We start from the raw sequence: 72,089 nt of genomic DNA, 5'->3' as shown, positions 1-72,089 counted from the left end.
TAAAACCTTTCCATGTAGGCAATTGTGTCTTCTGTTGTGTTAGTCATTTCTGGGCAGAAGAATTAAAAGAAGTCCAAGCCTCCACAAGATAAGGTGGTGCTGAGTAAAGAAAGTATCAAAATATTGCTGTCTTCATACAGGTCCATGGGGGAATTACAAGGCAACATATTGACGTACCAGGAAGCAAAATCCAAATGCAATACCTAGGTGTGAGGTGGAAGGGCAGCCTGGGTTATTGAAGCCCTAGGTCCTCCCTCCAGCTCTGTCACTTCCTCATGGACCAAGGACAAGTCACCTAGCTTATCATACCCACCCTGAGTCTCAGTTTCCTCCTCTGCACCATGGGATGATGACACAAGTAGCCTCATAAGGGTACTGTGAGGGTCAAATGTGAAAATCTATCTGAAAATGCCTTGTAAATGAAAGAACACTCTAGACACAATAGGTGGTGTTATGATCAAATTCATGAGGGATTAAACACTAAATGCTCTCCAAATTTTCAGCTGTGGGCAGGAATCTGTCAAAAACATAGAGTGGTGGGGAGGTGGGACGGAGGGAGAGTATGGGGGAATGGTAGGAGCAAACGAGGCAGGACTCCCAAATATATTTGGATGTGTCTCAGCCATAGTATAGATTACATTGCATCTTATTTTGAGAGAAAAAGAAGACTTACACTTTAGTTAAATCACTTTTCTTTTGCTCTCAAATCAATTCTTCAGCGCTCGTTGAGCACACGTGCTGACTGTGCCCTTATTTCATCAGAAGTGAACAGACATGGCTCTCCATGCATAGCAAGAGCTGTTGTCAAGTACCAACAGCTGGCCCTGCAGATGTCAACAACAGCTGCATTTTGTCATCCTGAGATGTGTGAGTCCCAATTAATCTCCCTCTCTCCTGGCTTCTAGAAATTTTGACGTCTGCATATAAAATTATTTTATCTTCTTGGTTAAATTCATTTTGCAATTACACCCTGATGTACCTAGTCACCTTTACAAAATTAGGTTCAGTTTGTCCAGGAATCTGAAATAAAAATGAACTCTTATTTCAAAGTATTCGTGAGAGAGAAGTCTCAGGTGAAGGCGTGATCCAGTTTGCTAATCACTCCAGCAAAAGATCTGAATGCTGCGTCAGCTGGCTAACTCACCTGGCCCCCACAGAGAGATTCAGCAGGAAATCTGTAAATAAAATGGAGATTTAATATTTCATAGTGCATTTTCTTACAACAGGTTTGTATAGCAGGGCCATCACTCTGTGGATGTAGGAAGGCAGCTTGGTTGGAAAGGAAAACAAAGGAAGACGTCTGTGAGAGCTAAACTTTGGTTGTAAGTATGGGGACTGTTACTGAGTCCTGGCCAATTGACACTGTCCCTCTTTGGATGGTTGTTTCATTCATCGCAAAGTACCTAATGCAGCGGTACTCACAGATATCATTCAAAATGAAATGCAGGGGCCGGCCCGGTGGTGCAGAAGTTAAGTTCGCACGTTCTGCTTCAGCAGCCCAGGATTCGCCAGTTCAGGTCCCGGGTGAGGACATGGCACCGCTTGTCAAGCCATGCTGTGGCAGGCATCCCACATATAAAATAGAGGAAGATGGGCATGGATGTTAGCTCAGGGCCAGTCTTTCTCAGCAAAAAAAGAGGAGGATTGGCGGCGGATGTTAGCTCAGGGCTAATCTTCCTCAAAAAACAGAAATCCAAATACTGAACAGACTGGAGCAGAGGCTGATTTAGACAGATATGTTCCTGGTCAGAATTTGTTCGAGTCCATTGCTGCAGGGCAAAGTCTTGGCTGTACATGTGCTAGGACCTTTCTATGTGCATTTGTTAAATGAGTGACTGTCCATAGCGATAGGCTTTTTGCTTGAGCACTCATGGCCAGTGGAACCTATCTAATGAAGCGGATAATGGGGACAAGAATGAAATAGGGATATTCCGATATCCTCACATCCAGGGAGTTTATCACGAAGGTAGGGCCTGCGTATTCTGTGAAGAACTCCTTCACAGGCTTCGTCTCTGCCAGTCCCTTCTGCTTAGTCAACCCAATAGAGAGAGATAAGGAAAGAGGCACATGGGAAAAAGTACCACTAGAAATAATCATATTGGGGCCTCGCCACTTACAAAATGGGGGGGGGGGTTTTAATTTATATAGGGTCACCTGTTAATTTATGTAGTCAACTCTTAAATTGTTCCCAGTGGGTGATATCCACAGGGACTTTTCCTTATCCAGGACCAAGCTGTTTATCTGGGTTGTCGTTAACCAGATCTCCATCTCTGCTTGATGACACGGCATGTCCCCTTGCAGAAGATGGAAAGGAAGTATTTAAACCAAAAGACATTCAATTTTCTTGCTACTGCAGTGGTTTTTAAACTATGTGTGTTTGTTTTAGCAGTGGCTGCTGAATCAAAAAATTAAGCAGAAGCCCGTGGTAGTAGAAAATATTGGTCTCACCAGAATGCCTCAGATTCCAACAGCCAGCACCTTCAGCTGTTCTGGGGAGACTCTCCTCAGCCTGCTTTGCTCCACACCCAAGAGCTGGCATTATTTAGGTCCTGCCGAGCAGTTCTTAGTCAATGACTGACAGACAGAGAGGTATGAAAGCTTTAGCTCCCCTCCTCAGATTGGGACAGTTCTGAGGTGTCACTCAAGCCGCAGAGTATCAGGCAGAAGCCGCCCTCTGTGGGACTCTGCCTGAGATTGCACCCTTGTTTGGCTTCCTCTGCTTGCTTAAAAGAGAAGGGAGTTTCCATAATTGGGAGAAGTGGCGTCGTCTGTCCCCGGCATGGAGTGGGGACAAGGAGGAGCTAAATAGGGGCAGAGGGACTCAGGAGTCCCAACGGTCCCTGAGTCAGAACTTCAAACTATGTCATCCTCATCCTGTTGTGGTCCTTGTGTTTCCAGTAGACCCACTCTACATTCAAATGTAAATCAACAGATATTTTTATTTATTTATTTATTTTGATGAGGAGGATTAGCCCTGAGCTAACATCTGTGCCTATCTTCCTCTATCTTATATGTGGGATGCCTGCCACAGCATGGCTTGATAAGCAGTGTGTAGGTCCACGCCTGGGACTGAACCTGTGAACCCCGGGCTGCCAAAGCAGACCGTGCGAACTTAACCACAATGCCACTGGGCCAGCCCCAAAAAGATATTTTTAAATCATATCTGTGGCATTCTCCTATTGAAGAAATAGTAATAAGTGAGGTCATAAGATGAAATATGCGTCATGCATGGAAAGCACTCCTAAAAAGGGTCTGAATCAAGGATCTAGAAGCATGAATTCTTAGCCCACCAGCACTGTCCCATAGCTTGCACCATGGAGCTCAGTGATCCCATGCTCATCCTTCCTGAACCTGGTTCTGATCCACACTCATAGACCAATTCCCTACACCGCACTCAGTCCTGCCTCCCAGCCTCCGAGAGCCCACCTTGGCTCTTCCTTCCTTGGTCTTATTCTTTCTTTACTCTTTGGACCTGACACACAGCACGATAACTCCTTTCACAGATGATTCCAGGCCTCTTTCTCAACTCTATAAGTCAAGGTTCCTTGGAGAAGCACCCTTTCTGCTTTGGATATTGGGGCTCTCCTACCCTAGAATTGACCCCTTATTTACCCTTCAAGTGGGATCTTCCCCGATTAGTGAAAGGATATCCTCTTTCTCTGCTTTTCACAGTACTTACCTTCATTTGACATATTATATATTTTACTTATTTGTCTTTTCCGTCTCCTCCTACTGAAATGTAAGTCCCATGATGCTAGGACTTTTTAAATCTGCTGATTCTCTGATATATCCTCAGTTGCCAACAGATAGTAGATGCTTAATAAATATCTTTTTAAAAAATTATTTTTAAGAGACCAGTAAGTGAAGAACGTTTCCTCATCTTCTTAAAGTGCTCTTTCTGTAGTGCAGTCTGTTTTGGACTAAATTTTTAACTTAAATATAATAAATTACCCAGGTCTTGTTTTCCAATATTTCAGGAGAGAGAAGAGGAAGGTAAAAGGAGGGAAAACAAGACATGCTTAAACAAAGCAGAGCTGCGTGTTCGATGTAGTCTTTAAGATCAATGAGAAGAAAATAAACTTTGGGTGAAAAAACTTGGATCTGTAACAGTCTTCTTTAGAAGATGGCGCAGTCCAGGTGAAGAAACATGGGTAAACAAATTACTTTTAGCACTTTGATATATAGTGTTTTTTCTTATTCAAGTCGTGAGATATAAAAACACAATGCTCTATAGAAAATGTAGAGAAGGAAGTGTTTATACAGACAGCAAAGATTGTCTACATGCGTGCCATTGTAGCCCCTGTTTCCACACATTTATGGGTTAACAGAATATTGAGTGGGCTGACCTTTATAAATATTCCTTTGTGGGTACACATGATGAATTCTTTTTTTTTTTTTAAAGATTGGCACCTGAGCTAACAACTGTTGCCAATCTTTTTTTTCCTGCTTTATCTCCCCCAACCCCCCAGTACATAGTTGTATATCTTAGTTGCAGGTCCTTCTAGTTGTGAGATGTGGGACGCTGCCTCAGTGTGGCCTGACGAGCAGTGCCATGTCCGCGCCCAGTATTCGAACCCTGGGCCGCCGCAGCGGAGCGCGCGAACTTAACCACTCGGCCATGGAGCCGGCTCCCACATGATGAATTCTTGTTTTCCATTTCTAGCTCATCTCTAAGCTCCACTGTTGACAATTCTAGACAGAATGGCTAATCCAAGCTGCGGACTGAAGATTCCCAAGCAAACTGAATTATATAACAGGAATAGCTAACATGAAGTGTTCAGAGGTCCTACTCTCACGACTATGACAGAGCAGGGTGTACCAGACCAACTTTATGCCTTATAAAAGCTGCATAAAATTAGAAACAAACAACCAACACCAGTTATTTAAGGTATCAGGAGCAACCAAGGCAGCCAGCACTAGAGGGGACATAGACACACCATTAAGGAATTTGAAAGTGATCCAGGGAAGGTAATAAAGCCAGTAAGGGTGCCTTATCATGATTGTTTCCACAGCAGGCAGCTGGAGCTCAGTCCTGCTGGGGAACTGAGAGACTGTGTAGATCAAGCCTAGAGTCATCCCAAACAAGGAACAAGGAATCCACCGTCTGTCAATTGAGAACTGCTTCGAGGAGTGTCTCGGTCAGTTCGGGCTGCTATAACAAGATACCACAGATTGGGGGACTTAAACAACACACATTTATTTCTCACCGTTTTGGAGACTGGAAGTCTGAGATCAGGATACCACCATGGTCGGGTTGTGGTGAGGACCCTCTTCCTGGTTGTAGCAGCCACCTTCTCATTACACCCTCACCTGGCCAGGAGAGAGATCATCTCTCTTGCTTATCTTGTTATAAGAGCATTAATCCCATTCATGAGGGCTCTACCTTCATGACCTAATTACCTCCCAAAGGCCCCACCTCCTGTTACCATCACATTGGGGGTTTAGGGTTTCAACATATGAATTTTGGGGGAAACAGGCATTGAGTCTGCAGCAGGAGGCATTAATTTTCTGACCCTTGTGGCTCATGTGGGCCAAATATGCAAGCACAGTTAAACAAAAGTCCCCCAGTGGAGAGATGCATGTGTCCTTGGTAAGCAACGTGAGAGTGTGTTGAGGTAAAGGCTAAGGGTATATAGTTAACATGACAGTTAGTGTCTGCTACACTCTTCCACTCAGGAATTCCACTCCTAAGTACATACGCAACAGAAACACATGTATCTGTGCCCAAATAACAAGTACAAGAATGTGCATAGGAGCATTACTTGCCATGGCTTCCAACTGGAAACAACCCAAATGGCCATCAGCAGTTCAATGGATAAATAAATCGTGGTGAATGTGTACAATTTTCACTGCTCCAGTGCTAGTCCGGGCTACCATCTCTCACTTGTAGCCCTGCTGCAGCCTCCTAACTTGTCTTCCTGCCTCATTTTTGCTCTGTATAGTTCTTCCCCCACCTTAAAACCCTCTAATGGGGTTCCACTTCACTTAGAATAAAGTATAAGCTCTCTGACATGGACCCTACCCACCTCTCTGTCCTCTGTCTGTCCTTCCCCTTGCTCACTACACTCAGCCATAGTGGCCTTTTCCTGGCAGTCAACATAGCCACATGGGTTCCCACTCAGAATCTTGAAGCTTGCAGCTCCTGCCACTGGGATGTTCCCCAGACCTTCTCAGCTTGGCTACCTCCTTCCCTTCAATTTTTATTAAGGCACAACATACGTACAGGAAAGCGAAGAAATTTTAAGCAACGGAAAGGCATAGAAGAATTTTAGGTAAAGGCGACAGGGCGTGCTTTGAGTTTTAGAAAGATAGTCCTTGCAGCAAGGAGGAAAGGGAAGTGGTAAGAGGAAGCCAAGATGAAGGGAGACTACAGTTGAGGTGTTCGCCAGAAGTGAGATGAGAAATCACGAAGACTTGAACCAAGGCATTAACAATAGGAGAGAAAAGGAGGGGACAGAGAGATTCAAGAGAATCCATCTGGCATCTCAGGCCATCTGTAGTGGCTTGTAGAGACGTTAACCATCTTATTGTAATCAGTTTATAGATTTACCTTGATCTAGAAATAGGAAGCTCTCTAACTATAACTTGGATCGTAACTTAGTGTTTTTCACTAACCAGATTTGTAACTGCTTTTTCTTAGGAAGCCTAAGATTTTGGTCATGCCTTTTTAAAATTCCTTTGCTCATCTAAAAATCTGATTATTTTGATGCACTATGTTAATAATAATTCCTTCCTTATCTTGTATCCCAGTCTTCCCCCTACTTTTTCCCAGCCAGTATATGAATAAAATATTGAGCTGCTGATTAATGACCCTATACGCACCACTTTGAGATGTCTGAAGGAATTATCCAAATGCCGAGACAGCTCTATAATGTCACATTTAAATAGAGGCTGAATCTTTAAAAAGTTGTCCTCTGTTGTGAAGTCTGTGTTGTAAGGATGGTAATCAGACCTAACTTCCTTTTAAGAGCAAGAACAGAAATATTATCTTTTAATGCCGAGAAAAGAGCATGAGGCACACTACTTATAATAGGCAAATATGTAAGTTAATACTTTGACTTCAGCTACGCCTAGTCCTAGACTGAAAGTGCGCCTTCTCAGGAGTTCCTAAGAATGGATGGGATTCTTGTTTTCGTTTTTAATTGCTTTTGTCTTAGAACAGAAACAATGTCACTTTGCCCTCCTTTGGCTCTTTTATGGGCATTGCACTTCTTCCCCTAGAGGGCACTGGTAGTTGGCATCGACTCCTTGTTACAGAAAAACACATCACCTATGAGGGCTATAAAGCAGTCAGCACAATCTTCGAGCTGACTATAACTGAGATTCCATATGGAAACACAACAACAAATCCACGAGGAGCTCTCAGTCCTCTTGATCATGAACGATAAGCAAAAAAATAGGCAATCGCAGCTGAACTAACTGTATTGGTGATAGCGATAATACAGCTGATGTGACTAAGCATATACTATGTTCCAGGTATTGCTGAGTAGTTTACATACTGCATCTCATTTAAGCTTCTCAATTCTATGAGGCAGATATTCTGCTGTTATCCAAGGTCACGCTGCTGGGAAGAGGCAGGGTAAAGATCCAAACCAACATCTGTCTGATGCTAAAGAACATGCTTTTCACCACTGGATTATACTGTAAGATCTGTGCTACTACAAAACTTGATATTCATAGACTTAGCCCATGATGGCTGTCTCCGTGAAGCTATATCTTGGACAGTTTAACCTATGTTATTAAAAGGAAAGCAAACACTACATGGATCGGAATGCATAACCCCAAACGGAATGTCTGAATCTAGTGGCTGCATGACCAATAGTACTACAGACCTCAAAGGTTCCAGGGCAGCTCAAATTCATAACATTAGTTCCCTTATCAGGCCACATATTTGAATTTCTGGATTAAAAACTATGGTCGCGATAACCACGCTGATATTTTTAAGCCATGAAAAGGGGACATTTGTCTTTACATTGAGAGTCTTATAAGACCTAATGTTACTAAGCCCAACCAACATTGACCATGCTGCCTCCCAGAGGCCCATCACAGCTGCAAATGCTTTCATGTTACTATGTATATTACCTCACCCCAAAGCAACGTTTAGTGTTCTTGCGAAACCCCAAAGTCCTATCTAGAAAATGAGAAATAGTTTCAATGAACTTCAATGAACATGTGCAATGAACTTTTCTGAAAATGACAAAATTATTCTAAAGTTCATCTTGAAACAAAATATAAAAGAAGAATTGAGAGAAAAACAAAGCCTTGTATTTTAAAATGTACTTAAAAGCTTCAATAGTTAAAACAGTATGGTACTGGTACAAATATTGACAGATAAATATGAACTGATATATATTAACATATCTATATATATATTGAACTACATATATGACGAAGAAACAGTCACACACCAGTGAGAAAGTGATGTATTATCACTCCTGTGGTATGAGAAAAACCAGCTCTGGGGAAAAAAGATTGTTAGCTCCTCACCTCAAACTATAGCTCTAAATACATTCCTCCTGCTGTGAAAAGTAAGCGTAAACATTAAAAACTTAGTTTTACTTTATTTATTTATTTATTTATTTTTGGTGAGGAAGATTGGACCTGAGCTAACATCTGTGCCAATCTTCCTCCATTTTATATGTGGGACGCTGCCACAGCATGGCTTGATAAGCAGTGCTAGGTCCACACCCAGGATCCAAACCCACAAACCCTGGGCCACCAAAGCAGAATGTGTGAGCTTAACCACTCTGCCACTGGGCCAGCCCCTATTTTAATATTTTTCAATGGGAAGAAAATATATAGAAGTATTTAACTTTTCTTAAATCTGGCAAGGAATGCCTAAGCACTAGAGAAATGGATGAAATCACAAGGAAAAGGTAAACAGATTTGACCACTTAAAAATTAAAACTGCCTGATAGTCAAAAAAACACAATAGAAAAATTATTTCCAACGAGCAGAGCAGATAGAGGATTAAAGTCTTTGATGTATTTTTTTCAGTTTTCAGATAATTACCAAAATAGAAAAAGAGCAAAATACATGAGAACTAATAAACTTATAAACATCCATAAAACTGAGCTAGTCCATTTTACTTGTAATAAAGAGATTTACTTATCATATTAAAAAGTTAATGTCAATGGGAATGCAGTGAGATAGAAACTCAAACATTAGTGGGAATGTGTATTATTACTACCTTTCTGTACAGCAATTTGACAAGTATATTAAAGTCATGACAAAGTTCACAGTCCTTATCAAAATAATTTTAAATCTGGAGATTTTGGTAAAAATCTTATCTACAAAAGTATTCATCAAAAGAATACTTATATTGTTCACAACTGAAAGGAACCAAGGCTCCTTGGAGAAACTGCTGACTCCAGAGCTGAGGCAGGAAATGTAAAAGTAATTCGGAATACACGGAACCCCAAAAGCAAGGAAACCCAAAGACGACCAGCGGGATCCCAAAAGACACGGAAGCCAGCCTGGAGGGGTGCCCAGTAGACGACCTGCGCATCAGAAAGTTATTATAGTTGATTGTAAAACACTCAAGAAAAATCCATGAGTCCATGATGACACTGAAAAAATAGTCAAATAAAGGAAAGAGAGAAAAACAAAACTCATTTATCTCACTTTTTAAAGTAGTTCTTAGAATATAAGAAGTAAATATTTACTCTGCATTTGGAGACAGAAAACTCCTTTCTAGAAGAATAGTAGCTATTAAGTGTAGGTGAAATAACAGAATTAGAAAACCACCATTTGACTCTCCCAATAAAACAATTAATTTAGGCAAGGTTGCTAAAAACCTTTAGGTGAAAAATTGTAAAAATTGTTGGGGACTAGGACAGTCATACGACATCAAAGCAGCACCCTATGACTGCGTACGAATTGCGAGGGGAAAAACAAAGCTCTAAGTAAAGAAATCTAGTGGTCACCACCTTGCCCAAGTCATTAACCTTCCCATCACTGATCATGGGCCAACCTGATGTTACAGCCTCCTGATGACGCACTCATCTAGGAATTGTCCTTCCAAAATTTTTTATCTAAATCAAATCCAAGACTTTAAACTTCCAGTTTACAGGAAATCCAGAGACTGGAGGAACAAGGTAAATGATATGACAAGGGAACAATCAGACAAGCCCAGCAGATGGAACATTCTATAAAACAACTGGCCTGGTATCTTCAAAAAGTCATTAATAAAACCGCAAAAGGCAACTGTCCTATGCTGGAGTGAAAGAGAAAAGAGTCACAACAACCAAATGCAGCGTGTAAACCTCCATGGGGTTCCGGGGGGAGAAAGGTAGCTATGAAGACTCTTCAGGGACACTCAGGAAATTTGAATACGGACTAGATATTACATGGTATTAGGGAATTACTGCTAATTTGCTTAGGTGTGATAAATGTATTGTGGTTACGGAGGAGAGTGTCTTTATTCTTAGAGGCATGCTGAAGTCTATGAGACTGAAATGTCATGACGTTTGCAATTTTCTTTAAGTGGTCCCACAAAACAGTAAAAAACCCTCAATATACGTATCTATATCCAAGAGATATGTGCACACGAACACACACAAAAAAAGAGAAGATATGGCACAATGTTTAAAAAACACTTAAAATATGGGAGTGCGTTGTACTCTTCTTTCAACTTCTGTATATGTTTAAAGTTTTTCATAATAAAAAGTTAGAAAATATTATCTACAGAAAAACTAACATGTACATGCCCCAAATTATATGATGGTTATTTAAATTAGAGAAGACTCATAGACACCTTTTCAAAGAATTTCCAAACACATAGTCACGATGCAGCGGTAAGGGAGAAAAGCAGGATGCAAAACTTCATACATGCCTGGAACTCTTTTAGGTGCATAAGAAGAAAATACACCTTAGTGTTAATAGGGTTGTCCCTGGCTGTTAGGGTTGTAGGAGACCCTTATTAGCTTCTGTATAGTATATACTTCTGTATAGTATAGTATAGTATAGTATATAGTATATACATGTATATATGTATAGTATAATATTAGGTGAACAAACAGTACACAAAATCATGTACTTTTCTAAATTTTTCAAATTATATGCAATTATTTTTATAGTAAAAATAATAAGCATTTTGCTTAAAAGCAGTCGTTAGGAATTCGATATTAATAATAGCTAATATTACCCAAGCACCTGGCGTGTGGCAGCCCCTCCTCTCCATGCTCTACAGGAACAAGCCTGCTTAGCCTGCCCAATAGCTCCTTCAGGTGAGTCTTATTTTTATCTGCATTTTACACACACACAGACACTGAGCACTGAGAGGTCTGGTAATTGGCCTAAGGCGATGATGCTTAAGATGGGGAGGCATTGCCCCCAAGGAACACTTAGCAATGATGGGAGACATTTTTTTGTCACACAAGGAGGAGGAGGAGCAGAGGCCAGGGATGTTGTTAAACATCCCATGATGCACAGGCCAGCTCCCCACAGCAAAAAGGTATCAGTCCCAAATGTCAATAATGTTGAGGTTGAGAAATGCTGGCCTAAGGTCACTCAGTTGGCAAGTGTCAGAGCCGAGCTTGGAGCCCAGGCAGCCTGCCTCCCAAGTCCACGCTCTTCATCACTCTACGCTGCCCTTAACCACTGCCAAACTAACATTTTGTCATTAAATATTAGAATATTTAGGGGCCGGCTCCGTGGCCGAGTGGTTAAGTTTGCGTGCTCCGCTGTGGTGGTCCAGGGTTTGGATCCTGGGCGCGGATATGGCACCGCTCATCAGGCAATGTTGAGGCGGTGTCCCACATGTCACCACTAGAAGGACCTGCAACTAAGATATACAACTGTATACATGGGGGGTTTGGGAAGATAAAGCAGGAAAAAAAAAAAAGATTGGCAACAGTTGTTAGCCCAGGTGCCAATCTTTAAAAAAAAATAAAAATAATAATATTTATTTATCGGGGGTAATTATTAGTAGCAATAATAATTGCTACCATATATGATGCTTTGTGATTTATCAAGAAATTTAAACAAAATATGAAAACGATAAAAAAAGTTCAGAAGGTACACACGAACTAAAATGGCATGTGACGTGGGGAAAGGGCATTCTTCTACAGCTGAAGTGAAAACTGGTCTAGTCAATTCTTTTAGAAAGCAATTTTGTAGTTTGCATCAAAATCTTAATATTTATAACCTTTGATCCAGAAATTCCACTTTGGGGAATTTGTTCTGAGAATATAAATCAAAATATAGCAAAATCCTGGTGTGCAGAAAGGAATTTACTCAGAAGTCTAATAACAGAGGAGCTTAATAAACTGGGCACATGTGCTTGAGAGAATTTCTGTAAGGCTGTGGAAAATCACATACAGTATAATAGTAGGCGAACAAAAGAAATGGTATACAAAATCAGGTACGTTAAGTTTGCAAGCGTGTTAAATGGCAGCATCTTTTAAAAGATAAAAAGGAAACATCGCGAGAGTTGCTGACTTAGGATAGTAAAGAGTGATTTCTTTGCCTTTTCTTTTTTCTGTCTTTTATCTTCAAAATTGCCTGAAATGTAGCTATGCATTTTTATGGAGTCAAAACAATCAAAATATTTTTAGATGTCCTAAATCCTGGGAAAACGATATCTTTTTAAAAGAGAGGCCCTTTATAAATCCTGAAAGATGTGTAAACAAGCTTATGACCTAGATCTGTGCACTTTAAATGTAAAAACAAATCTGAGAACAGAGCCAGTGATCCTCCCAACACATCCTCTGTGTCGATATGAGATGAGAAAAATCTCCCTGGCAATCTTAATGTCTACTTCTCCCTCTATAATGACTTGATGCATAAAAATTAATCTTTTTCCTCCACTTTGATCTCTGAGCTCCTTAGCGAAGATTCCATCTTGTTCTATAACACATGATGAAGCATTTTCCCTGTTATAATGTGACAATGACCCTACTGAGCACAACAATTTGAGTCTGAATGTGCCACAGCCAAAGAGGAAATCTTAAGAGGCAATTCCACCTAGAACTATATCGCAAATGCATAAAAAAGACACATTAACACTGTCTGAAAATAGTGCCCTTAACAAAAGAACACAAAACAGAGCTGGGAAAGGGGGAGAAGGAGACGGATGGAGAAAAGAAAAAGCAAAGACGAAAGATGTTCCTGGGGTTTTCCCCCAAAAGTGCTGTTCCTGTGGATCAGTCAGTTTCAGCCCCCCCAAAAAATACATTTGAAAACTTTCAATACAAAAGATTGTTTGTCAAGGCTAGGAAAAAAATTCTTTAATTAGTTTACTCAAATATTAAATCTGACATCTAGAATCTCAATATTAGCAAAAATGTGATAATTATAGCTAGAGGGGTTTTTTTATTGAATGTAAATTCATGTATAACACTTTCCGTGTATCTCACTCCCTATTGTTATTTCTCATACAATGTTCACACTTAACTGGAAGCCTTTGGGCTCCACTCTGAAATCTGATCTCAAATTCACAGTCTCCATCCTACCTTTTAAAATAGCTGCAGTTCAGCGACAACTACTATGACAAAGAACATGCAGAGTCCATCCCAAGGGACGATGCAACCTTGAGACATTATACCTGCCGACTTGGGGGTACTAGAACCTTTGGAATGCCCAGGCTGCTCCAGAAAGGGCTTTCTGTATTAAATGAAGTCCCACATCACACCACTTCTCCACATGGAGTGTTCTCTGCGTTTTCTGGCAACCGTTTTGACCCATTTGGCTCTCAGTTCGGTAAGAGAGTTGGCCAACTCAATCCAGTTACCGGCTTGAAGGGGGAACAGAAGAAGCAGGGAACATGTGTTTGGTGTGAAAGTGGGTCAGGTCTGTGCAAACAGGCATTGCTCATTCTACCCTCACAGCATCCTCATTTTATAGAGGAGGATACTGGGGACTGGATTAAATGTCTTGCCCAGCATCACATGATTAGTGAATGGCACAACCAGAACGGGAAGCTAGGTCTGCCTCACATCAAAGCTGGTGCTCTGCCCTCTGTATGACTTGCTGGGGTTGGGGGCGGGGAGAGAGTGCATGGCCACAAAGTGCACTGTGGACGCCTCACCACAGAAACAAATTAATATACACATGCCCAAGTGTGGGCTGACCATGTATACCTTCTCTCAAATAACAATGTATCATTGTGAGTTCTTGTAATAAACATCGAGAAGTGGTGGCATTTGGGCAGCGTGCGGAGGGGAGAGGTGGCAGCCATCGACAAAACTTCTAGGACTGTAATCTCAAATGCCCACAGTGGCCAAGCTGTTTTCAAGACACCAGGAAGAGGTGGGGACCATGGCACCCTGGAGGGAATATGCCCCTCCTAAAAGGACAGCTATATGACCAGTACCTCCTGTCACTATGAGCAATCGTGGGCCCTGTGTGCAGAGCCCTGGATTTTTCAAAAGATGGTGGAAATAAGGATTTTTACACAAACGCTCCCGATTTGTTTTAAAGTTGCCAATTATTAAAAAAAATATATTTTTTTCAATTGTGTGAGCCAAATAAAACATGTCCATGAGGCTTATTTGGCCTCAGCCCTTTGCTTCGCAGCTTCTGGTCTAGATGATATACCTGGAGACGATAAGGTAGGAAGGACCGCAGGTTAGCCCTCGTAGGAATAACAGACTCAGCTGAATCACTCCCACCACGCAGTCGGCGAAGAAACACCTTGTCCATTTCAGGCAGTGTTTGTCGTTCTAACATTATTATTTGAATAAAGGAAACAATTATCACAAATTCTATGTTAAAATATGCATAAATATCAAAACCAATGATCCAGAAAGTGGGCAAGAGAGGGATTTTACAGTTTAGCAAAATAGAAAAAGTACCCCCCCCCCAAAAGGATCAGTATTAAACAAATGCTTAACAGGAGTCGCATTCCAATCACCAGTGAGATACCCATCGCAGGATTTCCCTGTCAACTATTTTTTCAGAGGGAGAATGTTTCCCACCATCCATCCCTTCTCCCACCTCTTTTCTTTCCACCTCATTACCATCCTGTTTCTCAGGATGCTGATTCAGTCACAGACCAATTTCAGCTGCATTTTATTACTGAAATCCTCCTCTTGCAAAGGAGGAAATTGAAAGTGAAACATAACCTGGTGTTCCCAGCCATGTTGGCTCAGGCGCCCGAAAGAGCATCTTCAGACCACCTCACTATCTAGCAAGGTGAGCGCTCTCGTATGAAAATATGCTTAGAAGGAAGTATTTGAAGGCACATCTTTGCTCACAGAAACATGCGGATGCAGGCATAGCTCACGGTGCTGGGTTGAGAAGTGGAGGGGTCGAATTATAATGAGCTCACAGATGTGAGAGAACATTTGGGAAAATCCTATATTATTAGTTTGTTGCTAATATTTTAAATATCTCTCCAAATGGGACCTACCTTGTAACAAATTAATTCTAGCAGAAAAATACTTCTAGTAAAATAGCTCAAGTGTATAAATTTCTAAGTCTAAATAAAACCACTTTGCTGCTATTTGTGGGAGGGAAGCTGTGTCCTCTCTCTAGTTCACCAGGAAGAGGCGAAGAATTGTATGGGCCTGGAAATTTGTTATCAAGCCCAAGCCTTAAGCTCAGACCCTTGATTTTGTGGTCTGTGATTTCATTGGCAGTGACATAGTTTGATAGAAAAGCTTAAATAACATGGCCTTGCCCAAGGTCACAGAGCCAGCAAGTAGCAGACTGGGCACTCTATGAGGACATGACCTGGAGCAAGGCCATGATATTCAGCTGTTGTGGAGGGTGTGTCCCAGAGAAAACTGACATGAAATTTCAATCCCCACCCTACTCTGACTAGCTGTATAAACCTTGGGCAAGTTCCTTAATATCTCTGAGCCTCCTTGTCTCTAAAGGTAAGGGTGAAGACTTTAAAAATCACAATAGCTGACTTATTGCATGTCTTTTCTAAGCAGAAAACTCAGTGCTAAGTGCATTACACACCTTATCTCACTTATTATCGTTAATTATTAATGATAACATCAATAATTTATAAAGTTAATAACAATTGACAATACCATCTTCATTGGATCGTCATGATGATTAAGTGATAGAAAATAGGTTAAAGGTATTTGCCAATCAAAAAGATATATATAGATGTTAATACAACATATTGTCAAAAACAACAGGCCCAAAATGAAGTCGCCTACACTAAGTGCCTTGTCGCCAAACCAAGGCTTAATTACAGTTTTTTCTCTCCCAGAAATGGAATCTTAAACCAGTCCATCAGGAATCATCGGATCAGCACTAGTTAGGTCATCTACCTGACAGACCCCTGCCATCACCTAGAGGAAAGTGACATTGCAATAACCAACTGGCTTTTTTGTTCAGCGTAACTTCCTTGTTCCTGTTCCCTTCTGCTATATAAAAGTCTTCCATTTTGTACGGCCCCTTAGAGCTTCTTTCTATCTGCTAGACTGGACGCTGCCCAATTCAGATCAATTTTTGCTCAAATAAACTCTTAAAATTTTTAGTATGCCTCCGTTTATCTTTTAATAGGTCTGGTATCAAAAGAGGGAACCAAAAGAGACCCCTGACAGCCCCCAGGAGCAACGAGCAGCCAGGTGCACGTACCTGCTGAGTCCCTTGATCTGGCTGCTTTCTTGCTGCTTCTGGAGGTCATGGTTAAGTCCCTGTCGGTTCTTAGCTCTATAATCTTTCAATACGAGCTTTAAGACTTTATTTGAGGATTCTTTTGCCAGACTGGGTCCAGAAACTTGCCAGAGTAGGACTGGGTCCAGGGTCAGACTGGTTCCAACTTAAAAACTGGACGGCGTCCAGGGTCAGACTGGTTTTGATTTAGAAACTAGGCTGAGTCTGGGGTCAGACTAGTTCTGACTTAGAAACCAGACCAGGTCTGGGATTGGAATGGGTCTGACTTAAGCAAAACTAGGCTAGCGTGAGGCCTCAGGTGAATAAAACTTTGTTTTAAGGTTGAACAAGCAGGTTAACCTTACCAAAGATATTCTCAAATGACAGCGGCCACAGTGAAGCTATAACCCAGATAAGTGTATCCATTTATGAGGTGTCCTAGAGATAAAGGGGTCTCAGCTGGGCACTCACCATAATGGGTAGAAGGAAAATTATTTTTCCTTCTGCAGAGTTTCTGGTGACCAGGATGACACCTGCTGGGACACCTTACTCACTCCAGCATCTGCAGACGGGATCCTGGGAGAACCAGCAGAAGTCGCCAAAGAGTGAGAATTCTCACCAATGTGAGCTCTTTCAGATCTCTAACTATGTTGCCTGGTTGAGTGAGGAAGGTAAAATTTCATGTTGTCCCTTCCTTTCCAAATACAGATTGGCAGGAAAAAACAATTCTAAGAGTTAGATCTTGAATTGCGGCTCGTAAATTTGCTTTCGGGTACCCACTGGTTATCGATCTTTTCTCTCCCAGGGACGGCTATTGCCTTTGTTTGTCTCTTTTTGTGTCCTAAGAACTTGGCTGGGCAACCATCAGGTTGGGGGCCCAAAAAATATGGCTACACAGAAATATGGGCTGCACTCCATTTGTGGCGAGGGTCCTATCGACCTCTGCCAGTTCTCAGGGGAACTATCTAAGTCTGTCTTTCTTTTGGTTATGTGTGGGAGTAGCTCTGGATCTTGGAAGGGTAGCATCTTTTGCATCCTCTTTGCGGATGCCTCTTGCATCCGTGGGGTCATTCAATACTGCCAGGAATATTTACTGTTTATTCTAGCTGAAAACTGACAAGATATTTGAAAGGATTTTTTTTTTCTAAGTAGCTCTATGGTCAGAAGTTGGCCAGATTGCAAGCTGATATTCAGAGCTTGATAGGAATTTTTTGTTTTTGGCCTGTCCCTTAAGCTAAAATATACCTATGTAGCTAGAGGGAAAGAAAAACGTTCTGAAGCCTTTATAGAAGGATTTACTAAAACATTACAAAGACACACAGCTCTAAATCTAGAACATAGGAATCTTGATTTCCATCTTAGTTGAAGATCTTCTCCCTGATATAAAGAGGCAAATTGAAGACAATGTAGTTGGATGGGTGGGTCGGCCTCTGATATCATTCAGATTGCAACCCAATTCTTTGAGTAATTAAAAACAACTGTGTTTGTCTTACAAATCTGGTCTTTAAAAGAACAGAAATGTAGTTCTAGAAACAATTCAAAGCCCACCCATCCTTTCACTAATCCCCAAACCTCCTTATTCATCTCGAAAGGCTTGCAGATGTTGTAAAAGATCTGGATTTAGGAAACAAAAGTCCTTCTTGGTGGAACTTGCATTCTTTCTCTGTGCCTTTCGAGGTGTAAGTATTCCACCTGGTCTTCTCCAGGAACCAAGGTAGTTCCTATCAAAAGGAGGAAAAAAGAGGCTATTTTGAAAACTTGGCCTGTGAAAAACCTTAAAAGTCTCTTCCGCAAATAGTAAAAAGTTTAAGCCATTTCTGAGAAGGTAACCTTAACTTACGCCATCTGCCAGAAACCAATTTGGATCCAACTGTTCTTTAGAAACTAGTGAGTTTTGCATTATCATACCTGTTTCATGGCTAAAATTTTTAAATGAGAGCTGTAAGATCTCTGTTTGCATCTGTCCGTATGTTTATGTATAACTATGTATGTATGCTTTAAAAGTGTGATTTTTTTCTTGCCTCCAGATGACAATGCCAAAATTAGTTTGTAAAGAGCTCTACGTAATTGGTTTAAAGACAAACACGTGTTTATATAAACCAAGTACACTCTCAGAAATAAAGAAGCTAATCCGAATTTTTTCAAGTTCACGTGATTTAGGATAATCTTTGGTAAATAAAAGCTAGTTTAAGTTTGTTGGTTTATTTAAAAAGACAGGTCTTTAGAGTTATTAGCATTAAACATAGTGCTTTTATCCTATCTAGGTTTACTAAAATTCAAATAAGCTCCTGTCATCTCTGTTACAGAAATTGTCAGCAAGAAAGATACCTTAAGATGATGGCGAGCGGTTTAATGCCTTGTAAAACTTTCATGAGTAAGCTAAACATAACTGTTAACAACAAGTAAATTTAATAGATGTAAGTAGGACAAAAGTTTATAAGTGAACATTTCAATAATAATTATGCTTTATGGCATATCTACTTAAAAATAGTTTTGAAAATCTTTTTGGCAATTTGAAATCTTAAAGTTATATGGAGGTAAGTTAAACAATGGCTATTCATTGACTATCCAGATCATTTCCAAATAAGATAAAATACTGAAATGTTAATTACTGAACACAGGATTACCCACTTTTGGCTTCCCTTTACAAAGGAATTAAAGATATTAGGGTCTATTAGTAATCAAGTATTGTGTCACACTGGAAAATTTACTGTGAGAAAGAATATACTTCTAGAAATTATACAATGTATTTATAAATTTGCCAATCCACAGAATGCTAGTGTAACAAACAGTTCACAATTACTTACTTCTTAGTTTTCACTAGGAATTAAGGATTCTAAGGGCTAAAAATTCTTATCAATATGTGTAATTAAAATTACTTAGAAATAGTAATAGTGAAAAGAAATGACTGTGAATGAAAAGTACGTAAGGCAAGTAAAATGATTGCTTGTTCCAGAATGAGAAAGAAGAAAAAATTTAGGAGAAAATCTGAATGGATGTAAGAGAGTTACAGAAAGTTTCTGTGAAAGAAATGCTGGGAAAGAAATTTGATGTGTGGTCAAGCTGACTAAGATTGGGATGAATTTAAGTTTTTAAAGGATGAATTTTAATATCACAAGCACACTGGTGCAAATCAGAATTTGGTTTCCTGTCTGTTAAAAGGACAAAGTTTTCTTAGATTATTGGTCTGTTCTTAAGATGAAATTGTAACTAAAGATTTTTGTTTACCTTTTAGTAATCTGCCTGGACAGCAAAGATTTTGTGTCTTACCAAAATAAGTTACTGTGTTTCATGTTGTCCTTATCAGGTCTTTGATTACTTAAGAAAAGCCAGTCTTCTCACTACTAAAGGAACTAAGTTTTGCTCACAACTATGTAACCTTTCGTGTTTGCCTTTAACATCTTCTACTGTCACTTTAGTTAAATAGATAACTAAGTATTATTTCACAATGATCTGTGATCCTGATTAAGCAAATGTTGAAACCTTTTGACATTTTCTCAAAATCAAATTCTAAATGGAGTCTTTTTGACCTTAAACCAACTTTGAGATTTCCCAGAGGGCCTGTGGAAAATATCAAAGATTTTGTCTCTCATCTTGTAAAAGATTGATGTTAAACTAATTAGATTTATTTGGTTTGTTAAATTACATGGAAAGCATGGTCAAATAAGTGATGATAAATGTTCTTAGGTTATGTTTGCATGGATGCATGTTAGGAATATAAGTATTCTTGAAATTGTATGAAATTCCTAAAAATCTAATATGTCCTGATATAATGTTATCAGTCATAATTCCAGTTATTATCTTAAAATGTGGCATGTCACAGAAATAACAAAACTTCCCTGTCAATTCCACTATAATGAACTCTCATCAGATCTTTAACCATGAGTTAAACATTTACAAACAGTTGTTGTTTTACTCTGATGCTTTTGCAAAAGTGAGATTCCTGGAAACAACCCACCCAATCACTCTTGATCATGGACACTGCTGCCAAACCACAAGGTGTCAAAACTTGAGTGCATATTTCACAACTGAAGAAGGTTCCACCTGACATCTGACTTTGTGCAAATGCTGGAGACCTCAAAATCAAATAAACTAGGAAGACAAGTAGCTGACATCGAAGTAGAGTCTTCCTCCCAAGACGCTGGATCAAGAATATTTCTTTCCATTCCTCCTTCCCTCTCTGACCATCCATTTCCTAATTCTTACACCATTAAGGTCTTTCTGGTTCTTTTGTTCACCTTTTATCTTGCTCTTGCCTAGACAGATAATTTCATTGTTCATATATCTCAGGCCATTGCAAGGGGGAGTAATCTAACCTCCAAACAACTGTTGGATTTGCCATGATGCTCATATGATGCTCATGATCCTATAGTTCTGCTTTCCACAAACTTCTCCCTGATTTCCAGTGCCTCAGTTTCTCTGGAACAAACTCAGCCCTCTCTCTATTGTGTCAGGCTCCCTAACCCTGGAAGTCCATTTCCTTGTCTCTGATTAACAACCCCAAACCTGGAGAACCTTGCATCCAGATTCTATACAAAGAAAGGGACACAAGGCAAGGATAACCAGAATAAAACCACCTGTGCAGTCTACAGACCCTTGAATTTTAGTGGCTTCCATGGCTGTCACCTTTGCAGTCCTGCACCATAGACTCAAACAGGAATTACCTGGAAGCATTCATACTTCAATATTAGCTTCCTTTGGCAGACCCCTACTATTCCCACTAGGAGTAAGTGCAAATGAGGCTATGATCAGGAACTTCTCCTTACCTCTTTAAAATATTGTAGAATCTACTGCTAAAGCAATAGCTGCCCAAGAAAATCACTAGACTCTCTGGCCAAAGTTGTTCTTGATAGTAGGACAGCCCTTGATTATCTTTTAGCTGAGAAAGGTGTTCTATGGCCAACACCACTTGCTGCACTTGGATTGACATTTCTGGGGAAGTTGAGACTCAGCTACACAAGATCACTGAGCAAGCCTGTTGGCTTAAGAAAGTGACTCCTTCACTGGGGTCTTTCTTTGACTTATTTGATTCTGATCGGTTTGGGTCTTGGGGACCATGGCTCCGAAGTGCATTCCAGACATTTGGGAATTATGCTGCTTATAATAATCATGGTAGTCTCCCTGGTGTGCTGTGTTCTTTCAAAAGCTATAAATGCATGTTCGCAGCCACTAACCACCAAGCAAATGATCTCCCTAAGATTAGAACATCAGAAAAGGAACAAAGAAAATGAAGGACTTAAAGAATATGAACCCAATGCTGTGACCTGTGAATACCACACAGAGATTCAGCAAAAAACTGCAAGAACTCCAGAGTGGTAGCTGGGAATAGTGCTCATGCCTTAAATTTTGATCATATCTCTCAGTTAGGCTGAGAGTCTGATCCAAAGAGAGGAATTGTTTAAAACAAGACAACAGGCCCAAAATGGAGTCACTTACACTAAGCCCTGTGTCACCAAACCAAGACTTAATTATAGTTTCAGCTCTTCCAGAAATGGAATTGTAAACGAGCCAGTCAGGAAATGCCTGATCAGCACTAGTTAGGTTGTCTGCCTGAGAGATCCCAGCCACCCCTAAGGGAAAGTAGCATGCAATAACCAACCCGCTTTTCTCGCCTAGTAGAACTTCTTTGTTCCCAATCCCTTCTACCCATAAAAGTCTTTCATTTTGTACAGCTCCTCAGAGCTTCTTTCCATCTGCTAGCTTGAAAGCTGCCTGATTTGAATCAATTTTTGCTCAAATAAACTCCTAAAACTTTTAATATGCCTCAGTTTACCTTTTAACAATACACAATAAAATGTTAAAAGCACCCAGAAAATCCACAGATTACAAAATTCTTATCTGTGCACTGAAATATCTTTATCAGAGATCAAATGGTCTTTTACTCCAAAATTGCCACAGAGTTCAAAACCCATGAACCTGGAACCTCTGTTTGGGGATTTAGTGATCTAAATATCATACCAAGGCAGATAACATGGGTCATAAATCTTTTCTTAGGCCTGAGTTTTGCTCAGGCAGAGGGTACAGAAAGAACACATGGTCCTTGAAATCTCGGGAGGAGCAGGTAACAGTCTGGATCACAGAGAGGGGTAGGATGCAGAAAGGAAGGCTGGGACAGTTGGAGGCTGGCTGGCTTTGAGAACGGACTTCTCATAACGGACAGAGAGGAAGCTGTAAATTCTTAATCATAATAACAACAACATAATAGATATTTCCTCCGTTATAATACAGGGCATTTCATTCTATCAGCTAGCCTAATGCAGCTGTAACACCAGCATACCGGGACAATTACATCAGGAGAACCAACTTCAAATTTGAAAAGCTAAGAAAATAAATCCACCAAAGGTTTCATTAATTTGGACATCAATATGTCGGAATGCGTGATGACTTGAGTCAGGGCGAGGCTGATGCTCCCCTTTGCTTGGCAAAATGCCTCTTCACTGATCATGCAAATTGTGACTGCAAACAGTATCTCTGGGGGGCTTCTAAAGTACTTAAGGGAACACACTGCGTACTTCAGAAGCATTCCTTTTATATGCAATTAGTCTGTTCATGACACATCATTCTTATCTATTCATTAAAATAAGTCCCTGGCTTAGTCAGAGGTGTTTTATGGATTTATAAAAATCCCAGAAGCCCAGAATTGGCTGGAGCCTAAAGGTCATCCAGTTCACCACCTTGATAATGGTCACTCCTGCCTCCAACCTCTGTGCCTGGGCCACTGTCATTTCGGATCTTGTTCAGTGAGAGGCCACTCTTGACCTCCTCTAGCAGCCCTTGGAAAGATCATGAACTCTGTAGTCAGGAGGACCTGCCTCAAATCTCAACTTTATCCTTCACGACTTACTTGAGCCTCAGTTTCCTCAAGAGAATGGTGTGCACTGTGGCTGACATAGAGCCTGGTCTCAAAAATATAGACAGAAAGTAGATTAGCATTTGCCTGTGGGTAGGAATAAGGAGTAAGTACAAAGGGACGTGAAGTTTCTTCTGAGGGGGTGGAAATATTCTACAACTAGATTCTGACGATGGTCGCACAACTCTGTAAATTTACTAAAAGTCATTGAACTATAGACTCAAAACAAGTGAATTTTATGATACATAAATTATGCCTCAATAAAGTTGTTAAAAAAACAAGATAGAAAAATACATGGGGACTTTTGCCTTTAATTACAGAAAAAAAATCCAAGGTGCTAAGCATAGTATTCAAGAAATAAAAGCTAATTTGGGGTATTGTGGGAGAAAACATACATGATTAAAAAGCAAAAAGAATTTTAGAAAGGCATCTACTTGGTATTCGCAAGAAAATTAAAGAAAATCTATCTCTATAAAAGATAAAGATGAGATCATAAGACAGACTGAAAAAAAAAATAGTTCCACAACCCCTTAAAAGAAATCCATGAGACCAGTGTGTTTAAGAATTCAGAATTTTTTGAATTTTAGAAAGGTAATATGGGGCACTTTCCATAAATTACATAACACCCCCAACAGGGTATGTGGCAGCATCTCATAATTAAACACATTAATATTTCTTTAATGAAGTGTATGAATATTCATATTAAGTAGGATAAATACAAGACTATAAATAGATTCATGTCAGTTCAGGGCCTGGTTTTGCCACCCAGGGAGTTTGCTACAAACTTCAGGAAAATCTTGGTGTGTCAGACTCTTGGATTTCCGGGATAGGGATCTGGGGCTGTTATCATGGTTATCACGACCTTGCCCTTCACATTGGTGCTTTAGTGACTGTTACTTCCCTCTCCTCTCCCCATATCTTCTTATTTTATTTTATTTATTTATTTTTTTGAGGAAGATTATCCCTGTGCTAACATCTGCTGCCAATCCTCCTCTTTCTGCTGAGGAAGGCTGGCCCTGAGCTAACATCCACGCCCATCTTCCTCTACTTTATATGTGGGACGCCTACCACAGCATGGCTTGCCAAGCAGTGCCATGTCCGTACCCGGGATCGGAACCAGTGAACCCCGGGGCCGCTGAAGCAGAACGTGCGAACTTAACCGCTGTGCCACCGGGCCGGCCCCTCCCCTCCCCATAGCTTATCCCCAGAGACTGTGACAGTCTTTCCCAAGGGAGACCTTGAAGTTGGGGACCAAGCTTGGAGATAGATTAGAATTTTTTTGCCCTGCCACTACTGACCTTAGATGAGAGGGACATACTGAAAGAAAATAGGATAAAATGGGAATTTTAAATGAGATATACTGTTGAGGATGTGGTGGGAAGAGAAGGAAAGACCAAGTTGTTTTAGCTCAGGATAATGGATAGAGAGTACATGCCCTTAAAAACTAGCACAAAAGCACAGGAAACAGAAAAATGAACATTTCTGGTCTGATTCATTAGTAAGTTCTGTATCACTTACTTGGCTCATTTATTTATTTCAGACTTACCCTTAGAAGCTTATGAAGCCTTGCAAATGATTCACCACCTGCTCTTCTCTATCTTCGAGGCAGTACGTGAGTGACCCCATCCTTCTGCCTCCACAATAGGATCCTGGCTCAGCAAGGGTCCAGGGTGCTGTGGCACCATGCCCAAGAGAGCCAGACTTCTCCCTCAGTCTGGTGACAGTGATGTGACAGCCCCCATGGCAAGTCAGACCACAACCTATGTCCCTGAGTTTCAGAGCAACACTTTCCCACTAGACTCAAAACTTCCTAAGGGCAGGGACCTTGTGAATCAGCGTTATATTTCCAGGGCCCAGCGAGGTGCTCAATAAATACATGTTAATTAATTAAACGGATGAAAGAACAAATAAATCGAATGTCAAGTAAAAGTAGTTTGATAGTTTACTGTTCTGCAAAGAGTACCAATCCTGCTCTAGGATCAAAAAACATTTCACAGGAAGGATGATTTTTCTTGGGTTCTCCTAATGCTACCCCAATGACACGTGTTCTAAGTACTTGCTTCTCCTTGTGGATAACCAGCATTAGGAGCCATGGGAGGTGAGCCGACTCTGGGGATGAATGAAGTGGTATACTGGCATCCTAAAAACTAAACGTAGCTTCTTAACACCTGACTCTCATCCATGGAATCATTAACCACTGGCAAGACTACAACAGAACATGCATTTTTATCTTCAGAGTGTTCTCATCACATTGATCAAGTTCACTAAGTTATAGGACAAGAGAGCCCCCAGTTTTCTACATGAGAGGGGCTTAAGAACCGGGGTGAGGGGCAGGTAGGGGACTTACGTTGATGGTGAATTTCCACAGCAAGCAAACAATTTGGGCTTAGACTGTGTATTTATCTGGGTTGTCTTAGAGACACTGAGGAGGCCCTGGAGGGGCTGAAGGCCTCCCCAGCCAACCTGTGGCCACTTTAGAGAAACAGAGCCTACTTCATTCACAGCCAGAGACTTCAGATAAGTCTATTCAAATTATCAGCTTTTTCCTTGGAGCTTTGTTTACCTCGTCACTACGTCTCCCCCCCCCCCCCCCGACACACAGACAATTTCATCAAGTCACAAAATAACAAGACTCTCAGATTGTGATGAGGCCTTTAAAATTAACAGACCACCTATGCAGTTTTAATACCCTCTCTGATGTAACTCCAGGTGCAAGGAACACGGAAGCCAACATTTATGGGCTTCCTGACATATGCCTGGCATTTTACGCATATCCACACACTTTACATTATTTCATATCCTTATAAGTACTTACCTCAATTTCCCCCCTCCTTTCTATGGATGAGGAAACTGGGACTCAGACACATTGCATGACTTTCACGTGGCCTACAGCTAATAAGAGTCAGAACGAGATACACACCCAGAGAAACTCCAAAGTCAGTGCCCTGTCCATGAAGTCTGTGGCCCCACTGGCTGCCAAGGAGCTGATTCTACTGGCGGTAAGAAAATCCCTTCTGAGAACCAGTAGAAATCACTTTCTTGAGCCTTTCACCCGTTGGCCCTGTGTCTGATCCTAGGAGGCCTCAGAGCTCAGGTCTAACTGCTCTTGCTCAGGCCAGCCCCTTGGATGCATGAAGACACATCTCAGGTCCAGCCCCGTCCTCGGGCCCAACTCCTTCAGCTGTTATCCCAGTGCCAGGTGTCTCCTCAGAGTGACCAGTGCTCCTCCACCCTGCAGAGTAGGACAGAAGAGGGAGCTGCGGAGAGCGAGCCACGAATACGTGCTGTTGATTATTCGGTGACTGCAAAAACACAGAGAGAAATGGCTTTGTTTTTTGAGACCCCTAGTCTGCAGCCTGAGAAACCAGCTGGTCTTGTTCCTCTGTTATCTAGGTGGGAGGTAAGCAGACAGGTGCATACAGGATGGACTGGGGGCGCCCTTTGCCCTCCCTGCCCGCCCACAGAGCACCAGGGCCACAGATGCCATTTCAGCCTTTTTGTTTTTCTCTTTCTTCTTTTCTCCCCAAAGCCCCCCAGTACATAGTTGTATATTCTAGCTGTGAGTGCCTCTGGTTGTGGTATGTGGGATGCTGCCTCAGTGTGGCCTGACGAGCGGTGCCATGTTGGCGCCCAGGATCCGAACTGGCAAAACCCTGGGCCACCGAAGTGGAGCACGCGAACTTAACCACTGGGCACGGGGCCGGCCCCAAGCCTGTTTGTCTTTTACAGCTTTTCTCCTTCCTTCCTTCCTCCCTCCCTCGCTCCTTTCCTTCCTCTTCCCACAGCATCACATTACAATAGAAATTCCAGTGAACTTAGAATCTGAAAGTCTGGGTTCAGAATCCGGCTTTGAGACTCACAGTTGGGGCGATCTTTGATAAGTCACTGCAGCTTCTTGAGCCTCAGTCCCCTCCCTTCTGTAAGGATTAGACTGACCCAGCACCCAGCGGTGACAATTAGACTAGAGGACGAAGCGCTCTGGAAGCGTAAGTGCCGCACACCGCAAGGGCCGTTTACTGCATGAGGGAGGGGAGTGGGAATGACCAGTAATAAGCGCTGACCGGCCCAGGGCTTATCTCAGAGCGTCTGCACATGTGTGTTACCTCGTATGGCGTTAGGACCTGAAGGGATGTGGCCTGTAGCTTTCATTCACCATTTAGTAATAGCAGGAAGGAGGACACTGTTTTGGGTGGTAGTATTTCAAGACGTACATTCATCTGGCTGTGGTTCTGAGGCCTTCAACAGAAACACATTAGGTAAGTTATTAACTAAATAAACATAGGCAATGACACATCCATTCAATAAGTTATCCCACAGCCAAAGAAAATGACATTGTAGAATATTTAATGACGTGGAAAAATGGCCCCAATATTTTTAAGTGAAATAAGCTGGTTACAAAACAGAATATACATTATGAGCCTTTCATAAATAATACAGGTTTACATAGAGGAGGCTATATCCCAACTTGTTTGGTTTTGTTATTTCTAATTGGTAGAACCGTGTGTGAGTTTTATTATTTCTTTTTCCTTATTGGTACTTCCTCAATTTTATGCAATAAAGATGTATTGCCTTTGTAATAAAGATTTTTAAAATAAACTCAAGCAAGTCCAATTCACCCAGTTCATTAACTTCTCATGTCCAGAGGATAGTGCTTGGCCCAATTACTTCTCCAGCAGCAGCAGGGTTGTATTTCTTGTAAATAAACTGCATCCTTACCCATGAATTCTAAGAGACTCAACCTCGATCTCAGGGTTGGCTGAGAAGTCAGTCACTCCCCTGGCTGCCCTGGAAACCACTGCCTGACCACAGTCTGTACATGGATGAATCCAAGACACGACACCATGCTGGTTTGGAAGCCTGGTACAAATGCTCAGCCATATTTTATAACGCACATATGAATGTATTTCCACAAGTGCAAAAGCAATTAGTAATCACTCTTTATAATGCATGTATTGTGCATGTATATGTGTTTATACCTGGCAAATTATGAATTCCCAGTGGCTATTAATACATATATAATTTATATAGAGAGATCAAAGTCTGGTTTAGCAGAAGGCCAGTGGACTGAGAATGAAATATTTGTTCTGGTTATTTTCTGCAATTTGTTCAAGACCATTTAGCTGCACGTGCCTCAGTTTACTCTTCTGTGTGGGAGCCATACCTTGGTTTAGTGGTGCCAGCAAGAACCTTTAAATAGACAAGCTGAGTTTGAATCCCAGTGATGTGCTTTGGTGGTCGTGTTACCTCAGGCGTGTTACTTAACTTTGTGAGCCTCGATTTTTCTCTCTGCCCAATGGGCAGTAATACCTACCCGTGGGGTATGATATCTGGTACACAGGAACTCTTCTGCCAATGATAGGGAGAATGGCCTGGCAATTGCATCTTTCACTTGAGTGGAAGACAAGAGAACTCGGTTCCTTTTTATTTCCCCATTGAAGTTCTGCAGAGTGCCACGTAGACACAATGCTGAGCATCATCAACAAGGTACATTGCTCACCTGATACGCACCTGCCGTAAAACAGTCTCCTATCTTCAACAGCATCAAGAAACAACCACTCCAAAGATACACTTTATATTGACAATGAGGTTTCCTCTTTCCAGCAAGAAAATTTTGTGTTGACGGTTTTAGAGAAAAATCTTTCTAAAGTGTATTTTATAATAATTACCCATTAACCTGGCTTCTTAAACTAAACATATGTGTGTAACCTTTCATTGATGTCTCAGGTCCCCATTATTATGCTGTGCGGTGACAGCTCTCTCCCTGTTGCAATGTTTGCATCCTCTCCCTTCCTTGGCTCTCGTTCATGTTTCTTTTGCTGCTCCTGTCCCTCCCCTGAAAAGCAATCCTTATCACCTTCTGGGTGCAATAAAATCAGTGCTGTAGGATTACCTAGTGCAAACTCCCTCTTTGAGAAATAAGAAGCAAATTTGGAGAGGTGAAGAAAAACAATGGCGATAAAGTCTCCTCGAGGTGTTTAATCGACTGTGCATTGGGGAGCTGAGTAAAAGAGCTTAATAGGAATTGCATGGTAAATAAAAATCAATAAGGATCAGAGAAAAGTCTGTTGCAAGAAGGAAAGCACATGGCTTGAGTCCAGCCACTGTGCGGCACTTCATTTCCAGTCACCCTCAGAAATATTTTCTATACACCTCCGGGGATCAAGAGGGCTGCAGGAGCTGGGAAGCTGACCTCCAGATAAGGGAGGCTGCCCATATGTGTACGCGTGCACACACACACGCAAGCTCCACAGGTGCATACACAGATACACATCCACGCACAGAGGAAGAGATTGGGTACCTATATGCATTAGCTCAACGAAATAAGCCCCTTTTAACCCCTCTTGGCTTAAACAGGTCTTCTTTTAAACAAGGCACTTTGAGATAACCTGCAGGAGATCTGGGCACTGCATGGGTTAAAGGGCTCGAGAAATCTACACCAGAGGGGAGTCAAATCCTTATTCTTATTTCCTGCCTGTTTCCTGCAGCACCAGCCTCGAATACCTATTGAAGAAACATGCCTTTTCTCTCCAATACCACAGATCGCCTGCCAGCGAAGGAACAAATACGAAAACTTTAACAGCATCTCAAGAGTGTTCCCCCTTTGCTCCTCACCAACTACTGACAATCAATGTAAAAGTAATCCTAGTTTTTATTTGAAGCTATCTTGGCTTTAAAAGAACTTTCCAAAAAATGATTGATGCGATGAATTAAACCCATAGGTAACCCCTGAAATCTGCTTTGAATAGCAACAAATTCCTAACAATATCTTCAACGCCTGCAGCAACGAAATCTAATCTCTGAACTCCTAAAGGTCAAGATTTGCTGTCTGGTAGCACGGCTCAAGAGTAAATGCTCCCTAATGCTGCGCTAGGCGATTGCTTTGCACTCAGACAATGTCAATTTTGTCCAAGTAGCTGCAGATGTGTCTAGCATTAAGTCAGAATGGTGTCAAGGGCCCTTCTTGAACACCGGCTGCTTCTCAGAGAAACTGGTCCTAAAGCCCTAGTCTATTACAGTCCATGCCCAAAAGGCAGACATTTAAGGCTTAAAGGAGGATGGAGAATAAAGCTGCATTAGATTTTTTAATGTTTCTGAGTCAGAAGACCTAGGGGAAGAAATTCTCTGCTGATCCAAATGTCCTTTCCTCTCCCCTCCCACCACCAAAAGCCTCTTGGATTTCCTGATTAAGCTGCTGCCACGATGTCTATGAAGTCCTATCCTCGAGCTGCTTTCCTGATAAACCATTCATCACCACTCTGGCCCATTCTAGGTATGGAAAAGCTATAATAGACTAATGAACCCATTAAATTAAGAAATGTATGTGTTGCAGGAAGTAATGTGCCAAGGGAAGGCATGGGGTAGGGGTAGGAGAGCAGAGACTGAGCAGAGTACTCGGTATAATGAAGTCTGCAAATGCACCCGCCCCTCCAGCCCCAGCTCTGCAAAGAAGACACGCCCTCCCAACACAATCCGCTTCTCTAATTTAAACCTTTTTTTATTTTTGAAAAGCAAGAAAACATTACAATTGATTTAAAGCATACTTAAAACTAGAAGATCTGAATGGAGGTATTTTGCTTTTTAAAATTGGTAGGGCCGAGTATAAGCCAAGTAATAGTTCTCATATTTTACAGAGAAAACCCATTTATCTGCCACCATTGGCATCTCTGCTGCTTTGGAGTAATCAATTTTTTATTCCTTTCCTTCTATATTTTCTTCATCCTCAGTTAGCCTTCAAATAAACAAATGTCTACCCGGGGCAGGTTGCCTTGAGTTTTCAGAGGCGTGCCTTGCCGGTCTGTAAAGGAAATTGTTCCTAAGACAGGGAAATCAAATGCTGTTCCTTGTGTCAAACAAAGGAATCTTCTCTTTGGCAACACATCTCACATTTCCACTTGGCCACATCCGTGACCCAGGAGGAGGGAACATGACACATAGTTTTCCAACGTTTTCTGAGTCTCCTCCTTAGCAACAGATGAGTAACAAGTGGCAGAGGTTACCATCCAGTCACTCTGGACCATCTCTGTCCAAAACCACAATGCATTCCACAGATGAAATGTCATTCCTCCTGTGAAATCGACAAAGGAGGCAAGCCTAACTTGTCTGCATCAGGAAACATGATGTTATCGAAAACCCTGGGTTTGATTTTCTTCTTCACCTCAGTCCTGATTGCATCATGCTTTTGGCCCTTCTTCTCTGCCAACAACTTTCACTGGATGCCAAGTACCACCTGGGAGGAATGCTAACTTAGACCACGGGTATAAACTACAGAATCCAGGCAGTTAACATAAATAAGTGAAGGAAGCAAGTGTAAAACAATAGTGAGTAGTGGGACCTGTGGTGACTTATTCAGCTTGAGCCAAGTGTTGCCATGTAAAAATGCCTACTTGCATCGCTGGATTCTCTGATTTTTTTTAAGAGAAGAGAAATCCAGATTTTATTGTGGGAGAAATCTCCAGACTGTTGAATATTGGCTCAAATTTTTAAAAACATGATATAGGTCAAACAAAATTCAGCTGCCCACCAGATCTCATCCTTGGGATGCCATTTGGGATTTCTGCTTTAAACCCATTTACAGCTCAGCTCAAATGGGAAGTCATCTGACTCATTAGAAGTGGTGGTGGGAGATGAATGGGGGAGAAGCAGCATGAGATCTGTCTATAAACAGACCAGCTGGGGGAAAATCCACGCTGCATGTCCACATAGGCCTGCAGATTGAGCAATCCCAAGATTCTGCATATGAGAGAGGGTTCAAAGGTCTCTTACTCTAAAAATGGGAATATAGGCATAGTTTCAAAAGAGGTCTAAAACTAGGAGATGTAGCTAAAGAGGCTAAGAAAGGTGGATTGTGAATGCTGATAGCCCAAGGTCTAAACCAGAGATGCTGCTATGGACTGAATGTCTGTGTCCCCCCCAAATCCATATGTCGAAGCCCTAATTCCCAATGTGATGGTATTTGAAGGTAGGGTCTTTGGGAGGCAATTGGGTTTGGATGAGGTCATGGGGTGGACCCCCCTGGGATTGGTTCTCTCCCCCACTTTCTCTGTCTGTCATTCTCTCTCTGCCATGTGAGGACACAACAAGAAAGCAACCATCTGTAGACCAGGAAGAGGGCCCTCACCAAGAACCCCACCATGCTGTCACCCTGATCTCAGCCTCCAGAACTGTGAGGAGTAAATGTTTACTGTTTGAGACCCCAGGGAATCATATTCTGTTACAGCAGCCCAAACTGATTAAGAGAGATGCAAAGCAGGATTAGTCACACCTGCCAGCTCCAACTTACTAGGTCGATAGGCTGCTGGGAGGGTGGGCAGCTGAGAGGAATGAGTGCTAAGGAGGGTGGTGACCTGAGTGTGGTGCTTTCGTCTCCCTGGCCTGACAGAGCCTAAGATTTGAAGGATTAGCAGACAGACAGCTCTGCATCAGCAGGCAGGGCTCCAGGTCCACAGCATAATCGTGGGCCCTCAGAACTACCCTGCATTCTACCTTTAAGTCACGTTTATAGTGATTCTACAGAATACATCAGAATTTGGATCTATATCGTGCGTTTTGAAACAAGAACATTCATCACATTGGAAATAACAGTTTAAAATATAGATTCTAAAGTGAACGACTCAGTATCTGTGACTATAAAGAAAAATAATGAGTGATAAGATGTATAAGGGCACATCCGCCCCATACTTGGCCCTTAATATTTAAATATCAGAATTATGGGAGTCCTTTCCCCGCTCTTTGGCCATCCACTGAAGCACTACTCACCAGCCCCTTCAGGACTACCAATTCACTGTCCCAGCTGCTGGGAGTGTGGGCTACTGAGGGCTCACAGCTGAGTCCTCCCCAGGCACTCCCTTCAGCCACAGAGCTGCTCCTGGGGGCAGCCTCCGTTCAATGGCTGCTCAAAGGAGGATATAAAGTCCTGACCTCCCTTGCCTCAATTGGGACAACTCTGAAGGGCCATCCCAGTTCCAAAGCACCCATAAGATCACCTGAAGCCTCTGTTGCAACCACATTGCAGTTCAATTCCTCCTCTGCCCAATCCTACTTCCTTCACTCTCCATTCTGCACATACATCTCCGAGTCTCAGAACCTATTTCTGGGAAACCGACATACAACAAGGACCTAATTGAAATATAGGAAAATAATAGAATATCAAAGATGTTGTATGCCAGGCTAATTTTAAATGACTTCCAGATTGATGGAATAAAATTGCAAAATTTAGAGAAATAAGGAAGATATTACATAAATTTTAATAAAAAACATTTCCATTTGTAAATAATATTGAGCTTTACTTATGTGTAGGGGATATATGTTGTTTCAATTTATCTAGGATGCCTCTCTGTTCATTTGGGGCACTTCTCTCCACTCTAATCATAAGATGTGAGGAGCAGGTGCCAACTGTTACTGCCCAAGTCCCTTGAGGCAGGAGTAGGCAAATGACCCTGGTCTGGCGAGTCCTGTTTCCCCATGTCCTGTCTATAATGACTAAGCCAAGAGAAGGCATGTGACCAAGGCATAGCCAACCAGAGTCACTCCATGAGATTTAATAGTACACACCAAGAAGGATAGGCTCTTTCTGCTTATGCCCTAAGCCTGAAACTGCTAGCAGCCATGTACCTCACTGTCCATTTACAATAGAAGACAATAAGGCCAACACATAGATAGAAGCAGAGCCAAGAGATGAAGAGATAAAGAGAAAGAAGACAACACTGTCTATGCCCTTGGATCTAACTGTACTTAAGTCAGAACTAACCTTGTACCTCCCAGTTACATGAGCCAAAAACATTCCCTTTCATTTTGCTCAAGCTCCCTTGAGTTGGGATGTCCATCACCTGCAACTGAAAGAGTCCTGACTAATTCACTGCATCGATCACTCATTCAGAGACAGATGAAAACAAAACCACCCCTCTAAGGGATAACAGCCAAGTAGAGGTCCCTAGCATCAGAGGCCAAGACTCTACCCAATCTCAGCAGAGTAATGCAGCCTTGAAACAGAGAGGATGCATTCTGGGGAAGCTCTTGGTCAAAAGCTCAAACCTAGAAGCAAAATTAATACAGAAAGAATACAGAATAGAATATAGACAGAAATAAAATGGCATTTACAGTGTAAAAAAGTCACTGATGATTTGTGAAAATAAAAACAAATGGGGCAATAAAAATTCATCTGATATTCTTGGAGTAGAGGAAACAATGTCAAGTTGAGGTCAGGAGAGGTGGAAGGGGGAGGCCTGACCTGGGCTCAGGAGGAGAAGGCTGATGGCAGTGGAGTGAGTACTGGTCCAGAGGCAGTCTGGAGGGAGGGGCTGTCAGATTCACGTCAGTGCAGGGGGCTTCCAGGTCAAGGAAGAAGCAGGTGAAGAGGGAGAGGCTCATTGGTTTGGCCACATCCAGCAGTTCATAAGCAGAGGCAGGTTAGATTGTGAAGCTAACAAAAATCAGGCTTCAGTGCCCCTCACTTGGAAAAACCTTTCCCAGATCTCATGAGGGGCTCTTGCAATTTGTTCACGTGGTTGTGTGTGTTTGTAAAATTTGCAAAAGTAAGATATTTTAGCCATAACATGTTAACAAGTGGTTTAAGACCCCATCTCTTTTTAACCCGATTTCCCCCCGTCTTTCATTCTGACCCTAACATTGTGTGGTGTTAAAGTGGTCATGAGCAGCTTGCGGATTCACCTGAGGGGAAGTTGAGTTGGAGATGCATTTCAATTGGGTTCAGTGGATTGTATTTTCTGTAGTTCAGGGTCTCTTCCATGAGGAGTTATGCCACTATCGCTTACCATCCTGGTCTAGGGACATCTTCCAGGAATACTCCTATTGCCCACTTTGCTGGCCCATACAGGTGCAGGGCAAGAGATGCTAGTGCCATGTGTCTGTGTCCTTTGCAACCTACACAAGACATATGTGGGAAGGGAAGAGAAATACCTTCTAAAATGCATTCAGAAATACATGGAAAATTCTTCCAATCATCAGATGTGAAAAATAAGAAGAGGAGGATCCAGTTCTCATCACCACCTAGTCAGAATAGAAGTTGCATCTGCTGTCAACAATAAACTCAATAATTCAGGGTTATAATTATTATATATTTTCTAAAATTTGTTAAGAATTGCATGACTCAGAATATGTAAGAATCCTTGGGTTTACAGGCACAAACTTTTAGCAGTATTACAAACAGCTGATACTTCTCTGTGACAAGTTGTATGCTTTATGCATTTCCACAAAAATATTGAACCAAGTCACACATTTTACGCTTCTCTACAAAATACGACATGAATGAAGATAAGACAAAATTCATATACTGTGTGCTCATCATTAGGACTTTGAAAACAAAATGGCTAATGCATGATATTATTTCAAAAAATATTTAAGATTAGTCCTTGCACAAGAAAACTTGAAATGTTCTGAAGTCTTACAGATCTTAAATGAAACAAACTATAGAAAATATTGCAGAATTGTCATTTGAGAAGGCAATCAAACTGTAGCTATAAAATATTGGGGGGAAAGTATTACAGAAGTATGCCAAGCAGATAATTAATGATGGGTCTAATTAATGTTATTTTCCTGGATTTTGTGATGCTTATGGTACTTTAAAATTTATCATTTATTTTGATTTCTATTAATATTCTAAATAAATATTCTCATTCATACCTAATTTTGTATCTGTCATTTTGTAATTTTTGGTAAGGCCCCCACACCATCCCCCAGATTGCATAAGCGTCAAGCCTCACAAAACCTGTTCTTGGGGCAGGCGTTCCTCCACTGGACAAGGGACAAAAGTCAGAGAGGAAGAGGCCTTGAACCAGTGTTAGTGGCAAAGATCTAAATTTTTGTTATCTGCAATCATAGCCAGTTGGGTAGACTTTAGCCTTATTCTAGGGACTCATTCCTTCCCACCTCTTTTGACCTGCTTGCTGAAATCTACCTTGGTGCCTGGGGATTCCTTTACCAGGGGTCAGAGAAGCCTATTTTTTTTTTAAGATTCAGCTTAATATTTAGTGTGAATTAGGTTCATTTTTCACTCTAAGGTTTGTCGGGGAGGCTGCGGGGGGGAACAAAAGGATCTGAGGGAGGAGGGGGGAAGAGGAAGAGAGAGAAGAGGGAGCAGGAAGGAGGAATGAGACTAAGCACCATCCCCATTCAGGGAGGCGGAAGGATATGGACTAGAAAAGCCTGGGAGCAGGGAACAACTCTTGTCCTCTTACCTTCAGCATGGTGGTAGTAAACATGAGCCATGCACCGAGTGTGGCCAGCATGCCGCTGCCAGCCCAGGTAGCGTGGCTGCGTGATTTATGAAGTTTTTTTGAGCACAGCCTCACATCCTACAGAGAAGGTTTGTTCCCTGGAGATTCGTTAATCAAGGAGCACTGTGCAAACACCACTTCCTGTGGGATGTTAATAGTGTCTGTAAGCAGGAGAGAGAGAGAGCAGGGAATCATTGTTTAGCGGAGAGAGAAATTAGCTCGCAGCTGAAAAAGAAAACTTGCCTTGGTGTGGGAAAAGACCCCTTTGTTAACAAGTGAACAATAGGCAACTTTCTTATGTGAGCATTTTGACATTTGAAAAGTAGAGTCTGTATTTAACTAAAAAGTAAATACCTTCTTCAACCTCCTAGGCTTCTCGTGGTCAGGGTTTTCTTGGAATGACAGAACAGGCTGTTCTATCTGATTTCAGCCTGAAAGCTGGACTTTGGCTGTTTATTTACATGAGTTGTTTGTGTATGTGGTTTATTATGTGTGAAGGAGAAAGATGGGACTTCCAGAGAGACAGCCTGCCATCTGTCCCCACTCCCCTGGACTGGCTTCAGCCCTGGAGGGGAGGGGTGGGGCCAGAAGTAGAAGGAGCTGTTTACAGGAAAGGCTCTGAGCACAGGCAGTGCTGTGAGGGGCCAGAGACAAAGAATAGCACGGAGTTAAGGAGAGCAGAAATCTCCCTGGATTGGGAGCATCAGGGAGCCGGGCCCTGGCCTAGATGCCAGCATTCTCCGGGTGCACTGTCAGCAGTGTGGTACTCACAAGTAGCTGCAACGGCAGGATAGTGACAAGGAAGAGTTAGAGCAGTGGAATAGGAGAGGAGAGAAGGTCTTGTGGTGACTGGAGCTGATAGACAGGATCATGATCCAGATGCCAAGCTGGCCTAGTGATCTCTTTGGCCTCACTCCCCTTGACCCATACCCCAAATAGATCTTACTCTTGCTAAGACCAGGAAAAAAGAGATCCCCCAGGAAAAGAAGAGAAGAGGCCGTGTTTCTCCCTTGCCTAGAACTAATTGCCTGTGTACTCCTCTCTGAGGAGAAGACTTGCTCCTGCATGGAGGGCAGCCCAGGGGTTCTCATTGCACCAGTTATAGAATAGGGGACAATTCAGTAGCATGAGATAATGAGGCCAGGTCTCTCAGAGCCTAAATACAAAGAAAGAATCCAGAGGTAAATTTTAAGTGGGAGACTCTAGGAACCCAGACTGAAAAGCCAACCCCAGTGCCTTTGACTTAATCCCCTACTTTGGTGGGGAATGGAGAGAGGGGAGAAGGGTTCTCTGAGCCCTTGTATCCTAGATGCCAACTAGAACCTTAGAACTCATTCCCCAGGACTGAGGCTTCCAGTGGGTCTGTGGAATCAGACAGAGCCCCTAGGGGTAACCCTGGGGCTGGGCAGAGGACAAATCTCTTCCTTCTGTCCCCTTATCTCCATCCCCTTGGAACACTGTTGGATCATTCAGGACTCTTATGATTGCAAATGGTGGAAACTCATTGAAACTGGCTTTAGCCACAAAAAGGTGGTAGTGGTGGGGATTATTTGTGCACATCATTGAGATGTCCAGAGGTTTACTTGTTGTCAGGTTTGGCTAAACAAAGGGGCTCAAATGATTTCATCAGGACAATGTCTCTAACTATTGGTGGTTCTCTTCTGTTGGGCCACCATGGCAGCAAAAAGGGCCCCAGCAGTTCCATATTTATATGGACCTTAGATCCTTCAATCTCAGAGACAGACTCTTTCCCAAAATGTTAGCAAAAGTAGTAAGTAGGTTCTCAATGGTAAGGCTTGGGCCATGTGGCCATTCTTGAACCAATCACCACATCCAAGAAGATGAGATTGGACAGTTGGAAATGGGAATAAGACCAGCTCCATTTGAAGAACATGGATTAAAAGTGGGGAGGCGTTCCCCAATGGAAAACTGAGAAGTGCTATCAAAACATGAGAAAAGAAAAGCTGGGCAAGCAAAAACAGATGTGCACTATGATTATTATGCACGTAAGATCCAATGTCAATGACAGAAAGGGCAGGCTTGAAGGGAACAGGCGTTACCAAAAATACTCACAATGGACATGTGAAAGAGAGAGGGGCATTCCACAGCTATTTTGTGCAGCAAAAAGAGTTACATTATGGGCCAGCTGTGTTCACTCAAGTTTCAGGTCTTTTACGGCTTCTGCTGGCAAACAAAGAAAGCCACCTTATTCTTCAACCCCACCTCTTTCCCCACTGGCCGTCTGTCTGCATGAGTCATGGGCTGTCTGTTCTGATCATGACAGTCAGGATGTCTGCCATGCCCAGTGTCATCTCCTAGCTGGGACTGCCCTGTCCTCAGCTCCCTTAACAGGGAGGAGCACTGACTTTCCTTGTTCAGGGGCAGCCACTGACTGGAGACTAGATGAGCACATGACACAAGAGTCCATCTGTGGGCTGGCAGGTGACTCCATAAGGTGGCTTGGAGGCAAGAGTAATTAACCAAACCAATCAGACTGGGAAACTGGGAGAGCACCTATTCCTGTGGCCACCTTTATTCTTGGTGGCTGTCTGCTTCCCATACTAGTTAGTCCACATGGCTCCTCATGCTAATCACCACGCCCTTTATATGTAAGAGGTTCTTAGGAGGTTTTGTCACTTCAATTTAAACCTCTAATGCAGAGCAACAATTCACCACACCCTAGGGGTAGCAGTTTCAGTTGTCCCAAATCCTCTCTGGTGACAGGCTAAGTGACAGAGCAGCCCAGAGGGGGAGAGTATACAGCTAAATTCTCAAGGTTGTTTTCAGGAAACATGGATGCTCAGGGTGGCAGACAACATGGTGCGCACCCAGCGGGGTTTTGTGCTCTATCAAAGGTACCTATTCATAGAGCAAACTCTCTCCGCGGGAGAATGGCCCGGAAGACCCAAGAGTGTGGACGGGGAAGAAGGCCAGGATATCCAGCAGCACACAGCCCTCACTAGGAAAGGGCTCAAGAGAGCGGCTCGTTAAAAACACCACAGCCAGAGCAAGATGGAAAGGTGCTTCAGGACACCCACATTTGCTCTGGAACACAGGTATGCTTCAGAAAAAAAAGAGAGAGAAAACTATGGATAGGAACCAGTATAACAAATTAGAGCGAAAGCCATTGCTCCCAGCCGTATAATATATGAATTTCCTCCACTTGTCAACTTGTCAAAAATGGAATCCTGATTCCTCTCTGTCAACGTCAAACCTTTCCTGCCTCGTTAACATTTATAGGTGGAGGCACGGAAGAGGTGAGAGCAGCATTTGATAAGTGCTGGGGAGCACTGCGTTACACAAGCCCATTAACCCCTTTTGCCTGTTCCAGCTCCTGTGGGGGAGATAGAACAGGTGGGCTTAATTGGTTCTGAACAAAGTCCTGGAAATTCCCGAGAAAGCTATGCAACCAGATGTCACTCTCTGGCACTAAGGTTTAAAGAGGTGTCTTTGTAACAAGCCCAGTGGAAGGCAGATGGCAGATGTGTTTTCATGAAACTAAGCTCTCATGCTCAATTTACCAACATTTTAGGACACCTTTCCCCAGAAAAAAGACAAGGTCCTTACTGTAAATTTTACAATTGAAGTTCTAAGTGTATCTCATAGGGTTGAAATGAAGTTAACGGCCACCTTGTTAAAATAGTAATACCCATCAAAGTCACCCCCTTACACATTCTCTCTCACATTTCCTGATCTTTGAGGCTGCTTTATGATTCCTTATGGTATCACAGAAAGACCTCTTTACCAGGAGACAAACCTTGGATTTGAGTTCTGTTTTCATCCTTTACAATCTGTATGATCCTGGGCGCATCAGTTACCTACTTGGAGCCTCTGTTTCCTTCATCATCAAATGGGACAACTTTATGTCATGTCTGCCTCACAGGTTTACCATGAGGACGGAGTGTTTTCATTGGCCAGACACCTGCTTTGTTCCGGAACGGGTGTCCTGATAAGGGGGATATGAAGGAATACAGATTTGAATTAGACTCAGTTCTGACTTCGGGGAACTCAGTGGGCAGCCAGTGTACAGGAATGTGCTCTGCAAACTGAAGAGCTCTTCACAAAGGGAAGCCATTTCCATTTCCTGTTGCACAACCTGTCACTGTCCTCTAGATTTGTCCTAGATTTTGCCAAGCCCTTGTTCTCCTAGACAGTTTTAGCCTGCTCCCTCTTGGTCCCAGCTCCTTTCTTTTAACTCATTTTTAAGTTATGCCTTCTAAATGAGCTTCTCTTGTAAGCAGAGATGTTCCCAGTTTCTCTTCCAGGTTAATCTTTATTGAACATGACTCCTGGAAGGGGCAGCTCTCCTACTCTGAGACTCCACTCCTGGTCCAGGATAGCTTCTCCAACCAAGATAAGCCAATACATAGATGTAGTCTCTACCCAGGAATTCAGAATTGGACACTGAAAGAGCCTTGTACAGGGGTGCCATGTGACTAGCAAGCTCGAGAATGGAGATTCATCACTTCACTAAGTGTGTCCCAGTGACTGTCTGCTTTACTTACATTAGTAGAAATGGGTTTTTGTTCCTTACAAACAAATGATCTCTGTCTGACAGCCTTTCCCAGATAAGCATGGCCCTAGGGTGCTGGCCTGCAAGGTCCTAGACGTCTAGGTTTAGCCCAGCAATGAGCCATGTGCCTGTGTGCAGCATATGAAGCTATAGCCATCTTTTTTAATGGAAAAAATGAAAAAGAAGCTATTGAAGAGCTAACCCAGTATAAACACAGTCTCCCAGTGAAAAGAAGCAGCGGAACCAGGGTCAATAATGTTATCATCTGTCAAAAACATTTAATAATAATTCAGTTAATACCGAAGTCAAGGGGTCAGCCCAGTGGTGCAGCAGTTAAGTTCGCATGTTCCGCTTCGGCGGCCCAGGGTTCGCCAGTTTGGATCCCGGGTGTGGACCTACACACCGCTTATCAAGCCATGCTGTGGCAGGTGTCCCACATATACATTAGAGGAAGATGGGTACAAATCTTAGCTCAGGGCCAGTCTTCCTCAGCAAAAATAGGAGGATTGGCAGCAGATGTTAGCTCAGGGATAATCTTCCTCAAAAAAAAAAAAGAAAAAAAAACCCAAGTCAACATTTTTAGAAGATACAATGCTGGTCCAAGCCATGGGACTGGATGTCTGCCTCAGTTTCCTTGCATTACACTCCACTGCACCAATATTACGAAAGTTGAGAGTTGGACTTCGGCAGGAGCCTTGAAGCTCCATTGAGCCCATGCTTACCCCATTCTTTTGTGGCTACACCCTCCTGCTGCAAGCTGGTGTCCCACCATTCATTCACTCATTCTTTTATTTAACAGATAATTATTTAATGGTTACTAGTTGGCAGGCCTATGTTTGGTACTCAGGATACACGGGAGGAAAAAAAATCTGTACTCTCAAGAGCTCTCTGGAAAGCAGAAGAAACTTACCTTTTCATGAATAATCACACCACTGTGTGACAAACGCAGCACTAAAATGTGTTCAAGATGGAGAGCTGACACAGAGATGGGAGTGGCCAACAATGTCAGGGAGGATGACAGGAAAGGCTTTCTAGAAAAAGCTGGCTTTTAAAAACTGCACAGGAATTTGTCAGGAGAATAGGGTGAAGTTAGAGGGGGAGAAAGAACATTTGAGGAAGAGGGAATAGAGCATCATCCAGGACCACAACGCTTGAACCTCTACCTCTAACCCTCAGGATCACTTACCGCCCAGGCTCTTCTGGCCACTGTGCTCAGTGCCAAACTGGGTCCCCTGGACAGTGCCAGAACTGGCCACACCTTCCACTTCTGCAGACTTGGTGTGTCAGATCCTTGGTCAAGTTTACACAGGCCAGCAGTCCCTGCCACCACGTGCCTTTCTCCAGTCCTTGTCCATGGTCCTGATTTATTTTTCCTGTCCTGGTCCTTTGGTTGCTCCAGCTACTTCCAAATTCACCTGAGATAGGACCCCAAGGATGCAGTGAATGTCTCCTGCATGGGGGTGGGGCCAGTAAGTAAACTAAGCCATAGAGGATGAGAGGATTTCAGTGGGTAGCAGAGAGAAAATATTTGAGGTGGGGGAGTGGAGAGAAGGTGAGCCTACACTTAGCACCATGAGGGAATGGTGTATTCCTCACTGAGCAGGATGAGAAGAAACCTGAGACGGATATTTACATCGGAAAAGACACTATTTCAAACAGAAATTTCCTGGGCAACCCATCACACAAAGGCACCAAGGGCACAGTGTATGCAAACAATCCCGAGAATGAGACCTTGTCCCACCATGGGTCAGAGTTGAGCAACATTCTAAAGCTCCAATTTGTCCTAAGTGAACCAATGTGCAGAACTAACGAGGTCGTCAATTTTTCTTCCAGCTAATGAACTCGTCAGGAAGGGTGTGATGTGGGGAGATGATGAGATAAGCAACCAAACCTGATTAAATAGTTTCATCTTCATCAAAGAATCAGACACAGAGCTGAAGCCCCATTATTCACTGGAAGGGGATAATTACACAGAGGGGACTGCCATCAGGGCCACCCCTCCTCTCACCCAACTGGCTCTACTCCCTTTGGTATAGGGACTGTGTCAGACCTGGGAATGGGCACTCATTTAATTCAACAAGTATTTATGGGTAGCCTGCTTTATTTTAGGTGTGGGCCAAGAACAAAGGATGGAGACACATAAGGTCCTTGCCCGTAAGTAGTTATGGTTGATGTAGCATGGAACAACAACTAACTGAAACATGCTATGAAAGATGCTCTCTCAATACTTCAAACCAAATGCTGTGGGGATAGCAGGGCGTGGGAGAGGGGAGGGAACCAGGGAAGTCTTCTCCTAGGTGGTCACCCTTGCACTGGGCTTAAAGATGAGCAGAATTTCACTATGGGAGAAAGAAGGGAACAGAAAGGACATAGCAGGCAGAAGGACAAGTAAAAATGGTGGTATAATAACATGAAGCTTGTTTAGAGAAACAGCCCTTTCCTGCCCAGCTTTACAGATTGTAAGCCACCCAAAGTCATTTATATGGGGTTAAAAACAAAACAATTAGTTCTTTTTGAATAATCCAAATTACGTCAGTCATTCCCAGACTTTTTGGTGGTGTGATCTTGTTGTTGGATGGATTTCATGAGAGCTTTTCCACTCACATTCTCCAAATTCTATGTCACTTACTTAGTTCTTTAAAAATTTTGTATTAATAAAAATTATATTTTGAAGGATTTTATGATCTCATTCTCCCATGTGAGATGTTCTAAAGTTGTATAAGACCAAAGCTCAGCCTAATGGCTTTCAATTGGGCTTTACAAGAGTTTTACAACCAAAGAATAGTAACAAAACATTTTGCACCACACTGGTCAAACTGTAGAGTTGAAATGTTCATTCTATGATGTAACCCTTGGTTCCACTTGGAAATAAATGCACTCTTACCTGGTAAATTAGTTCAGATGAAGCTAAGCTGCTGTGGTGAAGAGACCTAAAGATACAAGAATCATAAGAATATGGAAGCTTATCTCATGCAACAGTACTGAGGCGGCGGCCCTGTTCAGGATGACCATTCAAAGACTCAGATTCCTTCCAAGTTGTCGCTTTCCCATCTCTAGGGCATTGTCATCATCTGCACAGTTGAAGATGGGTTTCTACTATGTCCAGGTTCCAGGGGAAGGGGAAAGGAAATGTGGAGGACACCAGGTCCCAGAGCAAAAATGACAAACATCTCTTGAGCTCACATTCCATTAGCAAACATGTAGCCACATGGCCACACAACTTGAAAGGAGGCCCGGCAGCCCTGAGCAGCTGGCGGCCAACTCTGTTCCCATGGAAGGAAGAGGGACTGGGAGTTGGAGGACAAGGAGCAGTGCCCACTGCCACCCATCCTTCTGGTCTCCCATATCTGTGTGCACCCTCTTCCTCCCACACACTGCCCTCTCTCCAAGGAAGATTACTCCCAGTTCCACCCAGCGCTAAGTCCAGGATCTCTGCGAGAGGCACAGTCCTCTCAGGATCAGATTTGGTTTTTCTTGGTCTGGCAACCTATAAACTAAAAGACATGTTATCTCTTCCACCTCCCATATACAGTGGTGGAGCAGAACCAGGATAACCACCATAGCATGGAAAACACAGAGCAGCCACTGGCTGACAGCAATGATTAAATCCTACTGGGAAAAAATGAAAATCCCCCCTTTGCTGACATGGAGGAAATTCTCTGGTAGATTCCTGGATATATTCACCAAGAAAAACTTACTTATCTTCCTACATGGTCTCTAGCTTCACCCTCTAAAAAGTCCTTCCTTGTCCTTCATCCTCCATAGCCATATCTAAATTGAATGTTGGGAATATGCCCTTATTGGTGGCTGAACACCTTTCACAGCTACGCCCTGCTCGTTCAGATTTGGGAGCCTGAGTCTCGCCTTAAGGCTGGCACTGGCACTTGGCTTTTGGCCCTTGGCTATGACAGGCGGAGCTCAGGGTTTCTTTGACAATACCTTAAATTTAGTAAGCTTAGTTGCTTCTAGCTAGTCCAATGTGACAGTGACCACACCTAAAGCATTTTTTTTTAAAGATTTTATTTTTTCCTTTTTCTCCCCAAAGCCCCCCAGTACATAGTTGTATATTCTTCGTTGTGGGTCCTTCTAGTTGTGGCATGTGGGACACTGCCTCAGCGTGGTTTGATGAGCAGTGCCATGTCCGCACCCAGGATTCGAACCAACGAAACACTGGGCCACTTGCAGCGGAGCACACGAACTTAACCACTTGGCCACGGGGCCAGCCCCACCTAAAGAATTTTTTAGGCGTAGTTTCTTTCTTTCTTTCTTTCTTTTTTTTTTTTTTTGAGGATGATTAGCCCTGAGCTAACTACTGCCAATCCTCTTCTTTTTGCTGAGGAAGACTGGCCCTGAGCTAACATCCATGCCCATCTTCCTCTACTTTATACGTGAGACACCTACCACAGCATGGCTTGCCAAGTGATGCCATGTCCGCACCTAGGATCCGAACCAGGGAACCCTGGGCCACCGAGAAGCAGAATACGCGAACTTAACCGCTGTGCCACCAGGCCGGCCCCAGGCATAGTTTTTGAGCCTACTTTTTCCAAGTTTCTCTCTTCTATCTCTCTCTCTCTCTTTCCCCCCCTCTCCCTCTCTCCTTTAAGAGTGACTACCCTGGAGTCATCTGAAAAAAGGCATACAGGTGAGAAGGAAGCACTTTTACTTTTATCTTTGCCAAAGTCTTTGAGCAACTACAATTTTATCTCCTGAAGCAGCTACTTTTCCAACTTTTGAGGCTTCAAATTTCTGGGCATTCTCTGTTCTCTTCTATCTCTGCTTGAATGCTGGCTTAAAATCATCTCTTTCTCATAATATCTTGCTAAAAGCAAAGACAATACACATTAACATGCTGGCTCTTTCCAACTTGTTCCTCCAGAGCTATAGTTTTGGTAATTTCATAGTCTGTCTTCAAATTATAAGAAGAGACAGTGTTACCAAATATTTTGCCATGGTATAACACAGGTCACCAGCTTTCTAGCCTAAAATATCTCTTTCCTCACCATCTCCCATCTGACTGCTAAGCCAGGACTATGCAATTTAGGTTTGGGTTACGGCAGCCTCACACCTATGGTACTAATTTCAATGTTATTAAGGTTAAGCCAAGCTGCTATAACAAAAAGACCAAAAGAGGGAGTGGCTTCAAGAATATAGGGCTTTGTTTCTCTTTCCATAACAGTTCTGAGAAGAATGTTCCAAACTGATTGGGCTTTCTTCCTCCTTGAAGTCACATAGGGATCAAGGTTCCCTCTAAGTTCTAGCTCTGCCATCCTCTAGGGTACTATCATCATCTGAATGTGTGAAGATGGGTCTCAGCCATATCCAGGTTCCAGCCAGAGGGAGGGAGAAAGAGACCTTGGAGGAGGCTTATCTAATTAATGTCTTAGGGCTCAGATAGAGAAATGGCACATATGCATCCAGCTCACGTTCTATTGGAAAGAAGAATGTCACATGACCAAACCTAACTGCAAGGGAGGCTGGGAAATGTAGTGTAGCTAAGATCAACTACAGTTGTAAGACCAGGGAAGAAAGGGGAGGATGGGTTTAGGTGGACACTGACGATTTCTGCAACACTGCCTAAGATCGTAAAAGTGCAATTTGTGGACTATTTTGTATTGTAATTTATTACTAGACTCTAGAAAATCCATAATAGACTTTAAATCTCTTCATTTTACTCACCACTGTAACCTTAACATAGCAGCAGGCAGTAGCCATTGAATGAATGGTAATTGATCAGAAAGGAGTCATAATTAAAAACAATAGTCTCTCACCACCTTAAACTATAATCAATCAATAAATAAATCTGTGCCTTCACACAAAAAAGCTAGAGATTTACTCTATCAGAAAAAATACTATGGAATCCAGGTAAACCTCTGCAGAATTCCAATGTTCCAGTGAACACAGTTTGAAACTCTCAAAACTATTGATAGGACGAGGTTGAAGACTTATCAAGAGTTCACCACGTGTTTTAGACTCATGAGCAAATCTCCACTTCTGCAAATAGACTAGAATTAGCATCTTTTCAGTTGTGGATTAGAAAAGCTAAAAGTTTTGATGGGAGTAGAGTATTTTGGTATCTACAAGCAAGTGCTCCCCCACCCACAACCTGTAAGATGTTCTTTAACCGCCCTACCGTGGCAGGCAAGGCTCCCTACAACCTGGTCCCAGCCTAACTTTCCCATCTCAATCCAACATTTCCTTCCCGCATGATCCCTAAACCACTTGCTATTTTATAAGTAGCCCATAACCTTTCCTACCCTTATACCTGTGTGCATACTGTTTTTTCCCCTTTGTTTGGAATGCCTTTCTCCTTTATTTCTGCCTATTTCAACTCTTTCGTTCCTAAGAGCTACTGTGTCCATCAAATCTTTCCTCTTCCTTCCAACCACATGTGCTTTATTTCTCCACAGTTCTCTGCTTGCTCCTTATGACACATTACATTCTGATTAGTAACATTTTCTGGCTTCCTTAACAAACTCCACTGCTAGATTTAAGTTCTCCTGGGGTAAGGACTGAACCTTAGTCACCTCTTCATTCCTGCCATATCTAGCCTAGTATCTTGAGATACAGGTGCTCAAAAAAAGTTTCTTGAATTAACTCTCTAATCAGACGTCTTGAGACATTCATTATATATTAGTTTAAATTCAATCCCCTTTTAGGGAAGAGAAAGTATTTCCTCAAATAACTAGGTGGTCAGTAACTCTGATGTTACGGTATGATTCATAGTATGATTTTAGATTTAACAGCAAGGCATTTCATCCCAAACATAAATTTATTCAACTGTTCATTTAACAAATATTCTCTGAACATCTCCCATAACAGGCACCAGGAATCCAGTATTGAACAAGACAGGCCTGGCCGTTTTCCTTGAGGAGCTTATGGTGTAGTCTGTGAGACAGCCATCAAATGTGTCACTGACCACAGACAATAATTGAGAGCCCATTGTGTACACGGCATCATGCCATGGGGGCTGTGAATTTGCTGGGGTGTCGAAAGGGGAGCATCCAGAGGTTGGTCACTCACAGTCAGTATGCGGTTGAGGAGACACGACATATATTTAAGAAAAAACAAAAAGTCATAAGTACCAGATTGCTTTTTGTCCACCAGTCATCAGGGGATGCAGGTCTTTGGTGGTAGGATTTCTTGCTAAACCCAGGCACGTCTGAAAGAGTTCACGGAAGTAGAGGGACTTGCTCTGGGCCTTGGCAAATAGCTGGGGCTTGGATACATGCTGAAGAGAGAGTAGGGGGTACTCCAGGAAGTGAGAGAAGAAGGTATGGTGAGTTTAAGAAAAAACAAAAACTTTACAGGAGCCAAGCATTCACCCATCCTTTTTGCATTAATCCAGCGCTCACAATGTGCAAAGCACTGACAAGGTGCTAGGAGGTCATCACACAGGTATAAGGTGTGGCCCCTGCTCTAGAGCAGTTAAATCTAGACACTTGTGGGGCAAGCCTGGTGGTGTAGTGGTTAAGTTCGACCATTCTACTTCAGCAGCCTGGGGTTTGCCGGCTTGGATCCCGGGTGCGGACCTATGCATGGCTTATCAAGCCATGCTGTGGCAGGCGTCCCACATATAAACTAGAGGAAGATGGGCACAGATGTTAGCTCAGGGCCAATCTTCTTCTTCTTCAAAAAAAATCTACACACATGCAAAAATAACCAGCAATCAAGGCAGTATTTCATCTCCTGGTGTCATACCATTCTCCGCTTTGACTTAAACAAGGGTGGAGAGAGTTATCTCCAAAAGACCACTGCTCAAAGGCCATCTGGTGGGAGGACACTGAGGAGGCTGGTACCCCACTGATTACTTTATCCCATTAGACAGCTAATAGTGATGTTTAATGGAGATAAGGGATCTAGCGGGATAAAGAGGGGTCAGCAAGTATGATGGAGACCCCAGACCTTCCCCCGCAACTCCCCAGAATTATTCACCATTTCTTCCCCTCCTTCCTTCTTGAATAGCCCTTCTTCCATTCTCCTGTTCTGCTTAGCTGTGACTCACAGAACTCAAAAAGAACAGAGTTACTCTAGGGACGTTTCTTAAGGCAACGCCAAAAAGGAGAACAAAACGTCAAATGAAATAATGAGTCATGGTGGTTCTGAAATACCTCCTTTGAGGAGCAAAAATGTAATCAACACCTAACAACAAACAACAACAAAGTAGGATGAGAACTATCACATATATAGAAAAAACACCCCCTCACTTTCTGTCTTCCCTCTTACCCTTTCTGCCTCTGCCAAGGCAGCGCCAATTGTTTGCCTGGGGGGGGCAATTTTAGCTTGGTTAACATGCTAAATAAATTTCATATAAGTTAGGAGCCTATAAAGCTCTAATAATTTTCCTTGGCTCTTTCTTTTCCTACTCAAATAATGGTTGGCAATTCTACAAAGAAGCCATCGTGGTTCTAACTTTTGACTAGAATTATTCTAGAATAACATACATTCTCAGGAATGACCTCCTCTGTCTTGAGGAGATCATTTTCTTGATAAGCCCCTGTCCTCTCCTTTGCAAGTCTGGCAGCATGGTTTATTGGCTTTCTAATAGGAAGCTCTCATCATTAGGGACTGAACTAAGATCACCAAACCATTTCCTGTACATCCTTAGTTGAGCTTTGAATCACAAAAGTAGTAGAAGGCCCAGCGTGATATCCCCTCTGAAATGAGCAATTCCGTAATTAAACAGAAGTAAATAGAGGTTACAATGTGTTCCTTAATTAAATAGATGTAAATGCCCAATCACTCTACTTTCCACACACATCAATTTCGCATCATCTCATTTTCCTGTTTGCCCAGTGGAAATGGAAATTCTGAGGCTCTATTTTGGTAAAAATCTCCTGAGTGTGCCTGCCAGGCTGGGTGTTCAATCATGAATATTTACCTACTGGTTTATAGAACTCTCTAGGTAGTGTCAATTCTCCCTTCCTTTGGCATCTGAGGGCTTAGGAATTACTATGAGCCTAACATAACTGGACCTTCAAAGAGAAGTGGCCCTGACTTTGCCCAACAAAGTATCTTGACTCCTGCCTTAGGAGGAACCTACCTGGAGGCACAGGTGAGGGGTGTGGTGTGGGAGGGGCATCTAACAGAAATACTAGACTCTGTGGCAGGTAGCACTGCATGACCCTCCGAGTCACAATGCCCCATGCCTGCTGCCTTTCTTTACACCCAATCTCGAGTTTAGGCAAATTCCTCCTGGAGACTGGAAATATAATTCATGGAATCTGTGACGGTTAATTTTATGTGTCCATTTGGCTAGGCTACAATGCCCAGTCGTTCAGTCAAACACTAGTCTAGGTGCGTCTGTGAAGGTATTTTGTAGTTGTCATTAATATCTACAATAAGTTGGCTTTAAGTAAAGGAGTTTATCCTCCATAATGTGGGAAAGGCTCATGCAATCAAGTGAAGACCTTAAGAGGAAAAACTGAGGTTTCCTGGAGAAGCAGGAATTTTGCCTCAAGGCTGTAATATAGAAGTGCTGAGTTTCTAGCCTGCCAGCCTGCATTACACGTTTCAGACTTGCCAGCCCCTACAATCACATGAGCCAATTCCTTAAAATAAGTCTCTCTTTATGTGTATATACATCCTATTGGTTCTGTTTCTCCGGAGAGCACTGACTGATACAGAATCCATCTGAATAGGGTGAGAACATCCTACTTCCAGTTTAGAGAGAGTAGCTCAATCCAGCGACAGCTCAAAGCAAGCTGATAGTGCCCCTTGAATCTCCAAGGCCGGAGAAGGAGTAAGGTGGAGAGGACAGAATCGAGTCCACACCCCTCAGAGTGGTGACCACCGTGAGGTGGCTCCCGTCTCCTTGCTTGTTCTGGCGAGGCCAACAACTTGCCATCCATGAATTGGATGGTTATCAGAGGACAGCAGCGGGTTAACAACACTTTAACTGAGTCAAACCGTTAATTGGAATAGAATCCATCTCAATTTATTCCTAGAAACAGTTCTGCTTTTCTGAGGCATTAAGAATAAATTGAGGTGGATCCTGTTCCAATTAGAATTTATGATTAAGACCATCATTTCAGGAGGACAAGCTAAGCAAAGCCACACACATTTGAAAATCTATATGACTGAGGGGTCTTAAATAAAAAGGTTACTTGCTGAGTACAAAGTCATCAGGACCCAATCTCCCTGGTGATTTCTTCTCAGTCTCCGAATTTCCAGCAAAGTGACCGACATTTGAAGGTTAGGCTCAAGGAGTATTTATCATTGAATCATAGGATTTCAGAGCTAGAAGGAACCTTTTATAAACGTGGGAACTAAGCTCAGAAAGGAGAAATGACTTGCTCAACAGCAACGACAAGAGGGGGGCCTGCTTCACCATCTTCCTCTGGAAGGACAGGTACGCCCTCCACTTCAGCCTCAAGGGCAAAGTGAGTCAAGGGTTGAAACAACTCTCTTTGAGTGGCCTCTGTTTTTTCTCTCAAATCATTACTGTAAAGGTAATATGCAATTTTCACTTTTTACTACAGAGTCAACTGGTAGAGGGACCATGTGCCAAACCCAGCCTTTAGGACCAGGTCCATCATCTGAAGGGAAAATCATACGTATTAGGACCTACCATGTACCAACGTCTGATAACGATCCAGCAGATATTATGAGAACACCTACTGTTTGCCTAGCACTGTACTAAGTACTTCACAATGAGTCTTTACAGCAAGCCTGTGGTAGGTCCTATTTTTATTCCTTATTTACACAAGAGGAAATTGAAGCAGAGAAGTTAAGTAACTTACCCAAAGGCACCCAGAGAGTGAGTGGCATAGCTAAGACATGAACCTGGGTGTGGTGGAACCAGAATCTACACTCTCACCACCCGGCTGTTCCAGGCCAGTTCTCACCTAATCTTCACACTTTTATCATGGTGCTATCATTCTCACCATTTTGCAGATTAGAAAACCAAGGCTCAGGAAGGTTGAGGAACTGGTGGGAGACCCACGCATTAGCCATTTTGTAGGCAACCTGCCCCCAGATCCAGTTGCTACACAGCTCACCAGTCATCTGTCTTCTGATCGTCCTTCACCCTCCAGCTTCCCCTGATGGCACATATGACTTTGACAAATTGATTTCCTCGATTAATGTTTGAATGAATTTCTGGGTAGATCAAAGTCAGTTCTTCCTTTATGGGATAGGAATAGAGAACAGGTGTTTGGGCCAACATCTTGGTATGCTTCAGTCCTGAGGAAAGGGCATACAGATCGTTCCTATTCACTAGTGTTTCCCAAAATTCCCGGAAAAAAACCACCTCGTTAAATACAAACTCCAGGACCTGCTCCCGGACTCATGCATTTCTAAACCCCATGGAGCAGCCTAGAAGGCACCGTGATTAACAAGTACCCCCATGTGATTCCGTTCCTTGGGGAAATTTGGGAATGCTGGATAGAACTGACCCTTTGCTGCCTCTTCCAGCCCCCAAATTAAATGGCAGCACAATGCTAGACAGACGTGCCTTTGAATAGACGGGCTTTACATCAGAAACACTTGCTTTGGTCCCTGCTCTATTACCAATTATACTTCTCAGATAAGTTCTTTAACCTTTTGCTACCTCAGTGTTCTTCTCCGTAAATGGGATTAATAATGTTTTCTATCTCACGGTGTTGTCCTGAGGGATAGTGAGATGAAGCAGGTAAAGTGCCCGGCACAGAGCCTATCATAGAGGCGGGGCTCAAGAAATCATCCTTTCTTATTATTTCTCCTAGTCTAAGGGATTTACATTCCCAAGGATTCAGGGTCCTCAGTCCTCAAAGGGGAAATTTCAGCCTCTAGCAGCAGGTGCAGGAGCCAGCGGTAGGGAAGGGCGTGGCAGTCTTAGGTCCCCTGAAATCACACCAAACATGCCTTAGGGACTGGTAGAGCAATGAAGGTGCTCCTGAGCTCCAAGCTGCATGGGCTCCCACTTCTCCCCAGAGCACAGGGCTCACCTCGGCAGCCCCAGGTCCTGTCTGAGCCCGTCACAGTGACCACAGTTCCTATGAGGACCTAGAAAGCTCCCAGAGGTCCTGGTAAGCAAAGGGCCGAGAAGGAGTGTCTACTCGTGGCTGGGCTGGTCCCTTATCCTTGAGAGCAGGGAAGTCCTGCGGTCTCAGGCTCTCCAATAGGTCTCAGATCTGGCTCAGTCAGAACTACCACCTCTAAGTCAGCTCATGCCTGAACCCCGGACCCAAACCTGTAAGCGGGTGAGGGCAGCGACGCATCCATTCATTCACTTCCATGAACTTTTTATTTAGTCCCTGCTAAATATGGACTCAACCTTGTGCTGGCCCTCTTGATACCTGGTCCTGCCCTTCAGGAGTTTACTGCCTAACAGGCAAGACAGACGAACAAGCCAGGGTCACATAGTGTGGGTGGTGAGGTACGGAGGGGTAATCCTAGATGCCTCAAAAGGTCGTTTCCAATTCTGTTTCGAATCTTCAGCACAGCCCACAAGCGATGGGGTCACTTGGCTCCCGGTGACACCTACCAGCTTCGTGTCACACTCTTCTCCCATGGGCCACTGCATACCAGCCACCTGGTCTTCTTTGCTTTTCAGTGAACGGACCAAGGTCTTTCCAGGCTCAGGGCCAGGCTCTGCCCTGAACTCTGCCCCTTGTTTTGTCTGGACTTCGCAATTGTCCCTCCTTCAGGGAGTCCACCCTGATCCCCAGACCAGGAGACTTGCAGTGACATTTATCATTGTATCCCTGGCACCCAGCACTGCACCTGGTGTATGTGGTGCCAGAACCACATACATCTTGCGCTAAATATTAAAAACCTCCTTATTGATTCCCTCCCCTCTCTTGTCTCATATACCCAGGTGATAGACATGCCCACATCTCTGCCATCACTAACAAAACTTTCCTTTCTGCTTCAAGATGCCAACCTTTTGCAGCAAAAATCCCAGCAGATGCTACGAAATTACAGATTTTCTTTTCGCATGAGCCAACTCAAAATCTTATTTTGGGGTTAGGTTCCCTCCTCCTAATAGAAATGACAAAGCAACACTTCAGTAGGAGAGAGAGCTCCAGGTTTTTTGTTATTGGTTGTGGTGGGGTTTTTAACAGCAAATCTGTTTCTTCTGCAGGTGAGCTGGAGCCAGTTGTCGAATTTGGGGGAATTTTGTGAGCCCACTGTTAGACCCAAACATTATTAAAAATTACATAAATGTACAATTAAATAAATTACATTAAAAGCAAAAGTAATAAATATGCAAAATCCATCACTTTCTATGTATTTTATGACATTTTACTGCTATATCTGCTCTTGAGGTTATTTACACCCACTGTACCTGTGTGGTGAGCGGACACACATGCCACTGCTTCTCTCTTCCCAACTCCACGTTTAGTGACATTATGTTGGTAGCTTGAAATTGACATGGAGGGGACGTTTACTAAGGAAATCGGCAAACGCTACAAACCAGGAGTTATTATTTTTTTAGGGAGCTGGTTTTGAAGCATTTACCAGCACACCACTGCCACTACCCAAAAACTAACAAGGTCAGTCCCTGCTTCCCAGAAGTTTGCAATCCAGTGGCAGAAACACACACACACACACACACAGAAACAGAGAGTTAAGCATGATCCAAGACAGAACGGCATGTATTAAATGGAGCAATGGACAGCAGCCAGGAAGCGGCTGGCTGGAGCTAGGTTGCCTTCAGATGTGGCCACAAAATGAAAAGATTTACACAGGAGACCCAGAACAATTGCTCTGCCACCTAACTAATTCCTTGGATCCTTATTAAATTATTAAGAAAGATCTTTATATAGACATCCAAGCTTCAGCCTGTGATCAATTCACATGCTTCCCTTACGATGAGGTGCTTACCTTCTCCCTCAGTCAGACAGAGATCAATCTATACAGGTCAGACTGTTTGAATACATCAGAGAGCTTGGATTGCCTCCAGAGATGGGTGCTGAGAACCAGGCACTCAACGTGGTTAGTAATAATTTGGCCCGTTCATCAATGGAGCTCAGTAAAGCGTGTATTGATTTTTCTCCAAAAGATTTACCAATTTGAAGCAGTAGCCCGCAAAACCAAGATAAAACATCAATAGTATTAAAAAACATACTAGACATCTTTTGTGCTTATAAAGGCCAAGAAACTGTTAAAAATTTTAAAAGCTGAGTGGGGGGCTCTAAGTGACCAAGCTGCCAGTAGAGACATGCACAGTGGTCTCCCAGCCTTGGGTGGAAGACAGGATTCTCTGAGTTTAGCTCCTGCCACAGTCTTAATGGGGTGGTCACCGGGTGTTTTGTTGAACTTTAAACAGTTTCATTCCAACCTAACCTATATATTTGTAGCATTTGTTTAAAAGGTCAGCCAATTCCAGTTTTTAAATTATATCTACACACCTATGTGTATATATATGAACGAGTCAGGGAGTGAATGGAAAAGATATTAAGGGACCACAGAAGTGTGAGAGGAAAAGGAAGGGAGAGAGGACAGAGGGAGGGGAAGAGAGAAAGGAAGAGCATAAGGAGGGAGAGGAGAGAGGGTGGAAGGAGCGGCTGAAAGAGTGGGAGAGAGCTGCAAGATGAGAGGAATTTCTGAAAGGAAAGGAGAAGAGATGAAGACAGAGGATGGGAGGGGGCAAAACACAAACAAGGCAAAGGCCAGGAAGAGGGAGGGAGAGGAGAGAGGGAGAGACACGGCCCAGGGAAAGGGGGTGGGGAGGCGGCGGTGAAATCTGGGAGGGAGGAACACTGGTCCAGATTTGAATCCCAGCTCTTCCACCTGCGTCAATTACTGTTCCAGTCTCAGCCTCGGTTTTCTCATCTGTAAAATGGGGATGAGAAAACCTACACTGCAGGATTTTTTGAGGAATTAGGTGAGCGCGGACGTGTAAAGAGCAGGCCCAGCCGTGTCCACTAAGTGAGACGCCAGGGCGTCTGGTGCGGGCGTGGGTCACGTCTCTCTTTTAAAGAACACAATTTCTAAACGGTGGCCTGGGTTTGGCCTCCCTGGAAAACCGAGCCCAAGCATGCACTCACCCTAAAAGATGGCACCCTGCCCGGGCGCCAGGGCGCATCGCTGGAGAGCAGAGCGAGGCTTCCCGTGGCTGCGCCCGCCGCCGTCTGCGCACCGCGGAGGCGCGGGCAACCGCCAATGAACTTTCCACAAAGACAGTTTGCTTCGCGCGGATCTCAATCCATAACCTTTACTGGTCTCTGTAGAGTCATTACGACCATTAGGCTGTGGACTCAGCACTGCTTTAGCTCTTAAGTTAATACAACCGAGACTTTTTTACTTTCCTATTGGGAAGGAACATGTGCAATTTTAGTGATTTCTTAGATCATTCCATAAGTAAATCAAATATTCTTTCAAGCCCAGTTATCAAAATTGTGTCCTTTGATACCACGTCTTCCATCAAACTGCGGTAATCCAGATCAACACATTTTAAACCTCTGCTATCTCCTAATATCATCCTTACTAGATAGAGTAATTAAATTTGTACTTTTTTTACAAGTCGTACTCAATAAATCTGAATAAATTAACAACGCATTACTAAGACTGCTACATTAAATTTGCATAGTGCATTTAATGAATATGCAACTGCAAGTGGAAAGGTCTGCTACCGAGAACCTTCTACATTAGCATAACTACTTCCAGCATGTTTCTTAAATAATGCACTCATTTGCACATCACTGACTTGGCTAATTCTAACTTCAGTCAGGGTAGCCTTGTAATTAAGACTCTTGCTTTAATTTTTAATGAAGTTTATGTTACATCAATCCTGACAGTAATGAGGGGACATGGAAACAAAAAGGCTGCTAATAATTAAATTCACAAACCAGTTTGAGGGATAATAATTCCTGAGGAGAAATTACATGACTAATTATTAATTAAATATTCATACTATTGCACAGCCATCTCACTTAACTGCTCTTCTTGTTGGTAATAATATTGAGATGTGGATGCCTTTTGCCAACCATTCTGAGTTTAAGGTCTCTGGTTCATTTTAGTGCGCCATTAATCAATATGACACAAAAAATAAAATTGTTTTAATTGGTATCATTTTATTGTGTCTAAATATTACTACAGTTGGTTTAGTTTGTGGAGAATTAATCTAGTTAGTCGGTGCCTGTTTTATGGAAACATAAATCCAGTTTATATCCATAAACATCTAATGGCAGGACAACTTGACCTTTTTTTTTGTAACATTACTGTTTACAGATAATTACACCAACTCTTTAAAAGGTTATTTAATAGCTCTGCATTCATCACAGTAAAATGAAAAACATGCAATATTATTTAACTCCAGCCTGCTCTGAGGAGATCTCTCAGACCCCCGTTTACCCACACTGGAAAGTAAGCAATATTAATGTGTGGGTTTTTAGAAAATGTATGAGAGCTTTTCTTTGAATGTGTACAAACTGATTTACATGTTTGGGTCTGGATCTTCGAATATCTCATTCATAACTGAGATGGGATCTGGTAAGGAAGAACGTATTTCCCAGGGTCACCACTTTCTCTTGCAGGAAAACATGAGGCTGAAGATTTTATGACTCTGGATATCAGAAATGGCAACAATTACCCTCAAAATCCAATAAACAAACGTTACAAAACCAGAGAAATTATGATGATGAAGCCTAATTGGCTGTAGACAAGCTTTTTTTTTCTTTCCATTTTCTAAGTGATATTGGGTATCTGCATTTATAACAAGAAAGTCCCCATCTGTGGGCAAGTTTAGCAAGGACAAGAAAAGATCTACAATATTTAAATGGCTAACATTAATCATTAAATTAAAACCGGTCATGACATTTGTTTAAAGCTCTGATAAAGTCAGGACAAGATGCTTCCTGGAACCATTACGCGTGTTCTAAAATGAAATAGACACAGAAAAGGACCTTTTATCCTGCCGGGGCATTTAGAAATTCTGGAACCAGGGCAAACATTCCATTTCATTTTTCTAATAACTCAAACTAGTTGATTCATCACAGTGAACCAAGTCTATGACCATAAACCATGGGACAAAGGTTCCCCTCAGCTGCTCTTGTCACCTTGCTGCAAACTGACAGGTTCATAGGGCATTATTACAGGGCCTGAGGGGTATCAGTCGTTCCCTTTTACTAAATCTTAAAAATCTTTTTAGCTTTCCTGTTCTATCTACTCTCTTAAACTAACACCTGAAGGCAATTTGAAAAGACCACTCAGCATGAAGTAGTTTGTGGGTGCGGGTCAGTGTAAAGATGTCACAGTAAGTCCTGGGGCCTGGTCCTGCTTTTTGATTCCTTCACTTGAGGAAATCCTTCTACGTGAGAAACTCTACTTGAGTGGCAGAAGGCCCTCCAAATGGGTAAAGTGGAGACCACAGAAGTGACCAGGGTCCTTGTTCTGGAGGAACGTGCCAAGTCCTGCCTCTTTCTCCTTTCCTTGCCAGGTGCATGCAGTATCTGTCCCTGGTGTAGCAGATGGAGGGAACCGTCCAGCAGCAAGGAGACCAGCTCACCACAGGACCCTATCATCTCCTTTTAGGCAAGCAGCCAGAGCGCCAGAAAAGGTTAGGGCTTGGAAGCGAGACATACCTAGGTTCTAATCTCCCTTGGCCTAGTGAGTATCTTTAATAACTTCATCTGAATTGTAGTTTCCTTTTCTGAATGGGGATGCTCATACCCCCTTGGCAGGTTGTTGTGAGAATTAGTCACACATGCAAGTGCTTAGCACGTGTCAGCCTCATGAGAGACCAGAGCAGAGTGCCAGTGATTGCTATCGTTATTTCTTCCAAGGAAGATAGTCGGAAATTCTACCATTAGAGAGTCACTCCTTTGAGCGACTCTCAAAGCTTCTTTTTAAAAATGCAAATTGCAGGAGAATTCCAAGATGGCGCCATGAGTAGTCCTCTTTGTCTCTCGCCCTTCGAGTCTACAATTATTTGGACACTTATCGCTTGACAAAGGATATCCAGACAGCATCTCAGGACGTCTGAGACACCCACGCGACTATACATCGGAAGGCGGACGGACTTTCCTCCGGGAGGATGTGGAAATAGGTGAAAACTCTCCGACCCCGACGGGCAGCCTAGTACCCGCAAGCGGCTTTCTTCCAACGGACGCCCCCAGAGGATCCACACACATCTAGGGCAGGAGCGAGAACACAACAGAGGAGCGACGGTGGAAACAGGTGACCAGAACCCTACTTAAACCCCCCGCAATTACTCCTAAACGCAGAGGGAAACTTTGGAGTTGCACACCTGAGCCCGCGGGGAGAGTCTCTCCCCGCCATTGGCGGGGAGACCCGGCCTGGTGCTCGGGGCGCCCGGAGGGTCCCAGAGAGACGCCCGCCCCGGGGGACTAGGGATTGCCGGAGATCTCGGAGAGGACCGGGGCGGGGGAACTTTCAAAGGCGGGTCCGGCGACCCGGAGGGGAAGCGCCGGAGCTCCGCCAGGCAGCAGACAAAACTCTCTGTCTGCCGGTAGCAGAGGGGCCACGCCCAGCATTCAGGGCTCCCGGCAGAGGCTCGGACAGAAGCCCAGAGGGCGGGGCGTCCCCCAGCTGCCGTTGCCCGCCCCGTGGGACTAGGGATTGCCGGAGATCTCGGAGAGGACCGGGGCGGGGGAACTTCCAAAGGCGGGTCCGGCGACCCGGAGGGGAAGCGCCGGAGCTCCGCCAGGCAGCAGACAAAACTCTCTGTCTGCCGGTAGCAGAGGGGCCACGCTGAGCATTCAGAGCTCCCGGCAGAGGCCCGGAGAGAAGCCCAGAGGGCGGGGCGACCCCCAGCTGCCGTTGCCCACCCGGTGAGGCTAGGGATTGCCGGAGATCTCGGAGAGGACTGGGGCTGGAGAGAGTTCCAGAGACCCAGCTTAGTAGCCTAGGGGGAAACCCTACAGGCTCACAGAAGCCTTAGGGAAAGCCTCTGCACAGCATCAGTAGAAGGCACCCAGCCGCCAGCCACAAGGCTGGAAGACCCCAGGGCAAAAGCAGCATAGCTAGGTGTACTAACCACAGACTGTAGAAGATGCCAATAGCTCTCCTGCGACCCATAGAGGACAAGTGAGATTTGGTGGGTGCCGACAGCAACCGAGCGACAAATAAAAGTGATCCCACCCCTGGCCGCTGGAAAAGCCCATAACACCGTTGCAGACCCCAAGGAGAGAGCGCATCTAGGTGGGCAACAACAGTAGGCACCTGCAGCCTGAAGCCCCCCGTGACGGCCCCCACGGCAGAGGAGGGAATCCAAAGGGCCACTGTGGCTACGAAGAGGGGCCCAGGCCCAGTTAGCAACTACGGACAGGGTTCCTGGTTGGTGAAGTATAAACAGCTGCTCCCCCCACCGCAGCAGCTGAAACAAGTGAAAGGAGCAACTAAACTCTATCTCCATGCGGAGGCACAAATCAACATCATCAAGCAATATGAAAAAATACATTAAATCTCCAGAACAGAAAGAAAGTAACAAATACACAGAAATCAATCCCAAAGAAAATGAGATATATAACCTAAATGATGATGACTTCAAAACAGCCATCATTAAAATACTCACTGAGTTAAGAGAGAATTCTGACCGACAACTCAACGAGTTCAGGAGCTATGTCACAAAAGAGTTTGATACGATAAAGAAGAACCAAACAGAAATACTGGAAATGAAGAACACAATAGAGGAGATTAAGAAAAATCTAGATGCTCTGAACAGTAGGGCCGATAATATGGAGGAAAGAATTAGCAATTTGGAAGATGGCAATATAGAATTGTTGCAGGCAGAGGAGGAGAGAGAAGCAAGACTTAAAAGAAACGAAGAAACTCTCCGAGAATTATCAGACACAATTAGGAGATGCAACGTAAGGATTATAGGTATACCAGAGGGAGAAGAGAAGGAGAAAGGGGCAGAAAACCTATTCAAAGAAATAATGGCTGAGAACTTCCCAAATCTGGTGAGGGAGATGGATCTTCAGGTGACAGAAGCCAATAGATCTCCAAACTTTATCAATGCAAGAAGACCAACTCCACGGCATATAGTAGTGAAGCTAGCAAAAGTCAACGACAAGGAGAAAATATTAAGGACAGCCAGGCAAAAGAAACTAACCTACAAAGGAACCCCCATCAGGCTATCAGCAGATTTCTCAGCAGAAACTTTACAGGCTAGAAGAGAGTGGAATGATATATTCAAAAATCTGAAGGACAAAAACCTACAGCCGAGAATTCTCTACCCAGCGAAAATATCCTTCAAATACGATGGAGAAATAAAAACTTTCCCAGATAAACAAAAATTAAGGGAGTTCATTGTCACAAAACCTCCTCTTCAGGAAATCCTCAGGAAAACCCTCATTCCTGAAAAATCCAAAAAAGGAAAGGGGCTACAAAACCAAGAGCAGAGGAGATAAGTAGAAGGACAACAACAGAGAGTAGCAGCTCTACATCAGAACAGATTAAACCATGGGACGAGAAACAAAGGAAACTGAAGAAAACCGGAAAACAAGACACAAAATGGTAGTGGTAGGCCCCCACGTCTCAATAATCACTCTAAATGTAAACGGATTGAACTCCCCAATCAAAAGACACAGAGTGGCAGGATGGATCAAAGAACAAGATCCAACAATATGCTGCCTCCAGGAAACACACCTCAGCCCCAAAGACAAACACAGACTCAGAGTGAAGGGATGGAGAACAATACTCCAAGCTAATAATGAACAAAAGAAAGCAGGTGTCGCTATACTAATATCAGACAAGGTAGATTTCAAAGCAAAACAGATAAAGAAAGACAAAGAGGGACAGTATATAATGATAAAAGAGACTCTCCACCAAGAAGACATAACACTTATAAATATATACGCACCCAACACAGGAGCACCAAAATTTGTAAAGCAACTCTTAATAGAACTAAAAGAAGACATCAACAACAATACAATAATAGTAGGGGACCTCAACACACCATTAACACCAATGGACAGAACATCCAGACAGAAAATCAACAAGGAAATAATAGAATTAAATGAAAAATTAGACCAGATGGACTTAATAGATATATATAGAACACTTCATCCAAAAACAGCAGGTTACACATTCTTCTCAAGTGCACATGGAACATTCTCAAGGATTGACCATATTTTGGGAACCAAAGCAAACATCAATAAATACAAGAGAGTTGAAATAATATCAAGCATCTTTTCTGATCATAACGCTATTAAACTAGAAATCAACTACAAGAAAAAAGCAGAGAAAGGTGCAAAAATGTGGAGACTAAACAACACGCTTCTCAACAAACAATGGATCATTGAAGAAATTAAAGAAGAAATCAAATATTATCTGGAGACAAATGAAAATGAGAACACGACATACCAAATCATTTGGGATGCAGCAAAAGCAGTCCTAAGAGGGAAATTCATCGCAATACAGGCTCACCTCACTAAACAAGAAAAAGCTCACGTAAGCAACCTCAAACGACACCTAACAGAACTAGAAAAAGAAGAACAAACAAGGCCCAGAGTCAGTAGAAGGAGGGAAATAATAAAAATAAGAGCAGAAATAAACGATATTGAAACAAAAAAGACAATAGAAAGGATCAATGAAACAAAGAGTTGGTTCTTCGAAAGAATTAACAAAATTGACAAACCCCTAGCCAGACTCACCAAGAAAAGAAGAGAGAAATCGCAAATTAATAAAATCAGGAATGACAGAGGAGAAATCACAACAGATACCAATGAAATACAAGAGATCATAAGAGAATACTATGAAAAACTATATGCCAACAAATTGAACAACCTGGAAGAAATGGACAAATTCCTAGACTCCTACAATCTCCCCAAACTGAATCAGGAAGAAATGGAGAATCTGAATAGACCAATCACAAGTAAGGAAATAGAAACGGTAATCAAAAACCTCCCCAAAAACAAGAGTCCAGGACCAGACGGCTTCTCTGGAGAATTCTACCAAACATTCAAAGAAGACTTAATACCTATTCTCCTCAAACTGTTCCAGAAAATTGAGAAAGATGGAGAACTCCCTAACACATTCTATGAAGCCAACATCACTCTGATCCCCAAACCTGACAAGGACAACACAAAGAAGGAGAACTACAGGCCGATATCACTGATGAACATAGATGCAAAAATTCTCAACAAAATTTTGGCAAACCGATTACAGCAATACATCAAAAAGATTATACACCATGATCAAGTGGGATTTATACCAGGGACACAGGGATGGTTCAACATCCACAAGTCAATCAACGTGATACACTACATTAACAAAATGAAAACCAAAAACCACATGATCATCTCAATAGATGCAGAGAAAGCATTCGACAAGATCCAACACCCATTTATGATAAAAACCCTCAGTAAAATGGGTATAGAAGGAAAGTACCTCAACATAATAAAGGCCATATATGATAGACCCACAGCCAACATCATACTCAATGGACAAAAGCTGAAAGCCATCCCTCTGAGGACAGGAACAAGACAAGGGTGCCCACTTTCACCACTCCTATTCAACATAGTTCTGGAGGTGCTGGCCAGAGCAATTCGGCAGGAAAAAGAAATAAAAGGAATCCAAATAGGTAACGAAGAAGTAAAACTCTCGTTGTTTGCAGACGACATGATCTTATACATAGAAAACCCCAAAGAATCCACAGAAAAACTATTAGAAATAATCAACAACTACAGCAAAGTAGCAGGGTATAAAATTAACGTGCATAAATCAGTAGCATTTCTATACACTAACAATAAACTAACAGAAAAAGAACTCAAGAACTCTATCCCATTCACAATCGCAACGAAAAGAATAAAATACCTTGGGATAAACTTAACCAAGGAAGTGAAGGATCTATACAATGAAAACTACAAGACTTTCTTGAAAGAAATAGGCGATGACATAAAGAGATGGAAAAACATCCCTTGCACATGGATTGGAAGAATAAACATAGTTAAAATGTCCATACTACCTAAAGCAATATACAGGTTCAATGCTATCCCAATCAGAATCCCAAGAACATTCTTCACAGAAATTGAACAAACAATCCTAAAATTCATATGGGGCAACAAAAGACCGCGAATTGCTAAAGCAATCCTGAGCAAGAAAAACAAAGCCGGCGGAATCACAATCCCCGATTTCAAAACATACTACAAAGCTACAGTGATCAAAACAGCATGGTACTGGTACAAAAACAGGTCCACAGATCAATGGAACAGAATTGAAAGCCCAGAGATAAAACCACACATCTATGGACAGCTAATCTTCGACAAAGGAGCAGAGGGCCTACAATGGAGAAAAGAAAGTCTCTTCAACAAATGGTGCTGGGAAAACTGGACAGCCACATGCAAAAGATTGAAAATTGACCATTCTTTTTCACCACACACCAAAATAAACTCAAAATGGATCAAAGACCTAAAGATTAGGCCTGAGACAATAAGTCTTTTGGAAGAGAATATAGGCAGTACACTCTTTGACATCAGTTTCAAAAGAATCTTTTCGGACACTGCAACTCCTCAGTTGAGGGAAACAATAGAAAGAATAAACAAATGGGACTTCATCAGACTAAAGAGCTTCTTCAAGGCAAGGGAAAACAGGATTGAAACAAAAAAACAGCTCACTAATTGGGAAAAAATATTTACAAGCCACTTATCCGACAAAGGGTTAATCTCCATAATATACAAAGAACTCACACTGCTTAACAACAAAAAAACAAACAACCCGATCAAAAAATGGGCAGAGGACATGAACAGACATTTCTCAAAAGAAGATATGAATATGGCCAATAGACACATGAAAAGATGTTCATCATCGCTAATCATCAGGGAAATGCAAATCAAAACTACACTAAGATATCACCTTACCCCCGTTAGATTGGCAAAAACATCCAAAACCAAGAACGACAAATGTTGGAGAGGTTGTGGAGAAAGAGGAACCCTCATACACTGTTGGTGGGAATGCAAACTGGTACAGCCACTATGGAAAACAGTATGGAGATTTCTCAAAAAGTTAAAAATAGAAATACCCTATGACCCAGCCATCCCATTACTGGGTATCTATCCTAAGAACCTGATATCAGATATCTCAAGAGTCCGTTGCACCCCTATGTTCATTGCAGCATTATTTACAATAGCCAAGACGTGGAACCAGCCTACATGCCCAGAAACTAATGATTGGATAAAGAAGATGTGGTATATATACACAATGGAATACTACTCAGCCATAAAAAAAGACGAAATTGGCCCATTCACAACAATGTGGATGGACCTCGAGGGTATTATGTTAAGCGAAATAAGTCAGTCAGAGAAAGACGAACTCTATATGACTCCACTCATAGGTGGAAATTAGTATATTGAGAAGGAGATCTGATTGGTGGTTACCAGGGAAAAGGGGGGTGGGGGGAGGGTACGGAGGGGGAAGTGGTGTACCCACAACATGACTAACAAAAATGTACAACTGAAATCTCACAAGGTTGTAATCTATCATAACATTAATAAAAAAAAAAATAAATAAATAAAAAAAATAAAAAAAATAAAAAAATTTAAAAAAAAATAAAAAAATAAAAATAAAAAAAAAAATGCAAATTGCATTCGTTAAAAAGGGATAGCAGATAAAGTCACCACTGGTCTCCAAAGCTTTTGTATGAGTTAATGTAGCAGCTCCCCTTTTGTCTGTAACAGGGGCAGATAAGGCAATACTAGCCAGGTGAGTCAGAGCAGAAGAGGGAGGTGGAGGGAGGAGGGTAGAAATGGAAAAGGAGGATATAGAAACCGGGGGAGGTGGAATTTGTGAGGAAAAAATATTATATATGTCGGGGCTGCTTAATCTCCATAAGGGGCATGAGGACTTATTGTTAGAGAAGGGATTACATATTGATTTCGAAGTTCATGAATCTGCTTCTGTAATATGACATTTACCATGGATTTTTCTTCCCCTCCACAGATCATCCAGATTTTCAACTTATTTCGACTCTGCTGTCCAGTAGTCTAACTAAATTGTTATGAGAATTAAGTGAATTACTATTTGGGGCTGGCCCGGTTGTGTAGTGGTTAAGTTCACACACTCCACTTCAGCGGCCTGGGGTTTGTGGGCCTGGATCCTGGGCACAGATCTACACTGCTCATCTGGCCAGGCTGTGGTGGTGACCCACATACAAAAAATAGAGGAAGATTAGCACAGATGTTAGCTCAGTAACAATCTTCTTCAAACAAAAAGAGAAAGATCGGTAATACATGTTAGTTCAAGGCCCGTCTTCCTCACACACACACACACACACACACACACACAATAAATTAGTATTTATAAAACAACAGTGTCTGGTATATAGCCAGTGTAAATAAACAAAAATTTAAATACCATGCTCTAACAGTTAGAGTCTGACCCCTAAAAATCTATCCATTCTCATTTTATACCCCTCCTTCGCCTGCCCATCACACTCCATTATCACCAAATGGCAGACATATATGCAATTTCTTACCTCTGTGCCTTTGCAAATGCTGTTTCCTCTACCTTGAATGACTTTCTCTTTCTACTTGACCACCTATTGAACTCTTATTCATCCTTCAAAATCCAGCTAAACAACTACATCTTCCACAGAGGCTTCCCTCATATCTCCTTCTCTCTTGTAGGTTTCTTTCCTTTGCTTTCACTACAGTGTGCCCACACTTCTGTTGTAGCTTGCACACCAAGCTATAGATAATCTAGTTATATTCACCGGGCGTGATCTTCCTATCTCCAGCTCCTAGTACACTGCAGGGCACACACCGGCACTCCTCAGATGTTTGTTGAATCAAATTGACTCCATGTGACAAACAGCAATTCTATGATTATACTTATAAACCTGAACATCAGAATTTCAATATACATCTCACAATAATGCAGTATTTAATGAACAAAGCTTTTTTTTCTTTTTCTTCTTAATCAAGAGGCAAGAAGACAACAGTAATGAGATGAGAGTAGAGAAGTGAAAGTGGCGTGGAGACGGGAAGAGGTGGGGAAGAAAGTGATTTGTAATTTATAAATGGCCGTTTCTTACAGGTTAGGATCAATTCAGAATGAACTGTTCACTGGAATTATCAACGATTATTCAGTAACAAATCTAAAATTCCCATCTGAATTTTAATTAAAAGAGCCGCTAAATGTGCCAAGTCAGTTGGCACATATGCACAATTTTTTTTTCACAGTTATAAAATTTTCTGTCATGATGTTGAGAATTGCCTGAACCCAAGAGCATTTGCAGGCTGAAATGTTGACATTCCTCCTCCTTAATCCAAGAACCAGAGGGTGCTTGGGGTGAAAGTTGTTTGCTTTCAACAACTAGTGACATTTATAAGTCAAAATGCTCAGCTGCTTGACAGGGATGGACAGGTGGGTTATGCCCAAAGCAACCGATCAACCAGCACCATCTCCTGAGCTCCTGTGGCTGGCCAGTATGTGAGATAAGGAGCCTGCCCTCCAGCGACTGTCCCTCTTCATGAGAGGACTGTCTTCACAGAGAGGAGGTGTCAAGTCAGAAAGCACTGCCGGAGGTGAGAAGTAAGAGGGGAAGTCACTGTGGGGTAGACTGCTCCTTTTCCTCCTCTTTCCCCCTGGGCGTTGACCAGCTCCCTCGGATCTGTCCTCAGCCTTCTTCTCTTCTGTCAGGGGCAGCCGTCTGTAGCAGGTAAGAGCTCAGACTCGAGCACCTTCTTCGGTTCCAATCCCAGCTTTCCACTCAGATGTGTGACCATGGACAAGTTATGCATCTCTGTGTCTCATATCTGGAATGTGTTGTTAAGAGAGAAAAATGTTAGAGAGTATTACGTTTAGTATAGTATCATTTTTAAGTTGGAAAAACTATATTCTTGTAAGAGAAGAGAGAAAGGGTGGTAGATACAAATGATATGTTAACACTGATTAGCTGGGTGGGGGGGAATGAGGAAGCTTATTGAGATTCACCTTGAAATAGCAAAAAAAAAAAATCTAATAAAATAAATAAAAAGAAAAGAATGAGAGATTGATGAATTGATACCCCTTCTCTTTCCAAAAAAGGATTTTTGATAGGTTGAAGGAAAAATAAGAGTAGCATGGTAAAATGAAGCTAGAAGTTAAATTAGTACCAGGAATTTTCTACAATAAGCATGCCTCAGACTAATAATGAGAAAAAAATAAAGTAATAACACAAAATGAAGGAAAATTTTCTCCAACACCAAATGGTGCTGCTCTTTGCTTCAGTCTTGTGCTTGTTTACTTTTAAGTCTTAATGAATTATTATAGTTACATCTTTTCACTAAAGGAAATCTTGAAAATTCACAGATATATAAAAAGACGAAAAAATATGGATATCATCCAAAGGCAATCGTGTTGCTATTAGAATGTATTTCCTTTCCATCGTTTCTTTTTCCTTCGTGTACATGTTTTTGATGATAATGCTGTGAATATGTATTATACCTGTTGACTCGCGGGTCTTGGCTTGCTTTCCTCTCTAGACAGCCTCAGTCCTCCCAGGGATTGGTAACAACAGGAAGAGCAATTCACACAACAGGCTGTTACAATTTCTACAACCCCACCAGCTTACATAGGAGGGGGCTTCGCTAGAAGGTGGCTTCCAGATGACAGTTCCGTTGATATGTCCAGATGAGACCATGTGGTAGGGAAAATATCTGATTTATTCCAAGGGAACCGAGGGAGAGACAACAGATCTGCAGTCTCCATGCTCATAGGTTCACTGTTTTTCACAGTTAGAAAATTGTCTGTCATGATGTTGATGTCTGCCCCCATCACATTCCTCCCAGGACCTTCTCCCAAGGTGTCTTTACCTCAAATTACTATTCACAAAATGTGCACGTGGTCCTTCTCATCATAAGGTAGGTGCCTCCTTGTCAAAGGCACCAGGCTTGGGGATTGCTCAGTGCAGCCTGTATTACAGTGAGCCCACGCCACACTTGGGCAAACTCCTACACTGTTCTTGGTCTCTCACCCCTGCAGTCAAAAAGTACAAACTAGGGGCCGACCCCATGGCCTAGTGGTTAAGCTCAGCACACCCCACTTCAGTGGCCTGGGTTCCGTTCCCAGGCATGGACCTATGCCACTCATCAGCAGCCACGCTGTTGCAGTGACCCATATACAAAATAGAGAATGATTGGCATGGATGTTAGCTCAGGGCGAATCTTCCTCAGCAAAAAGAAGTACAAACTATGTCAACTTTGTTCACCCCTCCTTGGTTTTTCTGTCTCTCCATCAAGTCCTGTTGAAATTCACACCTTTCAATGAATTTACTAATTTCATCCATTTTATATCACTTACCAATTCAACTTATTTACAATAACCTTATTCCCTTTCCCTCCTCTAGTACGATAGATTCCTACTCTGAATCCTCTTTCTGATCAATACTGTCCACCCAGCTCTGTCCTCCTTCCTTTCCTCCCTGTAACAATAGCACTTGCTTATTTCATTTCATAAGTTTGGTAATACCATTTGTAATGGTTGTACAATGTTTGATAGACTGTCATAGTTTACTCAAATATCCTCTCATTGGTTGAACACTTGGAATGTTCCAATTCTTTACTGTTAGGAATGGTACTGTAATAAACATTTTGAAGCATGAAACATTTTTTTTATCTTTTAATATTTTTTCCCCTTAGAATAGAATCCAAATAGTGAAGATTTTGATATTTTATTTCCTTGGGAAAAAAAGTTTTATCCTCCATTAAAAATGAAGCAATTCCCATACATATTCATAAATATGTTAGATTCTTTTGTGAGGGGTAAGAGAAATGATTTCCTCTCGGTTGAAGGACATTTCTTGACTTTTCCCTTCTTTCTCCTCCTTACCTTACTTTCCCCTCAGAATCCACTTAGAAATCAAAACAAAACACTGAAGCACAAACCTTGGGAGAGTATTGTCAGTGCTGCTGTTTCGAGCAATCCAGTTATGGGCAAGTTACTTCACATCTTTACTGAATCCTCCCTGTAGTAAAAGCATCTACAAGCATCTTTAGCATCCAGCGCTAGACGTCTCTGAATCCTTCCACCTGTATTTATTCTGCTTTGAGCCAGCCCTCCTTTTTCAAGCGCACTCCTCTCTCCTTCTTAATTAGCAATGAAGAATGTTCAATTAAGCAAGCAAGCAAGCAAATAAATAGAAAAATCTACTCTTTGGAAAAGCATGGGCAAATGCTCCTTTACACCCAAGTTCCTTTTCTTCTTTTTTTGGCTAGAAAGGTAAATTAAGGTTCCATAAGGTTTCCTGTAAAGTTGACAATGCCTGCTTTGACAGGAGATGGCATCTTATTTTCTTTTGCAAATGTATTCCTATACCCTAAAAGGTTTAGGGTTAGATTCTCAGAATGGCCCTGCCCTTGGCAGTCTTAGTTTTTTAGGGCCAGAGAAATCAAACCCCTTGCCCAATTTGCAAGTCATGACCATAATAATAGTTCCTAATTGCCTAATATTTTATAATTTGAAAGTCAGTTCTACATATGTTATACCATTTATTCTTCTGCACAAGTCTATGAATTAGGGAGTATCCATGGGCTTATCTTTTCTTTATGGAGGAGGAAACTGAGACTCTAGAGCTAATTGCCTAAGACATGACAGCCAGACCTCTTGAATGTGGATCCAATGACTCCAGATTAAGTGTTCTTTTCCTGATATAGATCTACCTTGAAAGAGATCAAATATACTAAGTGATCCAGATGAAGTGACATTTATAAACCTTAGAAGTCTCAGGAAATGAGACATTCTAATTCGGAGATATTTATGGTTCTTTCCAAGATTAATTAGAAAATATTCTTGTTTTTATCTATTAAAAATGAACTTGTACAATAAGACAAGAATAAGTGACAAAATTTAACTTAAAAATACCTATTGAGAATATGTGCCACCACATGTTAAACTCATTATATGACACGTACAGCACTTTGAGGCAGAAATCAATACTCTTCCTATTTTACAAAGAAGCAAACAGATCTGAAGAGGTTAGCAATTTACCTGAGTCACAGAGCAGGAGTTGGTGAAGGGAAGATTTAGATCTGGGCCTTTTCAACTCCGTAGGTGGAGTTTATAAGTGTGGCTCCACCTGCCCTCTCCCAATCTCCCATGACTGAAAATCAGATCTTAGGATCAAATGACAAACTTGAATATTCTCTGATTAGGGTTGTAGATGGGTTGGGAAATAGATTAGGCACCACACTGCGCCCATCAAATACCTGATGCCTTTCTCACTATTCCTACCAGGTCACTCCAACACCTACAGAGACAAGATAAGTGACTGGAAGCTCCAGAGCAAGCTGTTCCACTACGTTTGACCTGATAGGTGAAAAGTACCTTCCTTATATTGGGCTAAACACTTCAGCTCCTGTTCGCTTCCACCCACTGATCCTGGTTTTAGCTTCGAGGCTCCATAGAAAAATTCTAGTATTCCTCTTCTATGTGACATGCATTTGAAGACAATTATAGTGCTATTTTGAGTCCGCTCTTCTTCAGAATAAAGAAGTACAGTTCCTTCTGCTCTTTCTCCAATGACATGATTTCAGCCTCACCACCTTGTTGAACACACTCGTTTTTTACTGAACGTGATTCTCGGGATGTGGTCTGCCTACAGAAGAACACGATTACTTCCTCCCCTGCTGAATGCTCCAGCCGCGCCCACGCTACCCACAGCTTCCTTCTCTCCACACTGTTGGGTTATACTGAGTTTGCAATCTACAAAAAGCTCTACACCCACGCCACACGAGATGCGACTACGTTATGTCTCCCCAGTGCCGTGTTTGTGCAAATGAGTTTTTAGGATCAAATGCAAAAATAAACTTCTACTTTTACCTGGATTATTTTCTCTTGTATCAAAGTAGATTTGGCTCCCAAATTCCAAGCTATTAAGATTCTGAGACATGTTCATTCAGGCCATTGTAAAGAAATCTAATTCATCCTTTGAAAAAGCCACATCACGGTCTCTAGAATCAATGAGTCACAATTTATCCAAGTAACCCCTCACTGGCAGACATAAAGACTTGTTTCTTGTTTCTAATTTGTTTGGCCACCGTAAGCAATGCTACAAGAAATGTACTTACACACA

General features: G+C 42.5%; 1 long non-coding RNA gene across 10 annotated transcripts; it reads right to left on the bottom strand.

Annotated features, from left to right (window-relative positions):
• Nucleotides 1-25,328: 25,328 nt before the first annotated feature.
• LOC103564304 (uncharacterized) lies at nt 25,329-56,242 on the bottom strand. 10 transcript variants are annotated; one of them, XR_011541034.1, is made up of 8 exons: nt 56,125-56,225; nt 42,339-42,567; nt 40,397-40,585; nt 38,713-38,820; nt 36,601-36,800; nt 35,324-35,413; nt 27,511-27,643; nt 25,329-26,709 (listed from the first exon to the last, which is right to left on the bottom strand). It is a non-coding gene; the product is annotated as an uncharacterized lncRNA (long non-coding RNA). The 10 variants fall into 10 exon arrangements; XR_011541026.1 differs by having other exon boundaries at nt 26,048-26,639; nt 56,125-56,219; XR_011541032.1 differs by lacking the exon at nt 38,713-38,820 and having other exon boundaries at nt 56,125-56,219.
• Between the last annotated feature and the right edge of the window lie 15,847 nt (nt 56,243-72,089).

Source organism: Equus przewalskii, chromosome 1 (assembly GCF_037783145.1).
Source record: "Equus przewalskii isolate Varuska chromosome 1, EquPr2, whole genome shotgun sequence".
Classification (NCBI taxonomy): Eukaryota; Metazoa; Chordata; class Mammalia; order Perissodactyla; family Equidae; genus Equus; species Equus przewalskii.
This window is presented reverse-complemented; position numbering and strand designations above follow the sequence as displayed.